The sequence below is a fragment of the Platalea leucorodia genome (assembly GCF_965183815.1).
Source record: "Platalea leucorodia genome assembly, chromosome: 2".
NCBI lineage: Eukaryota > Metazoa > Chordata > Aves > Pelecaniformes > Threskiornithidae > Platalea > Platalea leucorodia.
In genome coordinates, this window is record NC_138824.1 from 100,654,943 (window position 1) to 100,727,031 (window position 72,089).

General features: G+C 39.9%; 1 protein-coding gene across 3 annotated transcripts; it reads left to right on the forward strand.

The window, feature by feature from the left end:
• Nucleotides 1-13,616: 13,616 nt before the first annotated feature.
• On the forward strand, nt 13,617-54,845 carry RCAN1 (regulator of calcineurin 1). 3 transcript variants are annotated; one of them, XM_082338042.1, is made up of 4 exons: nt 13,617-13,886; nt 48,000-48,173; nt 49,179-49,338; nt 52,050-54,845. In XM_082338042.1, the coding sequence occupies exons 1-4, from the start codon at nt 13,632-13,634 to the stop codon at nt 52,211-52,213; spliced, it is 753 nt and encodes a 250-aa protein (XP_082194168.1). In that variant the 5' UTR covers nt 13,617-13,631; the 3' UTR covers nt 52,214-54,845. The 3 variants fall into 3 exon arrangements, with proteins under 3 accessions (XP_082194168.1, XP_082194166.1, XP_082194167.1); XM_082338040.1 differs by lacking the exon at nt 13,617-13,886 and adding an exon at nt 45,738-45,875; XM_082338041.1 differs by lacking the exon at nt 13,617-13,886 and adding an exon at nt 47,280-47,323.
• Nucleotides 54,846-72,089: the final 17,244 nt, after the last annotated feature.

Here is a 72,089-nt window from a genome sequence, read left to right on the forward strand (position 1 = left end):
ACAGATGAACCAATACCTCATCTGAGCAGCTACATAGTATCTGAAACATATTCCCAAGCCATCTTTGGGCTGCACCAAACATTGTTAAGAAAGGAAATGTATCCTTATCCACTGCAAAAGTTGGAAGAGGGAACAGCGAAACACTCTATGTTAAAAAAAAAAAAAAATTGTATGCTTTTAAGTAGCTTTCTTTCATATGTGACCATGTCAAGTGCTATGTGCCTCCGCGAGAGTTTGCATTTAACTGTGATAAGAAATACCAGGTTCTGTGCAGAGCAGGCAGCTGGTGTGAAAGAAGCGGTAACTTTTAGTTTGGGTAAAGCAGCTGCAGATTCATCGTGCAGACTTTCTTCTGTTTCAGATAAAAGACATCTTTTCACACTTCTGGTAATTTCTCTGGCTTATGGAGGCACTTCACACAAAAAAAGACAATCAGCAGGTTCTGGTGTGAGGATAAGCTTCAGTAGTTTTGCTGGTAGGCAAGAAGTCGTTTTCCAGGAGATGCAGCCTGCTCTGTCCCACTCTTCTCAGAAGTGATTTATGTAAGAGCATTACTTACACTGTTTGAACAGAAAATAGTCCTAGGTTTTCTAGGTGCAGAGAAAACAGTGGATGGAAAAGTTAGCTGACAGGAGTGAGGTATCATATTTTAAAAACATGCAGTTAAACAGTTTTATGTATGTGTATATAAAAACACTTTTTTATATTTGAGAGTGGAAAGAGCAGGGACAGACTGAACACAGGGCTTTGGAATGGGTGGGAAGGAGGAAGACGCAGTCAACAGGAGATGTGAAATACTACAGAATAAATCCTTCCATCAGGTCAAATACCTGCTCTGATAAAAATAAACAAACAGACAAATAAATAAACAATCTTGCAGCTATTTTTCAAGAATTTATTCTTGCCCAGAGGTGCATTGTCAGTGAGACAAAAGAACGGGGGCAGTCATGGTCAGAAGGAATGTTTCTTGAAGATTTAGGAATGGAGGCTCAGTATCTGGCAATGGAGGTCTTGAAGCTGGACAAGGCAATTATTTCACTTCTCTCTTACGGGTCCTGATATCAGTAGAATGACACATCTCAGTCATCTCTATTTCTACATGGATAATATTGGTTTACTCATCCTAACCCTTGCTGAAGGGTTCTTAACCCTTGGCCTGAAGGCTGGCCACATCCCCCAGGTGCAATGCAAATCCCATCTTACAAAGCTTTCAGATATGAGACAGAGCTGTATTCAACTGTGCAGACCATCCACAAGCACTGCCATGTTGTCTCCTGTCCGATGGTGGAAAGGACACTGGCTGGAAGGAAGAAGGCTCACCTCAGGTTTTCACGGTGGGAATGCATAGCAAAGTAACATCCATGGCATAAAAGGGCTGGGAATTCTGCAGGAGAAATGGTTGTAGGTTATAGACACAACCACTGCAGTCAGCTGGCTATGTTTCTATGCACACTGTGTTCAGCTGCACCCCTTGAGAAGCCCTCTCCTGCCCCCCGTCCCCATGAGCTCAGCTTTGCTGGGCTTTGCTGGCTGATGGGCCCCGACGGCTGGGTTCCCCCTGCAGCCCCGTGTGGCACAGCCTCCTCTGGCTCACTGGAGCTGCCTGTCCTTAAGTGCTTCTTCTTTTCAACTGTCCCTTGGATCCACAACACTTCTTTAAATACCTCCTTTGGGTATCAGTTTCAGGTTTTGCTCAGGTTGTGAGTTGGACGTGGGACTTGCATCCTGCTGATCTGATGGCACTACATAAGAGATGATTGTCTCTCACCTATACTTATTCATTGCAGTGCTTATTCATTAACACCAGTATCCTGTTTTTCTTTATTTGCCTATTCCCTGCTCTGTAGCTCTTTGGACAAAATAAGGTGAGGATTTCAAGGCCAGCAAAAAAAAACCTTTCGGTGATAAACACTGCCTGATTATTAACATTGGGCAATGTTTAAGCGCAGCAAAAGATTAGCTCTTTAAATACGCATGGAAGTCTGACAAAGGCAGAGCAGAAAAGGACTAACAGCTGACATAGCCAACTTGTTAATTATCTTTGTAGGACAGAGAAAAGTTGAAGGTATAGTGTTTGATACAGTTACCATTTTTACAGAGTAATGATTGAATAGTTTGTAACAGATCTTGCTGTGTTTTTCCTCAAGTATAGGAACAGATATTTTCTAATTCTGCTGGAGTTGAGACCTAGCAATAACATGTGCAGGCACTGGGTTAGTGTTGCTGCTCTAGCAGGTCACCCTGCTGGTGCTTATGCCATGAGGTCCCCGTGCAAGCAAGAGACAAAGTAGGAGATCAGAGAGCTGGGGGACAGGGTGAAGAGGGATGGGGTGGGCACAGTTCAGAGGAAAGCTGGCCAGTCGCCCCGACATTGCTCCTTGTCACTCTTTCACCGTCACGGTTTCACAAAGGCAGTTTTGGAAATACGTCATTAAAATTAGATCTGCCCCAGTGAAATCCCAAAGCTTTGGATATCTGTTGTTCTGTGCTCTCTGCATTCAACGCTCTTCCCCTCTATCTCAATTACTTAACAATTAATCTCTCCTGCTTCACACTCCTGTACGCTACCTTCAAGCTCTTTACACCCATCTGTCTCTAAAATAGGCCCTCAGCTAATAAATATTATTCTCTCCGTTCAGCTTCAGGAAGGATTACTGCGCACCTTCTTCATTTAAAAGATGAGTGCAGGTAATTAAATATCACAGATGTTAGACATTAGTGGACAACATGAAGATCCCTTTATAGTCTGTTAGTGAACAAGTTATATCCCTGGGGGTTGTCAATTAGGCTGTACTTACTTGGATTATTTTAACTTCTTTTCCTTCCCTGAGCGTGCAGGGAGTTGCAGATCAAGGTTGTAGTTTTTGCAGCCGGAGGTAAGGAAAAAATGCTTCTTGCATTACAAGGGTCTTGGAGAGAGCTCTCCCCATCAGCCTGCCTAACTCCTGGGAGAGCTCAGCCCCACTACAAAAGGAGCAGACTGGGGTATTTGTTCATGCCTCTGAGACTCCAGTTCACAGTCCTGTGCAGTGCCAAATACACAAATGCTATTTAATGGTTTGCGCTAAGTGAACTGGGGTAATGGAGTCAGCAAGGCTTTTTTGCGTCCCTGTGCCGACCACTGCCTCCCACAGAAGCCTGCTCTGCCTATTCCCTGGTGCCTGCTCTGGCTGAAGTTGTGCCGTTTCATCAAGTGTGTGCATCTGCTCTTCCCAGGGTTTGCCACATTTCAGAAGTGAAGCTACGTATCCCCAGGCCAAAAGCTGCCTGCACACGATTTGAATTCTGCTTGTTTCTGCCAGATGCTGAGTAACTGCTATTTTGCACTGAACTCAGTGGGAAATAGGGGTGAGCAGAGCCTCCAGAAATTGGGTGGCATTTAATTGTGTTCTCCACCACAGGATGGAGGGGGGGATTTATCAGAGTAAACTTAGATAGGTACAAACTGCATGTCTGCAGACCCTAGAGCCAACAGAGATCTAGTGAACTAGTCCAGTGAACTGACTCTTCTCATCCCAAGGTAGATGTCTAAAGCAGACCAGATGGTCCTTGACAGAAAAGTGCCTATTTCTCTACACTGACTCTACAAGGACCTGAGGGTGACTGGCTCAGGGGAATGATGTCTATGCTGGACATATCTAAACTTGTATGAGATGAATCCTGTCCCAGGTGATTCCCTTACAGACTGAAATTTGAAAATGGACGGTCAGCAAAATGTGTGCCAAAGCCCAATTACTTTTTCTGCATTATTTTTATTGCAGCTGGTGGTTTAACTGGAATTTCCACAAATTACTTGTAGTATAAAACATTATCCCATATAAGAATATGACTGCCTAGCCCTTTGTGATGGAAAAAAAGAAACCCCAAACTGTATTAACATTTGTACATAAGCCAGTTCTGTATTCTCCTATTTAAAATACGTTATTTCAACTACAGAAAAGACAAAGTTGCAAGTGAAAAAATGGTATTGGAGGACTATAATTTTTACTACTCTCAAAATACAGGTATGTTTGCTATGTTTGTCCCTGATTTCTTAAACTTCTGTCAAGAAGTCAGTGCGGCATTCTGCTGCTTTGTGGTTGAGAGGGTGTTTGGTCCACCCAAACAAAATTGAAAGGGAGAGATGCCTTGCTGAAAATCACAGTGGCATGCTGCGTGTCGGGGGGTGATGCCATCTGTATTTAGTGTTCTGAGCTTCCCAGCACTAAGCTGATTAGGGGCAATCGGCTCCCTTCCCAGCTGCTTAGTGGCAGTCTGCTTGGGAAGAAGGTAGGGATGTAGATATGCAAGGGGGGAAAAAGCCTGGTTGCTGGGCTAGGAAGCACAGAAAGCCAAGCTATCTCTAAGCTTCAAGGCTGAAGAAGCAGAGAGGAAGAGTAGCTACACCTTCTTGCCGGGTACCACCAGTCCCTCTCTTCCTTCTGTTTGTTACTCTGTTCCCCGAATTTCTGGTGCAAAGCAGCCTGTGCTTAAATTCTGAATGAATCATTCTGCAGTGTGTTAAAAAAAACAGAATTATATCAATAACAAATCTTTCAAAAAAATAAACTCTGAACTGCTTACTATTTTTTTAAATACTTAAGATGTGATCCTTCTCCAAAAGTCCTTGACTTTCCTATTCTTATCTTTTATTTTTGTTAAGCAGTACTGTTTTAATGAAGCAGTAATGTTCTCCGTGTGCTGCAGGCAAGATAACAAACAGACCTTATATATAGTTTTTTATTGTCAAGTATCCTATCTACTTCAATAAAATAGTAGTTTGAAATTAACTTTGAAAGTGCCCCAGAAGCATCAAGGTCCTAGAAAGTCTGATGGTTGTCCTGGAGCCTCGTATCTTCTCTTTTGCTAGCTACACAAGGCCAGCTCAGCACTCACTTTGTTGTTAACAGTATGTCTGGCTCGAACCCTGGACCTGCTCTCATTTTGGACAACTCTGAGCCTCTGCCCAGGCTTTTGATTCTGCTTGGGAAATCCCCATCAAACTTACTTCACTGAACTCCCTCCTCTCCATCACTTTCAAATGCCTTTCAACCATTCCCATCCCCTACCTCGTGCACCATTGCTTAGGGAAGGGTGTGCACACAACACTATTTAAAGGAACATCTTGATTTGCACGTGATTCAATAGGATTACTGATATGTTTAAAGCTAAGAGTCTTTGCAAGGATCTGGGTCTTATTAAGTAACTGTGATTTCATTATTGTCATCCTCATCGTTCCTCCCTCCCTCTATTTTCTGACACATACTGTGGCACTGAATTTGGGGCATGAGTTTTCAAAAGTGATGAACTGCTCCAACTTCAGCTGAAATTCATCTGCTTAAGGCATCTGAAAACTAGTCCTTAAAATAAAAGCTCTTTGGAGAACAAAACATGCCTTTACAGGTTTTGCAAAGTGCCCAGGACATATTTATACCCAAAACTAAATGGATAAACTACATACGGTGTTTCATGTTTTCTGTGTTAAAAACGCTGCTTTTCTCACATTGACCTGGTTTACAAAATTGTATATGAAGTCCTAATTAGATCCATCAGAGCATTTTACTGTGGAACCTGGAAGTAACTCAAAGCTTTCTCTAAGGTCCAAGAGATTTTCTTCACTTTTAATAAAGTGTCTAGATTTTCTTGAACTCCTCTATTTTAATTCCTGTTACATTAAACTGTCATTTATTTTAAATTAGTTTCCTATTTTACTGGGCTTGTTGCACCTTGAAATAATTTCTTAAAACATAATCCCTAATCACAGCTCATTTGTTTTTTTTTGTACTCTTGCTTCTGTTTTAAATTTCAGTTTACCTTTCATGGCTCTTAACAGCTTTTTTTTCCCAGGTAAAACAGAGTCACATTCTGTATCATTTCCACTTGAACTTGGCTTTTAATACAATTCTTCTTTGCAAAACTCAGAGGACTTTTTAAATTATTATAGCTTTTCAAATAATTATAGATTTTGGGAATAAAACTTAGAATATTTCAAAATAGTCATAAAATTATTTGAGTTAATACCTAGTTGATATAGAAGTAGGTTACATGGGCAATCAACAGGCACGGTGATCATTTGTCTTTTATTACCAGGGTTGCAGTATTTGCAGATAGACTGGTACACTTCCTCTTAAATTACTCGAGTCATTAGAAAAACAGAACACATCTATATGTAGTTCTCTATAAATTAATATATAGCTTTCACTTCAGCAGAATTTTCTGAAATATTTTTATAGACTATAATAATAGCCTTGAAAACAGCTTTTCATATCATTGGTAAAGAAATCCATGTCTTTGCAGCCTTCTAGTGAGAGGCTGCAATAGGTGATCTCCTGAGCCCTCTTCAGCCCTTCCTTCCTTTTGCTTAATTCGAACGTGGAATTCCCATGACATCTCTGCAGCTGACTCTGCTTTTCTTTCTTTTTTTTTTTTTTTTGAGGGGGTGTTTAATGAAGCTGGGTTTGGTGCATAATGCTCTGGAAGTGATGATAAAGGGTAGGAAACTGTAGAAAAAGGCAAGCGTCATCTGCCTTGGGATAGAATTACGCACAGTTTGTTCTGCATGGGCCCAGGTCCATTTTTCACTAATGTTCATTTTATTTTATTTGCATGCAGGTTATGCCACAATCTCTCTCTTTTTCCCTTTTTCCCCTCTTCCTCCTTTTTCTTTTTCTTTTTCTTTTTCTTTTTCTTTTTCTTTTTCTTTTTCTTTTTCTTTTTCTTTTTCTTTTTCTTTTTCTTTTTCTTTTTCTTTTTCTTTTTCTTTTTTTCTTTTCCTTTTCCTTTTCCTTTTTCTTTTCCTTTTTCTTTTTTTCTTTTTCTTTTTCTTTTTTCTTTTTCTTTTTCTTTTTCTCTTTTTCTTTTTTTCTTTTTCTTTTTCTTCTTCTTTTTCTTTTTCTTCTTCTTCTTCTTCTTCTTCTTTTTCTCTCTTTTTCTTTTTCTTTTTCTTTTCCTTTTCCTTTTCCTTTTCCTTTTCCTTTTTCATTCTTTTTCTTTTTTTCTTTTTCTTTTATTTTTCCTTTTTTCCTCTTTTTCTTTTATTTATTTTTCTTTTCTAATTTTTCTTTTTCTTTTCCCAGGATTAGGAATCCAACCTTACTCTTTCTATTAACAGCTTTGACACAGTTTTTGTTGAAATTGTATTATACTTCTTGTTCCTTTTCAGAAGTGCTTACTGACAAAACCCATTTGTTCTACAGCACTTGTAAATGAGCTCTATGGTAAATCAGTAATCATCAGGCTTATTACTGATTGCTCCTGAAATAAATGGCTCTTTTACTTCTACTATGTATTCTCTTCTGCCTAATTTAAGAGCTGACTTACCAGAGCGTAGTTTAAATATCAGAAGAGGTACGTGGTAACCTGCTGCATTACTACAATGAAAAGCGTATCGTTGTGAGATCTGGGGTGGCATCCAAAGGTGGCAGTGACCTTGGGAGTCCAACCCTGCCAGGCACAATGCAAACACTGGAAGACGCATTCCAGAGCAACTTAGCGTCTAACCGAGAACGGCGGCAGGGAAGGGGCATAGTGAACCATGGGAGAAGGGGGAGGTACGTATAAGAGAGAAGAGATTGTGCTGATAGACATTTAACAAAGCAACTGATCTGAATCAGTTACATGAGCTTTGTACATTACCTACCACTTTAAAGACTCCTTAACAGGCCTTAGCTTCTGCACCTCAAGACTTTTATTTAGCTTCCTACCAATACCAAGGTAAAGAAACCTTAGCTTCACTGTATTTATTTTATTTAACAGCATTTTCTTTGCATGTTTCTTCTCTGCCCTGGGATGACAACTACTCTTCCAAATACTAGCAGTTCTGAAAAACACTCCAGCTAATCCTACCTCTCCTGTGGGTGCCAGGTCCTTCTACAAAAGACCCACCTACACAATATGGGACAGAGAGGCTATCGCTCTGCTTTCTCATTCTCACTACTGTGGTTTTGAGACAAAGAAAGAGGATCGGTCTGCACAAGTTAAAGAAGCAAAAAAAAAAGAAAAAAAAAAAAAAGATGGCATATTGTACTGGCAAATGCAGTGCACCAAACCGCTATCAGAAATAACCCTTTAGGTTGGGCTGCTAAAGACGTTTTGCTATCAGAGCCAGAGCCATGAGATACATAGTTTCAGGCAATACAGCTGGAAATAGCTAATATAGATGGTTGAAATGATACAGGCTGCGGCAATTCCTTGAATGCTGTTGGCTACAAAGACCAAAAAACATATAAAAAAGCGATTTATACAAATTGTTCTAAGCCAACAAAAAAATCAAACCTGTGGTAATGGTGTCTTAAGATGCATATTTGCCTTGGTAAGGCTTGGGGAAGGCTATAAAACTGGAGTTACTGTGGTTACGGCAGCTATCGGTGGACAGAGGCTGAGCTAAGCAAGCAGTTGTGAAGACCACAGGCACCCAGGAGGAAAGGCAGGGTGGGAGCATGGTGCTGCAGAGGTACGGCAGGAGCTTGGCAAGCAGCACCGGATGGCATCCAGACCGTCGGAGGGCAAGGGTGATGATACTCTGAAAAGGGAATCCCTTGGGATGTCTGGATTAAGTCAAGGGAAGGAAAGGGAACGTGATGAGGAGAAGCCTGGACCAGGCGTGAAACCATTCAGCAGCTCTAAGTGGAAAAACGCTCTTGCAGGACTGGATCTGCTTAGCTGAACAAAAAGAATAGTGAGGAGGGACTCCAACATAAAACATCAAGTACTGGGAGACTTTTTATTACAGTGGAGAAAAACATAACTAGAACAAATGGCTCTCAGTGAGAACCAGGCAAATTTAAGCTAGAAAGAAAACATACCTTTAACAGCATTTAACATCACAACAAATGGTTAAATAAGACTGGGGAGTTTCTTTATATCGATTGGGGGGGGGGGGCATATGCTTTGCTCAAACTGAGTTTAAAGTAAAAGTAGTGAGATTTTGTGTACTTTATATACTCACCTTAAGATGACTGGCTTGCCTTAAAAAGGGTCAGACCTCTCTCTGTCTATGGGAGGCTGTTTCAAGGGAAACAAGTCTATCTGTGAGAAATTAACCCAGAGCAACTGCTTGGCTGATAATAAGCACTTGAAAGAGGTAAATTGAGGACTTTGCTGAGTAAGATTTTTAGTGAAACCTCCTAGAGAACAAGGCCTTCAGGATGGCTGTAAGAAACATAGGAGGTAAAGCTCTTTGGGCAGCCTGTGAAGGAGCCGCCACGGTCTGGAAAGGTCATCTGGGCTCTGGGAAGGAATCAGGGATGGGCATTTCCCCTCCAACAAAAGAACTAGATTTGGAGCAAACGTACTGAAAAGTGACTGGCATGCTTAAGGTATGCCCTTCCACATAGCAGTCTGAGAACCCCTTCCTTGGACCTTGGACCCCAAAGAAGATCCCCACAAGTCAGTGTTGTCGGACCAGTCAGGCTTTCATGAAGTTCATACGATCTAACGAGATAAATGAAGTTAATATCTAAAATGCCGTCTCATACACTGGTGTGCCATGCTTGACTGTGGCGAAAGTAGAGTACAGATCGAGTTCTTTTGACCGTCTTTTAGATTCAACTGGATGGCTGGGCTGCTTTGAGCTCTGAAGTCTGTGAATGTGTTGGACATTTGTCATTGCAAATCTAGGTGGTTATTTGGTTAAGGTTTAAGAAATAACAAATTTCTGCTACACATACATGCAAATAACTGATAGCACAAATATTACAATGTTAAGGAAGTAACTGAGGACGTGCTTTTGTACTTGCAGGATATGGGGGTAATTAAAGAAAAATTATTTTAATGAAAAGAAAACTGCGTTATTGATAGCCAAAATTAATCTTCAATGTTAATATATGCATATTTTAGATATGCATAGCCTTTTTTAAAGTCTACAGCCAATGAACGATTGAAGTACTGTCTTGTGAATAGGCTCCTATGCAGGAAAAAACCTCAGTCTTCTGAAGTATTGTCACTGATACCAATGCCATGTGTTTAAACTGCTAACTACATCTGCCTATGTGTAGCCATTAAATAGGTGCAATGAAAACCTATTCTGAGGAATATTAAATAAGTCAGTGATTTAAATGAGTGTTCAGGAAGTAAAGTCACCCATAGGACCACACGTTCAGTCTTTCTTCAAACATTTTCCATTTAGTTATAATCAAGTTCTGTATAGTCTGGTTTGTTTTTTTTTTTTTCGTGCTGGTTAGATAGCTATTTTTCATTTGAGAAATGAGGATTTTTGTTGCAGACACATGTAATAAAAGTTTGAGATTCCCTTGAATCTTTTCGTCCCTTGAATCTTTTGAGATCCTTCATGCTTTTCTTTCTACCACTAGATGGTAGTGTGTGTTGTTTAAAACATTTGAATGGCACTGTTCTAGTGTGCATTTACTGATTTACCCCAGGAATTTTTTTCCTGCGTGTAAGGAAATCATTATTGTTAATCACTGTCACTTACATTGAGAGATGTACTCTATCCCTAAAGCTGAGCATTGGAGTGAAGATCTATTTTTTTCTTGGGTTACCAGCTCTTCCAGTCAAAAGCATATGTTGCATTCCCTTCGTACGTAACAAAAAGAAAGGAGGTATCTGCCATTAAGCCCCAGGTTTAATTTTTCTTCTTAAGTCTATGACTGAATTAATGCTGGGGGCGTGTGTTCACTTCATATTTTATTTATTTGCCATATTTATAGAATGTCAGCAATGCTTGTTTTCTCTGCATTGTCTATTTGAACTTTTAAGCTCTGAGGGCAGATCGGTCCTTCGGCTGTGGAGTACTGCAGCACTTGGTACAAGTGATAATGATCTCGGTTGAGCTTTAGGTGCTATTATGATACGAATATCATTAATAACTTATTTTCACCCACGAATCTGACACCTGAGTTACAATAACCAGCTGGGGGATGGCTTATGCTGTTAGACCAGTAGTGGGCAGATGAATATTGCTCAATGGCTTTCATAATAGTAAGATGACAGGCTGCAATTACCAGAATTTGTTGTTAGTGAGTTTTGCTTCTTGTCTGCAAGTTTTTAAATATATGTAACAGCAGATTTCCATTCAGATCCCTCAGGTGAGATTTCTGTAGGGAGGCTAGAGGTCTTGATGCAGAGTATACAGACAGACAGCTTCTCCTCAAAGAGGCAAGTGTCACCACTCCTGTCAGGAAACAAATATGAGATCAAAGAATAAGGTTAAAAATGGCATTAGCTTGTCTGGAGGTTTTAACACTAATTTAGCATTAAAAAGTTTCAGCTTGTTCGTATCTGTGACTTTTCTTTTAAGATAACACTTGCCTGAATTTTTGTGAAAACTGGTGTAGGAACATACAGACTTACATCACTTAGCACAACTGATCATGAAAATATCCTGTATCTAAGATGAGAGCTTATCTCTATGAAAAAGGCTTAAATGGTTCAAAACATTACAAAGTCTGAAGAAACTTCTAACAGAAGAGGAGGGAGAAGGCAAATTATTATCTCTTCACATGGCATTTTTCTCCTTCTTGTTGTATCCTGCAAGATCTTATTAAAATTGCCTGAGACAAGTAATTCATCAGTTTAAAGTCTCTGATCTGTTGGAAAAAAAGGTCAGCGGTGCTAACTTAAGATAGGGTAACAGTGGTATCTCAAGGGGTGGGGCTGCTGCCTCAGCTTTAAACTTTGCACACTGCAGATGAGCAGGTGATACAGCATTCCCAATTGTCAATATTAGTTTTTCAGAAGTTCTTCACCAAAATGTTGCTGCATTTTGGAAGAAAAGATCTGTAACAGTATTCTACTTTGAACAACATTTGCCATAATATTTGCTGTACCGTATTTTAAATAATTTATTAATGTTGCTGAACAAGCGACCCATCACAGCCTGCATCAATATGTTTATAGTCTGTTTACAAAATCCAATCTTGTATTTGGCATAGTGATTTTTTCCAAGTGCACACTAACTCGTATTATCTACAAAAATATAGTTATAAATCTGTGATCTAGAATACCAGACATTATGGAATGAAATAATTTTTTCAGTCTCTGGATGGATGATGCCTGATGACAAGATGACTATACATGATGAAATGTTGCTTTCTAAGTAAGCCCTGGGACTCTGAGCTATAGTATAAATGCCAACTATCTCCTCACTCATGTCTTTGAGAAGTTTCTTGTAACTGGAAATGAGAATAGGATTAGCCCCTCAGAGGCTTTCTTATGATAAGAAGGAACGCCCATGTTTTGCCACCAGTTCTCATTCTTTCCAGGAACTCAAGTACGTTTCACTAGTAGCTGTGTTTTGTTCTTGAGCTGGTCTCAGGTGAGAAAACAGGTTTTTGACTGATGCTTCTTTCCACTTTTCAGACCTCCTTCTTTCTTACGCAGCCCTGCAGGGGTAGAATATTTGGTTAGTATTTTGCCAACTGCTACCCAGCATCCTCTCATTACTTACTGCCTTTTACTATTCTGTGTTATCCTTGTACTAATATAGGACATTTGAGGTAGATATGTGAAAGTCACAATAATTTTATAAAAAAAACTGTGACCTCTGAAGCTCGCTTTTGTGTCTTTCCCTAGAAGGTGATGCTACATATATATATATATGTAAGAAAAGTGTTTGTCTAGGTTAGTTAGGTTGGACTAACCAGCTAAGCACATCAGGCAAACTTTATTCTTCTACATAGGAATGTCCAACACAAGCAGCTCCTTGAGTGTAGCCAGGGAAGGTGCAATTGTCCTTTATAGCCTTTTGACACAGGGAAAAGAGAAAGGTTGTAAGAAAATGCATCTTTCAGGTCCAAAATAAGGACAGGTCATAGACATGGCTTTATGTGCCCTCTTTCACAAATTTTAAAGTCAAAACATGTTTGGTCTTGGCCCAGCAGTAGGATACCTTTGGGAAAAGTACAAAGAAAGGGTGAAGGTTAGTTGTATCATTCCCTGGCAAGAGCAGATGCAACTGGCCAAATACCGTTGTGGCTTCCCCCCCCCCCCCCCCCCCCCGGCTTCCTTTCTGTTGTCTGTTCAGTGAACCGTTTGCAGAACATCAAGGGTTGGCTGGCATGTCCTTGAGGCAGGTAAGAGAAATAATGTGTACACGACGGCAAGTTTTGGCTGATTTATAAGTGTTGGAGTAAGGGTTTCTTTATTCATCTGCTTGCTGCACAATATTCCTTGTCCCCTAAATCCAGACGCGTTGTTCCGTGCTCCAATCGTGCTGCAAAACACCGCCATGCGACTTCACCGGGCCTTGCCCAGTCACCTTGGCCCTGGGTTGCCGCCATCATCCCTGACTGAACTCACCAGGTGTCCGCCCAACCTCAGCTGCTGGGTCACCTCGCCACCCACCGACCCACCGCGCCCTGGCCGCCCGGCCGGTGCCCCGCCGCCTGCCGCCCGCCGGCTCCCTCACACCCCGCAGAGCCGCCGCCTGCCCTCACTCAAGATGGCGGCAGCAGCGCCGAGCTCGGGCAGGCCACCTGTTGCTGCGGCGGCGGCTTCCTATTGGCTCACACGGCGCTGCGGGGGGGGGGGGGGGGGGCAGGAAGGCGGCGGTTGAACGGGCGCGGGGGCCAAGGAAACAAAAAGGGAGGGGGGGCGGGGGGGGCTGGAAGTTTCGTGTGCGCGCGCCAAGGCGCTCGCCGCCGCCTCAGCGGCCGCCGGGCCCCGCCCCGCGGGGGCTCCGCTCGCCCCCGGCCATGGAGAGCGGCGGCGGCGGCGGCGGGAGGGGCCCGGCGGGGCAGGAGGAGCCGCCGCTCCAGCAGCCGCTGCCGCCCGGGCAGCAGCAGCAGCAGGAGGAGGAGGCGGCGGCGGCGCTGCTGCTGCCGGCCGAGGCCGAGACGGAGTGGAGCTTCGTTGACGGCGAGATGGAGGCGGTGGCGCTGCGGGACCTGCCCACCGCCACCATCGCCTGCAACCTAGACCCGCGCGTCTTCCAGGACGGCCCGTGCCGGGTGAGCGCGGCGGGCAGGCCCGCCCCACGCCGGGGGAACCGCGGGCAGGGCCGTGGGCCGGCTCCCTCTGCCGGCGAGGAGCTGCCGCCGCTCGGCTCGGCTCGGCCGGCTCCCGCCCGCCGGGGCCGGCGCCTCAGGCTGCTGGTGCGGGGAGCGGTGGCCTGCGGCGAGGGCGGGCGCTGCGGGCCGGCGCCGTGCGGCGGCAGCGGGGTGAGAGGCAGGGGGCGGCGGGCGCCTTGGTCGCCGTGGCCGCCCCCTCCCTGAGGAGGTGGCGGGGCCGAGGCCGTGGTTCTGCGTCCCCGCCCGCTCTCCTGAGATGAAGCCGGTGTCGGCCGGGAGGCGCGGTGGCTGCGCCCCGGCTGGCCGGCCCCCCGGCGGGCGCGGCGTGTGAAGTCTTCCCCTCCGCTCCCCGTCCTCGGGTCTGATCCAGAGGCTCAGCCCGGCGGATCCACTGACCTGAACCCCGGGTCAGGGGGAAGAGGTGCATAGACCAGAAGGGGAGGGAAAAAACAAATCCAAACCCAACCCCCTGCCCTCGACCACGCCGTTGCGAGCGCCGGGGTTAGGGTTGAGCGAGGAGCAGCGGTTTGCCGGTGCGGCCGCCGGCGTTTGGTGAGACACGAGGCGGAAGGCAGCGTGCGGGCAGCCGGGCAGGCAGGGGGCTGGCAGGCAGGGGTGCGAGTGGGCGCAGAAGCTGCCTGCCTGCAGGCGAAGGGAGGTGGTGGGTAGCGCACGCAGATCCGTAGCGCTTGCCCGAGTTGAGGACCGCTTTGTTTTAAAAAAAAAAAAAAAAATCAAAAATCAAAATTACCAACCCTTGTTCCACAGCAGAGAAAGGTAAGAGCAGCTGTCAGAGGAATACTAACAACTGTCCGAAGCAAACTGCAGCTCTCGGCGTAATAAGTGGATATAAATATTTAAGAATTGCTTCTCATGTTATCTGTGGCCTTCTTGATGAAGAAGGAATTCAAATCAATCTTAATTTTTCATCCTTCTTTTACTTGTCTCAGCCCTGGCCAGAATTAAAGAATGAGTGAAGCTAACTTCTCTTGGTTTTTATAGTTGGTTTTGCTGTCAAACTCTTTCTAGTGACTGATACTGAAGGAGATGTGTAGTTTTTAAACAGGTTGAAATTCAATGAAATGGACTTGAAAAATTAGACAATAATTGTACTTTAAAATCCTGTTAAAATAATTGGCTGTCTCTTTGTGAAAAAAAAACTGGAGTTGTTGTAGCCAACAGTTGTAGTCCAACAGCTCAACCCTGCTAACAGTTATAATGCATTAAAAACGAGCTGGAAATAGGAGATGCAGCTACGTTGTGTTCCAGTTACTTTCTGAGGTTATATAACTTTGAATGGCACTATACTTTTGTATTGCTTCAGGCACCTGCAGGTGTGATGGGATTTACCCTATTTACTTGAATTCAAGTTCATTCCAAGTATGCTTAGGAAAACTCCTATGATCAGTTCTATGTAGTGTCATCAGTTGCATGTAGTAGTAGTAGTATTTTCTGAGATGGACTCTTGTGACCGTGAAGTTCATGTTTTGGAACAGCAGTTGGATGGATGACAATGTAGACGCATAATCCCGTGCAAGACCAGGAGCTATCTGAACACTTAAACCATTTTTCTGTCTTTCTGTTTTGGTTCCAAAGAATCTGTGTCTCCAGACACTTAATTTAGATCAGGACAAAGTCTTATGTATTCTTAACACTACAATTAAAATTTGTTTTAATTACTTTTTTTTTTTTCCTTGCCAAGAGCTGCAGCAGGAAGGAATACAGATCACTTAAAATAATAACAAATTAATTTGAGGTTAATCATCTCAGCATAAACCGTGTTATCTTAACCATGGATGATAGCATGTGCAGTTACTGCAGCATAGCTGTTGCTTTTAAAATTTAAATTCCTAAGGCAAAGAATGGAAGAATTATCTTGAACTTGAATAAATATGTGTGTCCAAAAGGGAAGAAAAGTCTTTCTCAAGGTTTTATAAATAATGCAAAATAAAAAAGTTGAGGTGCTTGGGATGTGGTGTTTTATAAATGTGGTAGGTGTACACAGACTTTTAATAGATTGAAAAATCAGCTTAGGTTTTTGCTAACTGAATCTCAGCCATTGAAATACATAATTTAGCCTCAGCTAATACAGTTATAGGGATGGCAAGAGCTAACTCTTTAAAGCTGGAAATGTATGACTGCTGTGTAGGAAAACAGCGAATTCATGGACTGGATACATGTTTAATGTGTTCTGTTGGCCAGATGTCAGGCAGTTGCAAACAGAGAAAAGGTGGGATGGGGCACTAAGGCCGGATCTCAGACTGTTTGGATATGTGAAAGGTGGCTTCAGCATACTGCTGTTGGATGGTATGAAAAGAACAAGGTTATATTAAAAGTGGGGAAAAGATAACAGAGTCTTCCATGCATGCACCCAGTTTTACCTTAGGATGTACCCATCCTGGTATCCAAGAAAATGAAGGTGTTTTGGTCTAGAGTGACAATTTAGCATCTGAAAATGATTCCAAGATAGTATTTTTCAAAGGCTACATTTTGTTAGGGAATTAATTTTAAGAAAATTCACTTAGTTTACTATGGAGCGTATACAGAAAAATCGAACTTGCTCTTATTGTTGTAGCAAATGGTTGTGTGGAACTTTGTTTCTGTGATGATAAAGGAATGAGTAAAGGTATTGTAAAATACAACATCGTCAGAGATAGTGTTTTATAAACATTCTATGAATTTTGGTGTGTGCAGTGTGTTTTCTTCTGTTTTTTGAACTTCCTACTTTTTCCAATGTATGTGACACTCCTAAAATACCTTGTCTACATAGTTAGTGTTTTTTTTTCTCTTCAGTAGGCCCCTTAGTAATCCTGGATTACCCTATTTGAGAAGGGTTGATCCAATCGAAGGTGAGATAGGACAGCTAGGTGATGGCTGACAACTATTTCTGTTTTGCCCTCCCCTTCCCAAAGAGTGATTTGCACTTGAAATGCTGGTTGTGTGTTCTTGCTCTTCCTCTTTTTTTTAAATTTTTTTATTGAGGCGTTGATGTCACAGTGGAGAAATCTGAAGACATTTTATTGGGTTTGTGATAAATCTCTTAAAAATAGACCATCCTATCAAGTAAGGTAATCGTTCTAGTAAAATGACAGTTTATTCTCTGCTTTATCCTCCTAAAAAAGAAACTGACTTGCTTAAATACCTCATGGCTACTTTTTCGATGTCGTTTCCAAAATCTTCCAGAGAATGCTTAAATACTTACTCTCAAGTTTTTCTAATGCACACTTGGAAGAATACCTATAGATTCTACATCCTCTTTTGTTTTCACTGAAAGACAAGAAATTATCTTAAGTGGAAACCCTTAATCTGATCTTCACATTGGCTCATTACGTTGGAAAAATGCTGTTCTGATTTCCCCAAATGTCTTCTACCTCTAACCCCCAGCTTTTTGGTAGTTTTAATGTTGACTTTGTGCTTGAGGAATTGTAGTTCTTTCTTAGAGAAAAGCAGTATTTCTTCATACAACATGCAGATGAGTTTGATCTATTGTAACTGTGTTCCCATGTACTCATTTTAAAAAAAAAAAAGTGTCGGTAGCTAACTACCAGAGTCAGCAATTATGTTTTTGCATATTTCCATCCTTCTCAACTGGTATTCAATTTTTAAGAGCTTTTTTATGTCAGTAGAGGACACTTCTTTTTTTTTTTTAAATAGAACTTGTACTGTCAAATGGCACGTCCAGTAGGTAATACGCTTACTTGTATCTTGTAATCCTGAAGGGATGTGGCATACTTCACTGATGACACTAAAGTTCTGAGTACGGCCACAGGGGGGCTAAATAACTTCATTTATGCCCTGGTAGTCACTTGCTAAGTAGGTTACCTAGGTCTATTCTAACTGTCAGGTTTCAATTTCGGCTTAATTGTAGAGAAGTGTCACTCATTTAATTTGTGAAGAGTAAAAGAGGAGCATAAAGAGTATCTAGAAAGAATTCAACTTCGGGCTGCTGAGAAAAAATTTGGTTTTTAGGGCTAAGAGATGTAAGATTTTTGATGTAGCTAATTTTCCTTAGAACAGGCTGAGTTCTGTAAATTACTCTAAAGTATCTATAAGTGCCTTAATCTGCTAAATCTTGCAAGTTACTGCAAACTAATGAATGTAGCAGAAGGTTTCCTGTAATTAACGAAAACTTACTTTCATAGGTAACTCTTGAAAACAGGCTGTTACATCATGATAGTAGTTTTTCTCTGGAGCTTGCTAGGGAAAATTTCACTGAACGCTGGATGTTTTAAAGAAACTTAGCTTGATTGCTTTTAAGTGCACTAGAAGTAGGAGTGAGCCAGTCTCCTACAGTAGTCTGTGTCCTCACATAACCTCCAGTGGCAAACAAAAGTAGAACTGGCTGTGAAACAGTGTCTGTGACTATTTATTTTTAAAAAAAAAAATATAATTGTGTTTGAAGATAAGGCCTAATAAGGTCAGAAATCTCTGCAGTAGTATAACCAAGAAAAAAAGCAGTATTGAATCTTGTTAACGATTGTCATAGCTTTAAAATTCTGCTCTTCCTTTAGCCTTTTATAGTTTCAGTATGGAAAAACTTGTTTGGTAACTGATCTGAAAATAAAGCTGTTGTTAAATGAGCCATGCTTTTAGAAATTTTTAATTGACTTACAGCCTACTGGAATAATCATGAGATGTTGAATGTACTTCGTGGTTTTTTAAATACTTAGAGAATTACTTCTACTTTACAGGAAGCTTGACAAAAATTTCTCAGGAGTATTTACAAAACTTTCTTTACAAAATAGGACTTGGGTTTTCTGGTAATCTCTTCCTATCTCAGTCGCATGCCTCATTAATCCTTTTACTTAAAGTTTGTTAATCTTCTTAGATCACATTTTAAAAAAATATTTTAAAAGTAAATTTCAAAAAGGTGAGTGTTTTTACGTGTTTATATTTTTGGACCACAGCTCTGTTTTTGGCAAAATGTTACATAGTGGGAATGTAAAAATTACTTAATGGCATCTGTACTTTTCTGCTTTTATTTTGAAGGTTTTCATTCTTTCTCTGTCAGTGTTTTTCTCAAATAATTTTTTGTGATAATGTTTATAGTTCTTTCTATGCTATTGCTTTCTGGAAAAGCCCAGGGTTAAGACTATTGTTCAAAATTGTGTCCCAATAACCTGTTTTTACACTGAGCAGTAAAATGATTAAGGCTGATTTAAAAAAAAAAAAAAAAATCTTTTTATGGAAACTTTTGCAATAGAACTTCTGGAAGTATTTAGCTCCTGTACTTTCAGATGATGCAGCTATTAACAGGTTAAGGCAGACTTCTGAGTGACATGAAGTCTGGAAGCCATATAAATATAATGCTATGGCCGACGTAATAATCTTTGACATTACAGTAGAGCACAGTACCATGCAAATGCAGTTTTATGGCTCCTGGGATGCATCCAGTCTGCCAAGCAGAACTTGTTCATATCTCTGCATCTGAGGACAAATGTGAACTCCTGAGAGTTGCTGGAATGCCTAACCTCCTCCGCTTCTGAGGGTCTTTGGAAAAAATGCTTTTTGTCTGAGAAGTTGGCATACTTTATGAATAATATGAAGAGTTCTAACACTTTATACTGTATATGCATTCTGTATAGAAACTGTAGCAATAGTCATGAAGAGGTGAAATATCCAGAGAGTGAAGTTTGAGTATTCCTCACTTTGAAGACCAAAGCTATACACTTTATAGACTCAAAGTAAATAGAGATTTTAATGCTTGTAGTTTGCTTGGTGACGATGCTGTCCTATTTTTTTTTGTCCATTTTGTCCAAGCAAAATACTTACTTCTATGTCAGAGAGCCACTACTAGTTAAGTCCTTAAAGTGTGCTGATCATTCCATTCTTCAAGCAAACAATGCAAATACCTTTATAGATAGAAAGAAAATGGAAGTATACAATATTTATATAATATGCTAAGATAACTCATATATATGGGATGAAAATAAGAGTAAGCAACAGTAAAATTTATCATTGTTTAGAAACAATTTCAGTAATGCTGCACAGGATGGTTGTTGGGTGGCTTAAAAATACCTAAAAATCAAAACAAATATTGTAAAATTGTCATTAGTAGCATAGATGTTGGAGATTTTAACAAAAAATATTTCCATATGATCCAATGCTCTAATCATTAGCTGAAAGTCATGAACAAAGATCATAGGTAAGATCTGTGCTACAACAAGATTAAGAGCTTTAATCTTCCTGGAGAATCAAATGGAAACTTGGAAGAACTTTGTCTGGTTTAAATCACTGTGCTCTGGTCACACCAACAAGTCTAGTATACATTAGAACACTGTGGAGTGCATTTCCTTCTATTTTTTGCTATCTGCCTTTTTTTAGGAACAAATTTAGCTTTGTTCTCCAGGAATACTGGCACATACATACCCACGTAAAAAGAAAAACATGAAAGTAACTACAGAATGTTAGATGCGATACGAACTTGAAACTTATCCCAAACATCTCTCAATAACATAGACGTTAATAAAATGATTAAGATCAGCAGTGACTGAACTGTCCTGTGCAGAATAGATTTTAAATGATAAAAAGACAGTCTTTTTGGCAGCAATCATACAGAAAGCTTAATTCTACAGCAATTTGTTTCTGAAATTGCTTATTCAGTTGGGCAAGTTTTAATAAGCAATGTTTATAAACTTGTAAGTAATACTGGTCATTAATAAAGAATATGCTTTTTAGTGTCATAACTGAATGTCAGAAGAACTGAAAATGGAAAATGAGGAAAATAGTTTAAAATGGTTACACAAAGTTCATATGTGGTACATTAAATAGAAATGACATTGTAGTTTGGGTTTTGTTCTTATATGTGTGAAAACATACTGGAGATCTGGATGTGTGGTTTTGTTTTTGTTAGGTTTTTTGGTATTCTTACAAAGATGCACCACCTTCCTCAACTGGGATGTCAGGTAGTTTTAATTGGGGTTGGTTTGGGTTTTTTCCTCTTGCTCTAAGTATGACCAGGTCCAAAGCATGGTTATGTATTTCAGACTTTTCATGGAGATGCTTCTCAGGTTAGCAAGGAAAAACTAAGTTTTTGTTGCTACTGTTGCTGTATCTTCTCATAAATAATCCAAGAGCTGTTTTGACACCAATGTGGCAGGTAGAACGGAATGCGAAAGAAGAGTTGGTGAAGCTAGTTAATGTTTTCTATTTACTAATTTATAAAAAATGTAGGGTAACTCAAAAGCCCTGCTTTTCACTGAGACTTCAAGTTGGTGAAACAGTAGTCCCACAATCATGACATGGAGACTGGATGGGTTTTTTGAGTTTGGTTTTGTTGTGGTTTTTTTTTGGTTTTTTTTTTCCACTCAGGACTTGATACAGCTGATTATAGAAATATCTGAGGGATGGACCCAACTGAGCCTCTTGTAAGCAACATAAGGACTTCACTTTGTGATGAGAGGTTTCTAGACATCTCTGGCCTAAAAGCAACTAGGAATGATTTTATAATTAGTTACAGTTTTTTCCATTCAGATAGCCAGAACCTGCCCCTGCCCCCCAGCGGAAACTGTATTTTCTTAAGTCTGAAGAGATCATTCATGCAGTATGAATTATTATAACCTGTCATTTATGAAGGATTTTCAGGCTTGTTTTTTTTTCCTTTAAAAAAAAAAAAGACAAGACTCAGGCTCTGTGAAATTCTACCAAAAAAATTTTAAGCATAAAGGATTGTCATTTCCATGAGAGAGGGGAGGTGTGGGAGTGAGCCACTGTGTGGAATGTTTGTGCTCTTCTTTTTCTCCTAGAATATGAGAATATGCTGGAATTGCATTTGTGAAGCTGAGATATTCACTGTCTGCAATGAACCTGAAGTTGGGATTAAGGTCTAAAATATGGTTTTTTTTAAAAATTATTTTTTTGTGTGTGTAATGCATAATTAGCTGTGGAAGTCATTGTCCTAGAATGTTTGGGAGTCCAGGAGCCTAATATTAAAAAAGGAGAGGGACTGATTCATGAGTAGTATCTGTCAAGCACAGCGATTAGGGTATAACTTAATCCTTCAGAGTTTGTGAAGTGCTATTGCCAGGATTAGATGGGAGAAGAGTAGTCTGTATGTACCTGGGCTTATACCTTTTGTCTCTTGCTCCAAGCATTTATTACTGCCCGAGATAACTAGAATGGCTTTCTTTTCATTAACTATGTGAGTGAGTATTTATTACCGGTCCTACTCATAAAAGTAGAACTATCAATACTCATAGTGTATGCAGTGGATTTCATTTATTAAAATGTAACCTCACTTTCCAAGATAAACTTTCCTCTTCACTTTGCAGATCTTCAGGTAGTTCAGAAGTTAATAGTTGGATTTGAATTGTTTTTCCTTTTTGAGGTTTTCTTTTGTAGAGTTGATTTGCTGTTGGCTGACTTCCTGGAAGGAAAACACACTCTTAGCTGTTGAGCTGAGAGTACATTGCAAACCTCATGAGTTGGATTTTAGTTACTTGTTGTTCCTGAAGTACAAAAGATATTATGAAAATGCAACACACATGTGCACACACCACGAACACCATAAGCTGTGAGACATTATATCTCTTTGATGCAACAGTGGTTTTAAGAGTGGTAAATGTGACCAAACTGTCCTATTACAAGAGTGAAGTAGGAGTGAGTTGCAAGTGTTGCAGTTAGTTTTTCCTGCCTATATTCAGCCGGGCTGAAGAATGGTTCTGGTGGAATAAACTTGAGTCATTTGGCAGGCAATTGGCAAGGAGAAGAATAAAGTGCTTTTGGCACTTCTGTCCTCAAAGCTACGTTGTAGGTGCCCTATTGAGAAGCTGCAGAGAGCTTTCTTGAGGCATAGATAGAAACTGCTGTAAAAGCTTAATGCTGTAATAGGTGTATGTCCAGTCTTTTAGCTGTAAATATGCTGGATTGCATGTTGGCTTTGAGTGGAGATTATGGTGAGATGAGGATTGTTTGATAAATGGATTGATATATATGTGTGTCTGTATCACACTCTAAAAAAAAAAAAAAACCAAAAACAAAAGCAAAACAAAACAAAAAAAACACAAAATCAAAATAAACCAACTTCTTGGTATCCTTAAAAAAAGAATCAGACTTTGACTTTTAGGTGCTGTATAGATGAGTAAAACAAAATCACTTTATTTTCTTTCATTGACGGAATACCATTCTGGAAGCTTCCATGAAGGTTTGAGCCTGCTTTCAAAACAAGGGACTGTCTGGATGAAAAAGCCTCTTAAAAATCAGAATGTTTTCCAAATAAAAACTGGCTGAAAGGCATGGAGAATTGTTTCTCTTTTTCCTAGAAGTACTGTTTCCTTTCTCTGTAGAGATAGGAAGCCAGGGTAACTGAGCTGGTGAACTGCCAGAAGACACAAGCTGTGTTGCTATAATAAATTGGTTTTTTCTTCTTTCTGGTTTTTGTAGGTGAAGCAGCTGTTCATAATCCATATAGTTAAATAAAACACATCTGTAGGCTTCTAGTGAAAACATGAGAAAGGGAGGGTGTAACCCAACAAATATAGATAATGTATGTTACGAAATGTGTTAAGAACAACTCCCATCTCTGATATGTCTCTATAGAATTTTGATAATTATTCAGGGCTGGTGGCTTTGCTAGGAAGCTGCAGTACTAATACGTCCATTACTATAGAAAGCTGAGGCTGCTTTTAGTCCTGCTTTTTGTCTAAAAGTGGGAATATGTATGTTGCAGACTGATTTGCCCAGTTCAGGGAGGCAGGTGAAATTAAATATGGGCAAAAGAAGATGAGATAAGACCTAAGTTGTATATTTCTTGCAGGCTGTGATATTAAATAAGAGATGTTTTCTTGTGTCAAACAGAACATACATACTTGTGGTATTGTGGAGAAAGCTTATGCGTGTGGCTTGGGTAAGCGAGAGGGAATCAGTGGGAACTCATGAGTGGTGTTTGTCCAGCTTCTGAGGTATGTGGATGCTTCTTTGCAGGATGGATTTCTTTTTAATCAATTTCCTGTAGTTAGACTACTTGGCACTTTGGCCATATCACATCAAGCTGATAGCAAAGATCGGTTGGCTAATGGAAACAGTGATTAAGGGCTTGAATTTTCCTGAGGCTTCAGGGTGATAGTGAAACAGCTGCTGTTGCAGGCAATGGAAAGTATGAATAACTCTTGCCTGGGGTTGTATAACCAAAAGAATAATCGGATCAGAGACTAGGTTAAATCATTGTGACTTCTATTAAAAACGTTGTTAGCCCATGTGTTCACACCTCGTTACAGCATATAGGTGGGCTCTATTTAGTGTCCTTAAATATTAGGAATGAATAGATAAAGCCTTCACATCAGGAGTCATATATTTTTTTCTCTTGAGAAAGGAGTGGAGGAGAAGATCATTTGCCTGAGAGGTGTATAATAACTTTGAACACATTTTGAAAGCTTTTTTCTTTGGTATATGCCAAACAAACTTTAAAAGCAATTTTAGTAACCTATGCCGTAGCAGATTAAGTGCAGTAATTCTTCACAGGATATGATTTCAGGAGAGATTGTTCCTTAATTAACTACTTGAGATGCAGCTATGTCTCTTGCTTCTTCCTTAGTAAGTTGCCAGAATAAAACTCTGTTCTTATCAATATTAGACTGAAATGATGTTTTTATGTCCTCTGCTGAAAAAAGTGAAAACCAAAAATTTCTATGCAAAGGGCGGGGAAAGCAGAAGATAGAATGAGATGCAGAACTGTATTGGTTTTCAGCAATGTTAATTGAAGCGCCCAGTTCATAAACCATCACCTTGAATATTCAGGAAGTTATAATGGTCTCAGGAGTTATTTTCTAATACTGGTCTTTTTTCCCCTTCAGTCAAAACATGTGTTCTTGCTATATAAACAAAGACATTAAATGCATCCTGAAAGTGCTACTGTCAAGTACATCAAAAGCTTTAAATGCCAGTGTTTTTTGTTACCAGTAGTGTTTAAACAGCAAAATTACCCTGAGGCGTCTCTGATTAGATCAGATGGTCATATGTCTATTTTGCTGGGTTTTTTTAATGCCAAGATATTGCCACTAGCAGTTGAAGTAATTCAGCCCTTGTGTTGCTATTGTGTGGCTGCTGTGATGAAAGGGTTAGTTACATAGGAAGCTTCACCAACTTTGCAGACAGTTAGGCTGTTTGACTGTTAAAAAGCTGTAATTGATTATATTGTTATATGCTTGCAAACACAGGTTATATAATTTATCACAGTATCTAGTATGTCACTAACTTAACATGACTGAGAAAATGATGGTATATTAGACATTAACCTTACCAAAAATGCATGTGATTTAGGTTAAAATCCTGACTCTTCTGTGGCTCCTTTTATTATCTTTATTAGTACATTTTTTAAATGCTTTTGAAATTTCTAGGTGCACTTCGTATGTTCTCAGAAGTACAATAAGTAATTGAAATTATATTGTTGTTCTGCTACCCACCCAGAACATTCTTTAAAAATATTTTGAAACTTATCTTCCATTCTTCCTTCCCTGACTCCAGCGGAAAATTTCATTCTTTAAAGTTCACAGAAATACCAGCCTGCTTCTGAACTACTGTGGTTTTCTAAAGACTCCTGTGTTAGAGTATAATTTTTTTTTTCCTTGACTTTTGCTTTTCCCTTAGTCACAGAGAACGTATCAGAAGAGTGGTCAGAAGATGAACACTGTAACTTTTACTTGCCTATGATAATATCTTTCATACTTAAGTTAAACAAATACTGTTGTCTTGCTATAAAGAACTAGTCAGTAAAAAAGCACCCAAACACATGCTGTTTTCATACAGTGTAGTCCTTATCTTCCTTCTAACTTTGCACTCCCTCAAATAGTAGTTTTGGCATAATATAGTTGCATTTTTTAATGACAGTAAATAGTTAATTGCAGAAGTATTTTTCATTAAATTTCATCAGGATTATGGCCATATTTTACATGAACTGTCATACTGAATGACCTGTCATAGCTGAAAAAAAACACCATAACAATTTAGAAAAATGTTTTGAGGACAACTCCTGCTTTACTTTTCAGAAATGACAGCTGAAGATCAAAAGAAAAAAAAAAAATCACTAAAATACACATTCATGCTGCAAGTTAAAAAAAAAAAAAAGAAAAAAGCCAAGGTAACATCTATGTTTAGTTTCATCTGTTAACCATGTTTGTCATTTAAAGGATGAACTGCGTATCTTTAGGTAAAATTTGGCACATGTATGGAGACTGAATTTTAAATACAAGCTATATTAAGTGCACCAGAATGATAGCTGACAACATGCAGCAAAGCATATTTGTACGAGCAGAAATGCCCCAAGCTCCCACTTTGCTTTTAGAAAACAGAAGCCGCAGAGCTGAAGGCGAGAGGAGGAGGTTACTCGTGTCGTGTGATGAGGGAAGTGTTGATGAGTTAGGCTACTGTGGAAGCATCCTGGCGACACTGGCCTTGCAGTCTTGGAAGAGGCCATTCTTTCCGAGCAGCTGCTCTGCACTCTGGTGCCCTTGTCAGTAAGGCAGGGACTCGCAGAGCTTTTGAAGGCTCTGAAGTGGGCCAGGTAGATAACAAGGCTGCAGCTGGATAGCTGCTGTGGGTTGAGAGTTGCTTCTAATAGCACAGTTCACAGTTTCCAAGAAGTGCACCTTCGAATTGTCATCAGATTTTGCAGCATTCCTGGCATTAGGTTATGTGTATGCATGAGCTCGTCCAATGTTGTCAAACTATCATCGCAGTCTGGTGTGAGTGAACTGGGTTTGTGTGAGAGCGTTGCCCCTTTGTCTTTTATGTTTGTTCCTTCCCTTCTGAAAATGCCAAGCATACTCTTAAAGCTGATGACAATTCTGAGATCTGTGCATGTTCAGTGCACAACAAACAAAATTGAAATTGCCAGCTTCTTTCTTGGGAACCTCTGAAGACCTGCCTTCTGTATATTAGATACTGTAAATTACAGCAAATTTTAATTTACTAGCTGAAAATAATACCACCTACTGTATTACCTACTGTAATAAACCTCTGACCCCATAGATGGTGCAGTCCTGAAGGTGTGTTTGAAGCCTAAAAGATATACAAAATGTTTGCGAGTCAGTGAATTAACCATTATAAAATTATGTGCAGCTGCTTAATTCTTATGCACTGCTGAGAGTCCATTTTTCCCCCTCCATAATGCACAGAAGTTCAGGTGTTACAGAACATGACGCTGATTTTAAAGCTTTTATCTCTGAAAATGTTCTGAACTAGCTTTTTATTTACTAGCAGACTTCGTTAAATTAAGACTATTTTAGTGACTGTCTCGTGGTAGATTCCTGTAGAAGAAGTCAGTGCAGGAAGTAAACAGAAACACGGAACTGTCAAGCCCCATTGTAATTTGCAATACGGGGGCGATGAAGAAGTCTTGTATGACATTACTGGGACCTGAATTGATGCTATTTAAAGAGTCCTTTGGTCTGGGAAACAGATGATGACACTGCTGTCTATTTTTTGAGGGGTGTTTCTTTCCCACAGTTAATCAGATATTAAAGTTATTTGTAGTAGATCCATTCTTTTAAATGACATGGTGAGTAATGAAACAGAAGGCATGTGATGCTTTAAAAAGTAAAGTCTAATATCACTTCTAATAAATAAATTTTAAAAATCCTAGTTTATAGGAGAACCAGACAGAATGATAAGAATTAACTTCTGATCATAAATTGGAAAATAGAAGTTACTTAAATCTATGCATCTGTGCTGTCTTTGTTTCTGTGTCTCCATTTCCTAGACTAAACCTGGTTTAAACTCCTATAGCTCAATGTTTGGGACCTATAGCTTAACTATAATTATTAGTAGGGCAGTTGCCCCATTATCTTATCCTTAAAAATTGCCCAAGTATACGCTTTAAGTAGGAGGTAAAGGATCCTGTAAAAGCCAAATAACAGAAGAACAAAAGCCAGCTGCAACACTTCAGTGCTTCAAAACTGCAATGCAGTACAGCCACTTACAGATAAGGTATCAGCAGTTTGAGCTAACGTAGTCCGAAAGCGGAGGTAGTGTCAGCGGAGGAGCCGAGGTCCCTTTCGGGCCCCTGCGCACCAGGGCAGCTCTCCGGCAGGAGAACCTGCTGCCTGTGGCCCTGAGGAATCGGCGCAGTGCTGGGAACAGTTACACTGAGTGGTGGTGTTGGCTTGGAAGGTCAGCCATGTTCTTTCTGAACAGTTGGACATACCTAATAGGAGTAGAGGCTAGGAAGACCGAGAAGTTAGCTGTGTGACAGACCGTGAAGGTTTGGGGGAAAATACTAGTTGGATCTATAAATCTAAAACCAAAGAATGACCGTAAGCAAATAGTGCTGAAAAGTCTTAATGTGTCAGCCTAACCAGGTCACCTTAAATCTTGACGTGAATAATCTTATTTTTTTAATAGATTGGATGTGGGACACCAAAGTTCACTGCTGAACAGACAGATCTGATTGTATTTATTTTATAGTATATTGGAACCTCATCCATATCAGACAGAAAAGGAATTACTTTAATTGCTACATCCTGCAGTTGCATTTAATTACAGACGAAACAGTGTGCAGTAGAGCAATTTAAAAGTGAATTGTTCCTAGTTTAGTAGTGTGGGGTGGTTTGTTTTTTTTCCCTCTCCCCTATAAGGAAGAACATACCCTGGAAAGTTTTGTTATTGCAAGCTGATTTATCTTTAATGTAGCTGGTAGTTTCTAAGCCTCAAAACAGGCAGCAGACTCTTACTGGTAGTGGACAACGTAGCTTCTCTTGTAAATTCACAAGACCATGGTTTCTTAAGGGAACCGCTGGTAAGATTTTTTTTTTTTTTTTTTAATTTTTTCCTCCCCACTTCTTTTTTCCAACACACTTAATCTTTTCATGAATTTGCACGTTATTGTTTAATCTCTCTTCCCCTCCTTTTTGCACCCCCACCCCTGCCGCTGTTTTAAGTATCACTTTTTCACTGACTGTTCTGGTTAGTACTTTGCATTGCATATTGTCTTATTTGAAGGCTGTGTAATTCTTTTGCACTTAAATCTGCAAAAACCTTGTTCTCATGTTTAGGTTGCATAATGTAGAACTGGAAATGTTTGTTGTAAGCTCTTTTGTGCTCTGCCTGGCAGATTTGAAATGTCAGCTAAAATTTTCTGAGTTGGCTTTAGAAACAACCGAGGTAGTGCTTTCCTTAGAGGCTGTCAGAATCAAGTGCCTGAGAAGAAGTGACCAGTCTGTGGTGGTTAAAAATACAGTGTTTATGAAACTCTGACTCCTAAAAGAGTATCTGTTAATTGTGCACAAACTGTTTTTATGAAGAACGCCTGAGCACATTAGTGTATTTTCCTCATAGTCAAACTTGTGAAATAAAACACTTTATCTCCAAGCTTTTTACAGTAGTTGAATCAAAACCCCATTCATCTGGAAAAAATGATAAGCCTTAACTGTTCACATGGGAAAGATGTCTTTATTCCTGTATTTACTTAAAGCTAAGTGCACAATACTAGTCTTTCCTTTGACTAGGACGTTATTGTTGCAGTAACTTAATGAAGTTCCTCAGAAATACCTTGGAGAGTGGCATTAATAGCAAACAGACTAAGAATAGCTCAGGGCAGCGCCCTGAAGGGAGCTGTCTGCCTTTCTTCCTTGGCCAGAGAAAAGGCTTCATGGTTGTATTTTCCAAAACAGGGTTTGGGGGACTGCAAGAACAGGTAAAGAAGAAATTTGGAAGCACTAGGGAAATGAGAAGTTACATCCATGTTTAATATCACACTGAAATTTCTTTATTATTTAACCTTTACTGAGAAATAGGAACAATTTTATAACACTGAAAACCTATTTTGATAGCACTGCTTTACTTATATGTGTGGTAACCTATGTTTCTAAAATTGGTGAAAATGAATAGAGCATAGAGTGTAAAGACTTTAATTTCAAATGGGGGCTTAATGGAAGTCCAGCAGAACTTGCCTCAAGCAAGGACTGTAAAGCTCTCATCAAAATGAAATTTGTAAGTCATGCTCAAGCCATGAGAAATGTGAGCCGTGCTTTGCCAGGCTGTCTGGGAAGGGAGGACTTGGTAATCGATTGCCCTTTTAAGCAGGAAAGAATGTCTGGTGAGAGGAGTCAACCTGTTACCCTTTGAATTGCACAGAGGCAGCAAGCCAGATATAAATCATGTGAAACAATGTTACATGTAGTTTCACTACACCCAGAGCTTATCTGCATACTAAACAAAATTAAATTCCCTTAAATTTCTTAATGAAAATGGGAGGAGATGAGGGTCCTGGGAACTACTTTGAAGACTCATTTGTTTAAGTAGTACCCTCCTGACTCGGGCTTGATCAGGCAGAGGGTAACCAGAACTTTGATCAAGTACTGAAGTCAGCCTTACTGGTGTGTGCTGTGTTGAACTGGCACCACAAGGGATTTTAGAAACCAGTTGAGCAAGCAGTTTTAGGGAACTTGTTATTATTTCATAGTCCTTCTATGCAAACAAACTCTTTGTAGTGTTGTGACTTCCAAGAAAAGAACAGACTTATAATAGAAGATGCAAGTATTTAAAGAGGCTCTTTCTAAATTTACTTATAAAAAAAAAAAATCCTGTTTCCTCGGGCATCTAAGGCTGGAGTTCTAGTAAATGGGCATATATAGGAAATGGAGTAGAAAAACATGCATACATTTTGTTTCTTTCATAATATTTTTTTGGGAAAAATAATCATTGAAAATAAGCATTGGGATTTCTTTTCAAAATTTTTAAACTAATTCAAATTACACATCCCCTTACTCCCTGTCCCCAACCTGCCCTCTTTCCCAGTTTCTCAAGACTTCTGTCTTGGAGGATTTGGCAGAGAAGGTTTCTTCAGAGATGCTCCTCTTAAGAGGCCAAGTAAATTTCTCGCCATGTGGAACATCATTTTCACCTAAATCTTGACTCAGGCCAGTGTTTGTAATTACCAGTCTTCTATAAAGAAGCAAGAAGAACTGTTTGGTAAACTCCACTTCTCTTTGAGTGTGTCTATAGATTTGGGATTCATATGTATATACTTGACTGTTTGTTTTCTGTTCCCACATACACACTTGATAGTGTCCTGCTATTTAAACACGGTAGCCCTTTCTGGGTTAATGGAAAGGGTATAAGATGTGGTCACAGCTCTGCTCGTTGAGGCTTCTTTTTGCAGGAACTGTTCGTATTTTCGCTGGAGCCTGACAGCCTCTGGCTTTTGAGGTTGCCATAAAGTCAAATTGTTGTAACCTGTGCTTGTAGTCTTACCTTCAGTTGTATTAAACAGGTAACTTTGTATTTATTGATAGTTCAGGGGTTTTGTTGTATCATTCTGGCAGCAACATCTAAACAGTGATAAATCCCTTTTAAGAGGAGCTTACAGATAAGGACTTGATCCTCCTTTCATTTAGGAAAGTGGCAATGTTATGGCATTAACTTTAACTGGGAACAGAATCAAGTCATAAAATAGTGATGTCAGGATTAGGCCAGGCAGAAGAGGATAAAATGCGCTATTAAAGGATGTACTAAGTCTAGTTACATGTCGAAGTAGAACTGTGTGTAAGCCTGGTGTAACTTGTTTAGGAAAACAAGGATGTGCATATTTGCTGTGATGGCAGCTATTCTGGGTATAGGAGTGCTTGAATTAACAAAATCATATTTGATAGAATGAAGTAACTAAAATATGCTGTTTACTTTTAAAGAGAGTCTCAAATATTCACAATTAGAAACTAGACAATGAGAATATACTACTTTACATACTCTGCAGACTTTGTGAAATGTTTTCCAGGAAAGCTGAGTACAGCCATGAATCACTCATGGAAAACCCAGTGGAATGAATTAGTCAAAGAAATATTTGAGTGACCACCCTTTGCCTTCTGCTATCAGGAAATAGTGCAGCTTTCCATGATTTTATACAAATCATGGCATAAATAGGAAAAGCTATAGTTAGAATAGCAAACAATTGCAGTTGCTGCTCTTTGACTTTCTCATAGCTTTCTAAAAATGCTTATTTTGAAATAAATATGAAATTTAATATCAGACAAAAGGTGTGGCTATTTTGGGGGAAATCTTCAAGTTTTTAAGGTGCTCAGGGAATTTCTCTGCTTTCTTCCCTGAACTTGCCTCTTCTACCTGTGTTTCCTGCTGGCATAATTTAAAAGGGGGGGCCATTTTCCCTCTCTCTTCTGAAACTGTTTCTTGTCTTCTCTCCTTTGACTGTCAGGCTTTTACTTTCAGAGTAACAACTAAGCACAATTGAAACAACTTAACTATAGAAACGAAGGCTTCTGCATCAGTACTCCACAAGTTATGTATTTGATAATCTACGTACACTGCAGTATTGATTATTGTTGTTCAGAGAACTGACAGAAAATGGTATCCTCATATGCAGTAAATTGGCCAAATATTTCTTTACTGGATGATAATGATTTTTTTTCATGTTATCAGTGTAATTATCAGCCAAGTTCTAGTCCGTTGTGTGTTTCAGCCATGCAAATGCATTGCAGTGTGTGAACTTTCATGCTTTTTGCACTGGCAAGTGTGATCTGAACAGTGTTAATGATTAGGGCATTACAAGACTAAAAGGGTATATCAGAAATGCCAGAAAAAGGTGTGTGGGGTGAGGGAATACAGCTTTCAATCTTTCTTGGAGTGAATCCTGCAGTAGTTTTTGTGACACAAGCTGTTGATCCAAAAGCCTAGGGAAGCTCTTGGTGTTCGGTGTGGTGGGGTTTTTTTTGGTTGGTTGGTTGGTTTTTTTTGTGGGCAATGGCTTGTGCACGGATATAGTCTTGATTAGACCAGTTAAGTCTAGTGGAATAGGTTGAATATTTTGTTATTTAGTAAGTGAAAGCTGCTGCATTCACTTTTCCTGTTCAGCTGTACTGAACTGTGTCTTGCTGACTTTCTGGGCTATTTTTGAAAGAGGGCAATGTGAAGGAATGGCGCTTAGGCAACTTTAACTTTGAATTTCTTTGGAAAGTGGATGGGTGCCCCATTTTCAGTTAAATACATCTGAAGAAATTTAATGACAAGAAAAGCCTTTTAAAAGTTAATTCTTAGCCATACAAGATACCATTGAGCTGAACACTGTCTTCCCCTGCTTTGTATACAGAACCAAGCTTGACCCTATCACCGCACTTCTCCATCCATTTGGATTCTCCTCCCCCCCCCTCAATTCTTGCCTACTTTACCATGCCCCAGATAGCCACTCGTAATTCTGTCACTTCTGTCCTTTGCGCTCTCATTCTTAAAACCAAAAGCATGCATGCTGTGCCAAATACACTTCTCGGATTCACATTGCTTGCTCAGCCTTTATGTGCAAGTTAGGAGGTGGTCCTTCTAAATTATCCTTAGCCCTCACTCATTCTTAACTTTTGTTTTGAGCTCCAGAAACTCCTGGAAAACCAAGACAATTTTTTTTTTCCTAAGGTAACTTCAGTGATTTTTATTTTTAAGATTTTCTGATAGCATGTGGATTAAGTGAGCCCCTAAAGCTTGCAAATTCCTTTGTACACTCGGCATATTTCACAGATTGTGGAACAAACATCTGTCTGCTTTTGTGTCCTTGGCCATTACCATCTACGAAGTTCTGGATTCTCCCTTCTTTACATCCTGCAGTATGTGCTGATACTTGTTCTAGCTTGTCTGGAGGCCCACATGAGCTGCCTGGCTAGCTTCTGCTAAGCAAAATAGCTGACAGTTGAGTTCCGCATGCTCCTTCCTTGGTCTTCCTACTCTGCCCAGTCCCTGATATTTTCACGCAACTCTTTATCACAAATGCTGTCCTTGAACCCTTTATCCCGGTATCGTACTTGATTGAAACGTGCAAAGAGGCTCAAGACAGTCCATTTTTTGCCTGCTGTCTGACTTTGAGAAAACTCGCCCTATCACTTTAAGGGACATTTTTCTTCTGTGGATTTATACTTGCATGAAGGAGCTCTTTCAAAGTAAAACACAATAAACAGTGCCTCTTTTTCCAGATCATTCTTTAAAGGATTAAGTAATGTCCTGAGGAGATTATCCCTGAATGATGTCTGAATATAGGGTTATAGGCTCTTAGTAATCCTCCGAGTGAACCTAGAGTGCTCCTCAGAAATTCCTAACCTTTTAAGATGCTATTTGCTAATGACTGTTTTCTGCTTTTCAGGTGAGAACAAACTTTATGGGCTTTCTCACATACTTCCTAGGTATAGAGCAGCCATAAATATTCTTTGCTCTGTTCTTGTGTTTTCCAAAGAGACACCAGCTGCTCTGGCCTGAATGGTTTGTAGCTCCCAAGTGAAGGATGGCTTTGAGCTATAGATGAGTGGGAAGGAATTCTAGTGCTGATCAGGCTTTCAGGTGGCATTACGTGAATTGGTGATAACTGAGTGTCAGGGTTGCTCAGTTCAGGTTAAGACCTTTATTCCAAAATGTCACCTCTTGAACAAAGTAGAGAGGTTTCTTGGAGATCTTTCTGTAGAGGGCTCCATTCTTTCCTCAGCAGGTTTATTCACGATCAGTTTAAGATGCTGTTTTGCACAGGTGTTAGAGTATTTGAATAGCCTCTGTTTGTATAATCTGTCCATATGGACTGACAGAATGCTATGCAGTTCTTATTTACTTGTTCTGGTTTTGCCTCTTATTAAAAATATTTTTCTCAATGAAACAAATTTAATTAAACAGTTGTTTATCTCTTCTAAAATGCTCTCAGCATATAAGATCCTAAGATATTTACTTTTTCTCTTCATAAGTCCACTATTCCATATAGTCACTGCATTTTTGCAAACTTTTGGATGCTAGTTTTTAGCACTTAGAAGTCATTTTTCCAGGTGGAATGGTGTTTTTAATATGAATAGAAAAATATTTGCCAGTAAATATACTGTATGAAAATGTTTATTTCCTTCCAGAATACTTGAATGAGGGCAAAATTGTAATCCATTTACTATGGATCATTTGAGTAAATTCCTTGCAGGAGTGGAAACATGTTGAAAAAACAAGACTTTAAATTTTGGAATATACTTGCCATATTAAAAACTTTTCTAAATTAGTCTAGTTGGTTACTCAAATATTCTGTAGTGGAATTTCCAAATTACCACTTTTATGTTACCAGTCAGTGAACAGGAATTTACTGTTTAATGCTTGGAAATGGAAGTGTAAGTCATGGATTTTTCCAAGGAAGGAATAAGCACACTGTAGGTATTTATTTTTCAGATGGTTGGCTGGAAAACTGTCATACATTGAATCTGTAAATAGCCCTTCTGTGATAGAGCACAGCTCTTCATATTCTATTTGGACATATGTAGGCTACATAATGCTAGCATGACAACAGTTCATATATTTTAAGCTCCTATTCAAAAAAAATCTTGCAAGAGTCTATTCAGTAAAAACAGCTACTTTCCTTGGCAGTGCTTTTGGAATCTGTGTTTAAAAAAAAAAAAAAAATCATCAGTGGGTTATTTGAATCTTTTTTTAATCCCTCAGTGGAGCAATTGCGGAGTGGATAGCTTCTGTGTGCAGAGAAATGGCTGAATTCAGCACCTGGCTTCATAGAAACCTCACTGACATCCATAGGAGATGCACACTTCTGTGGTCAAAACTCTGGATCCCTTGGCATTATGGCTTTCTGCTGAAAGGACATACAGCTTCAGGGTACAGTCTGTAGTTTCAGACTTCAAATAAATGTAATTGCATTAAGAACTAATTTGAGTAGGATTTCTTCTTTATTCTCCTTTTGAAATAACGGCAATAGATGCAGGTAACCTTCTGGAAGTTTTTTTTTTCCTTCTGTCATGTGAAAAACTGTTGAATTAAGATCAAGAAAATTGGTAAGTTAACTGGCATTCATTGGAGCAAGCCTGGGTTGCAATTCACTTGTCTTTAATAGGTGAAATTTTTAAGTGAAGGGAGTAGAAATAAGGTTGGAACTTTCAAGAACTATTGATTAAATGGTAAACAAACTTGTCTCACAGGTTTTGGAGGTCCCATGAGGAAAGACTGATTGACTGTTCCAAACCATTATTCACAATTTTTTTATTCAAAAGAAAGCATTCCAAAGTTGCTGTAAAGTAATCGGGCTGTAGGCAAGCCAGTATGCTACTTCAGCAAATGTCATCGAAGTGTAATAATAGCTCTTGAAGATTTTGAATCAGCTGTACTCCATCTGTGAGGGGGAGTAGTCCACAGAATGACACCTGTGTATTATCTTTGGGTGTAAGACTATACCCAAATTCTCAAAAGTCTACCAGAGTAATGACGAGAAACAGCTTCTGGGAGGAAGAACCACAAAGACCACTGGTTTGAATAAAGGTAGCACCTTGCTGTTATGTTGGGGGAGTAAATGAAGTGTTTATTGCAGTGATGGCTAAGCTGCCTTTTTTACTTTCACCAACCTTGAGGAGTGTGCATCTGTTCTGGAGAAACTCCAGATGGAAGAATTACAAGACCTTCCAATAGGGAAATACAGGTGGAAATGAGGAATGAATACTGCTGTATCCTTCCCTACTTACTACTGTTTTGTTTAACTAGCCATGTTGAACTGATATGGTTTCCCAAATGTGATCATGGAACAGTCATTGCAGCTCAAAAGCTCTGATTCTGTTTGAGTGTAGTCACATACGAATGACTGGGTTTTGGTTTCCGCTATCAGATGTCACTTGTTTTGAAATTTTCACTTAATGTGTTATAGACATGTCATATTGCAATGCACTCTGTCGAAATGAGGAGTAGAGGTAATGGTTCAAGTCATACCAAAACACAGGTTGGTGGCGTGCTCCTAGCAGCCTCCAAAATCATCAGTAGAAATGACAGGTGGCTTCAGAGTTTTCTTGCATTAAAAAACTTTGGAACTCCTTGTCTAACCAGTTGATCCGATATACCCATCAGAGATCCTTGGTCAGAGATCTGGAAACCATTGAAATACTGTTCTGTTTCAGAACAGATTTGAAAACAAAACCTTGGTTGCTCCAAGGAAAAATAGGCTTCTTAAATTGGTTTATCTGAAGCTTTAATATGCAATGATTCGTGCTTTATAATGGTAGATCTTGATTTAGATGTTGAGTAGGGAATAAAGACAAGCTGACACAGATTCATTCCTTCTGCTTTTTCTCCTTTGTACTGACCTTTTATCATTATCTCCTTCATTATCTAGAGTGTACAAAGTGAGATAAAAATATCTTGACTTCTTTTGGTCTTTTCAGAAAAGTTTCAGTGGAGATGGAAGCATATTGTACCAAAAATGCCACCTGCCTTTTAATCCTGCTGTGATGATCAGTGTGTGTTTCATAAAGCCAGAGAGCTGGACAAATATTTTTTTCCTCAAGCAGTGTTTAAAAGACTAGGATGCTGACATCAAGCTTTTACTCTAACTAACATTTTATTAAATATACATGTGTATATCTATATTTAGAAGACATAGTCTTTAATATTTGAATCAGGATCATAACCCTGCCCAATCATCTCAAAACTTAGTTTTTAAAAAGTCCTGTTTTGTAAAATACATTGTGTCTTCATCACTGTACTTATACATGTGTGTCTATATCAAAACAGATCACAGCTTCTTGGCTTGGGTTTTTTAAATCATAAACCAAATTTAGGTTCGATGTTCTGTTAGCGTTTTTCATTTATGTTGTGGATGCTGCTTCTAGCTCCAGGGTGGAAGGCAGGAATTTTGAAAGTGTGTGGTTGCTGCTGGAACATCTGGATATTGGGGAACTTTGACCACACTGGCTTCAATTTGATAGGGTTTGAATAAAATACTCTCAGTTGCAGGACTGGATTGTGACACACTGCTGGATCACTTACTGGGGTCTTTTTCCCCTCTTACCATAAGAGTTTTTTGGGTCTTTCACTCTACATCCTTTCTTGTAAGCTGTCGCGATGTGATTATCTTCATGCAAGAACTTCTACTCCTCATCACTTCTTGTTTTGACTGCTGAATATAGTTCTACTTACATCACTGTCAAAATGTAAATATATCTAGGTTAACACTAAAGGCCCATTTCTCTGAAATTTCGTCCCTGTCCAGTCTTCAAACATGGTATCTTTTAGGTACCAGTGTACAAGCCCAGCACCAATGTTTCCTTCATGCCCCTTAGCTCACCCTAATGCATGGGCAATGTGCAGAGGCAGCATTGGAGTGCAGTGCTCCAGCTGTGCTAAGTGTCAGAATATGTATGACGTGCTTAAAGAATGCATGAATCCAACTCTAAGCATGTGCCCTATCCCCTGGACCTCTCCCTATGCTGAATCTAACTTATAAATAACTTTACAGCTGTTCCCTCTTCACAAAACAAAGTGTTCTTCATCTTCAGAAGGTGCCCCCTCACTCAAGAAATAATTATCTGAAGAGCTGTTTTTGTTTGAGTTGCTGATGTGTATAGCATATCCCTTCTTTCTTTCTTAAATTGTTTCATCTTGCAAATCCACTGATATGCTAATTACTGTCTAGGGTTTTTTTTTCCCATGCTGGTATTCAAATAAATAACCTTGAAAAGGTCAGACTGCTGATGATTTTTTCCTAGTTGTAGTGGTAGGAAGAATACCTCATGCTTCCTTTATTTCATAGTTACACAGTGCTTATGAGATATTACTTTATATCTTGGGGGGGTGCAGGAACATTTTTTTAACAAATAACTTCCTTCAGTTCTGCTGTAAATAGTTTACAGTTGGTTTTTCTATAGTAGGTAAAAATGGCCTATTAACACATTTTGTTTTAAAAGCCCTTGTTCTTTTTTAGTTCGTAATAAATATAGATGATCTTTGGAGAATTTTCTTCTCTTTCCCATTTTTTAATCTCCACTCTGAGGAAAGGATTTTTATAGATATCTATATTTATCGAAGCCTTCAACAAGTTTAAGTTAGAAGAGTTGTTTAAGGATTTCCTGCCCTTCCCTTTCCATAGTTAGCCTTTTCTAGTGTGGCATGTGCACCGCTTCCGTGATGAGTTATAGACTGTGCTATTGTCCCCATTGCCTTTTCTTTCCCCTTTCCGCCTTAAATAGAAATAAATAATTAACACTGCAACTGCATCCGGCCATGGCAATGATCTTGTTTACATTTGTCTTGGTTAAAGATTATCATCTTGGTCTTTGGCTTTTTATCTTGTGGATTTTTGTTTTCCTTGCAGCCCTCCCTACCCCCCCGCCCCCAACATGTGTAATGGATTCAACTATAATATTGCTGGACAGTCTTTTTCAGGTATTTTCATACACTTTTAAGAAGCATCTTCTCAAAGGTTGTTTTGATTATTTGAAACCAAATTCTCTCTCTGTGGTGGGGATGGGGGGGAACGTTATGATTGACCTTGCGAGAACTTTCTCCTTCCCTTTTTCAGTTGCCCTACCCAATTACTGCAAAAAGTACTGCAAAAAGACTTGGTGTTTCATGATATGCTCTTTCTACTGCAAATATATTACCTGTAGATAATTTTGTAATTAAAGTGAATCAGTTAATGAATTTAAACAGAAATAAATACAGGAGAAATAGGTAGAGTTTTTTGAAAAACTTGTTCTGATTGGAATTTATCCTTCTATAATTTTAGGTATATAAAGGTATTTGAGTCTTGGGTCTTAAGCATGTGTACCATCTTAGTAAAGGTGCAGAATCTTAATAGCTTTTCTACTTTCTTTTACATGTTTTGCCTGACATCTTAGAAGATGGTCACTCGTTCCTCTGCTCTGTTTTCTGTTTGGAAAAGGTTTTCCTGGAACAGCTAAAAGTCTAAAATGGAGGTGGTACCACACCCCAGATTTGTGGCCTTTGATTTTTGTCAACTGAGTCTAGCTGTGTCTATCTGCAACAAGTGTCTACACTAACATATGAAGTATGCTAGTGATATCGTGCTGAACTAGTGCTCTGATAAATATTGCTGACAAGTATTCAAGCTTTATTTCTGAAAAGCAACTTTTCAGAAATAAAAATATTGTCCAGAGTTTTATAGCCATTGAATACTTCTTTCAAATGGCACTCCTATATAGTACTTGACATAACTTGGTGTCGTACAGACAGATAGGTTTTTCTTTTGTGTACCCTATTACATGGAATCACATGCTTAAATTTTGTTAAAACTGCACAAGTTTTTGTCTCTATTTTTATGACTGGAAATTCAGTGACTAAAATGCTTGTAAGCATATGAAATAGTGAATGGTCATGTGTTTGCTGTTCCACATTATAAACAAAGTTAATAGGAATGATGATGACAGTCTTAACTCCATGCTTCGGCCCCTTTTTCCATTTTGTCATTGTGTGGGTGTTACTTTGACTTAATACACTGCACGTAGCTCTGTGTAATTTGGAAAACCAGTTTGTGTACTTGTATTGCTGTGCTCTGTGTGATTTCTTTACTGTAAATAAATTTGCAGATACTCTTTGTGCAGTTTATTCCATAATACTAAAGACTTTTTTTCTTGCTAAAAGGTGTTTTCTTGCAGATTATTTCTCTGCTGATGTACTAAGTGTATGTACTTATTCTGCTTGTAATATCTTTCTGATGATCTGATGAATGCATAAATGTAAAATCGAGTACGCAACTTTGAAAAACTTAAGGTTTTTTCATAACCACAAAGCAGAAGAAACTGTCTGTTAACATTTTCAGTTTTATGGTGATTCTAACTCTGTTCTTCTCCCTGTATTTCTGGTCTGGGTTTGCCTAGCGTGGGAGAAATTTGTACAGCTAAGTTAAGGGCTGTGCTACTGCCTGACTGTGTGAGTAGGTGTACAGCTATTCCAGTGTTCTGGATTAGATATCGAGGTTGCCAGTCTCCCAGTGCTCAGGCTATTGTAAGGATTTTGAGGCAAAAAGTATACTCACATAGGATTGGTCTGCCAGTTACTTTTACTTCATAACAAATCCTGTCAGACTTGCAAAAAGAAATCATGTCCAGGTTTCCTTTCAGTCATCTTTGTTTTGGGGGGAATTTTTTTTTTGGGGGGGGGGGGGGGTGATTCATTTTTGGCTAGTAAAATGAGACTAAGAACTGTGCAGACAGTTTAAGGCAAGTGACTTTAACTCACTGCCGTCACTCCTGACTCTTTGGTTGAGCCAGCCGTCATTGATGTGACTTCTCTTGCTCATCAAGTAAGTTTCAAAACAAAACAAACCCAACAACACAAATGCCCACGTAAAAACAACCCACTTCTTGAATCCCAAGGGCAGGGAAATGAAGGTTTTCCAGTGATGGAGAATGTTACTGTTTCCCGATGGCAGTGTTAGTTTGCAGAGCACCCTTAAAGGCAATACAGAAAAATACACCATCAAGGATGTGCTCATTAGCCCTTCGCATGTTAAACTTTCTTACTTTTTCAGTGGGTCTGAGTTCTGGGAATTTTTTGTTTTTACCTGAATGCACGCTGAAGCCATGCTCTAGATGAGTGTTAAGTTCTAGAAAGGGACATTTATTAGCTTTTCCTATTCTGTCCTTCAGTGTGCCTGTCCTATGCGGACACATAGCACCCCTGCTTCTGCGCTGCCAAAACTGCAGGTTAGAAGGTTCCCTGAATTCAGGTGTGTGCTGTTGCACACAGAGCGGAGCTTACTGACCCTAGGCATGCATGGGTAGCTCTGGAAGCCGTTTGTACTTTACTGTCTGCCCTTCCCTCTCCTTTCCCAACCACTAAGAAAATGAAACCAGTAAATATGCTTATTCATTCTAGATGATAACTTCAAGATGTTTATCCCTGTCGTAAGTAAGGGCTAAGGCAAGATAATTAACATGAAGACAGGAATAGAAACTATATGTTGATAGCAAAAGATCAGCAAGTATATATAGTGGGAGTACAGGGATTACATAAAGAGCACCCTCCAAGGGCAATTGTAAAAGTCTGCCAGGGATGAGAGAAAAGAATGGATTATATTGTTCTGATTTATAGCTCGTAGGTGGTCATTTTATTAGCTTACAGAATTACCAACGCATTTATTTTCATGTTAATTTTCTTCCTCAGATTGTTAGCTTTGCTAATGTAGTTATCAGCAATGAACAGTCATTTTTGTGACTTGCCTTTTTTCCTACTTCTGTGGTCTCATTTCCTTCTCTTCTGTGCCTTACCTATTTTACTGCATGTGGAGATTAAATTATAGAACTATTTATGGCATTCAGTCATCTTGTGTTCCCACTATTCCACATGCTCATTTGACTCCTTGTTTTTCGTTTCACCCCCAAAAGTAATCAAAAAAAATGGTCTCTGTTAAATTTCTCTGCCTGGGAAGTGCTACTAGTGCAGGATCTGTCAGGTGTTATTGATGTTAGGGAGTGCTTTAGGTCTTCATTGAGCATCTTGTCTGCAATTTTTAGAACTCAGCTTTTAAAACTTGAGCCCCAGAATCTGTACCTTTCAAGGGAAAGGTGAAACCTGAGAAAGCAGGGCTGACCATGTTGTCATGTCATACTGTTCTTACCTGTTTGGTTTCCCTGATTCTTGTTACACAAAGTACAGCAGCATCCTGTTGCACTGATGAAGTTTGTGTTCTTTAGTATCAGGCATTATTTGGTATCTGGATGAGAGCATATATCTTTAAGCAGGTGATCTCCTTGACTTTGTTCTCTTTCTGTAGGTCACTAGGGAATCTCAACGAAGACAGAAAGCAGCAAATGCTCTGAAGACAAGGGAGAAGAGAAACTGCACTCTGATAACATCAGAACATCAAATCCAGAAGTTCAGATAGTCTTGCCTTGTTCTTGTTCCAGACAGTTCGTTAGCATGTGGTTAACAAATGTTACAGGACCTGAACACCACAGAAAAAACATTGCAACACTGTCGGGATTTTGTAATGGTGGTTTTGTAACTTTGACTCTTGGTTTCTACAACAGATCTCAGGACTCTCAGTATAATGCTACAGCCTTAAATAACACTTCATTAAACGAAGCAGGGGTAATGAGAATTTTTTTTTTCTTTTGAGAAAACAAGTACTTCTGTTTGTTTCTTAATAATTCAAGGTAGTTCATTTCATCCACTAATTGAGACATTGTAGACTGCATTTTTGTTCTAATCAAGCATAGCAGTAAGACCACTTCAAAGTGATTTTTTTTAAAATTTTTTTTCCCCACAGAATACTAGTTCTCTGTTTATTCTGTGTTGTGAATGGAGTGTTAGTATGCAACCATCTTTTTTTGCCTGAATTGTTTCTTTAAGAGTGGCTGGTGACACAACATTACCAAAAAATAATGATGATAATGATAAAATGGAACAGACTAGGACTGGTTTCTTTTCTTTGTCTTTTTAAATGGGCAAAGTGAAAACCTAGTGTGTATCAGCAGAAGACTCAATGTTTATTTTAAATCTGGAGAACACTGAAAAAAATGTTTTGCGAGGTGTTAAATGTTCTCAAAAATAGTTGGTTTGTTTACAGCTGACACAGTAATACAGCAGGCTATAGTCCTGTTTTAGATGACAAAAGTTATATTTGAAAGATGGCTTAGTAAGACTTGTAAAGTAATTTTCCTTGGGTCTCAGTAATGTGTAGGTGGCCTTGAGGATAGCAATCAGAGATATTTTTAATGTCTTACTCTTCATGGGATCTGGGCATAAAAATGTAAGTCTAGAGTTACAAAGGGATGCAAGTGCCTAGGATCTACCTGTCCTACTTTAAGCTGTGAAGTCCAAAATAGGGCTTTTGAAGACTCCTACAGTTAGTGGACTGCTAGGAAGCTTTGACACGCTTAGCTATATAAAGTTCTGCCACTAGGTTGCCAAAGGCTTCATTCTGTTGAGCAGCTCAAACTGCCTCCTGTGTAGGCCCTATGAGGCTCTACAAAAGAAACATTCTTTCCATCTGTCGCTCACAGAGATGCTGCAGCACCTCGGTAGCCTCAGAGTACGCCAAATGACTCTGACTCAGTAGGAGGGTAAAGGGGAGACCTTCTTTACTTTCTTATCAGTAGCTGTAGCATTCACCTAGGATGTGGAAAGCCTATTTTCCTTTTATGCACAGGTGATTCATGGCCATATTTTCCAGATGAGCATCCTGGCTGCTGGTCCATGGAGTCACGCTTGGTGCTTCCACTTCCGAAGTCTTGAAGACACTTGACGACCTAATTCCAGGGCAAGGGCAGGATTCAAGACATACTCAGCATGATTTTCTGTGTGAGCTCAGGTGGTTCGCTGCTTGGCATGATGGCTGTTTATGAGTCCTCTTCTTAAGTATCTGTGTTTCTGGGTACAGGTCATGAGTTTGGGAACTCAGACCTGTTCTCACTGTATGTGTGCCCAGTCCAGATCTCAGCAGTGTTGAGTGGCTGAATAGCCACTGCATCCCTTCTTCCTGGGAGCTCAGCGAAATAAAAAGAGCTGCTGTTTCTTCCTATCTTTCTGTCCTTCAGGCACCCAGTATGTTAGGTGCTCCTGGAGCACTGGAGGCTTGTTACCTCTTATTTTCTTTCAGAGCTGGGTTTAATCTCACTGACAGCATCTATACCAGTTGTTGAATTGTCCTTCAGAGTACCTTCTCTTTTCCTGAGCTGAGCTTATTTTTAAGCGGGGGCTTCTAAGGAAAAGTGCTAGGAAGATGGTCTGAGTAGTCTTTCATGCTAAGGCAACTTTTATGCTAAGGTAACTTTACAATAGGAGAGAATTTGACTGCTGAATTTTAGCCTGTGGCACAATAAGCATCCTTAACTTTAAGCAAGTAAGTAGAACCCCTGGAAACAGAGAAGGCTATTCATGTGAATAGTTATACATGACTAAATATTTGTGAAATAAGGTTTTAAACTTATGACTGTCTATTGTTTGCAAGTGTTTCATGAAACTTGATGTTTCTGTCATAGTCCCATGTTACAGTAAAATGAACTAAATGCACTTATGATTTTGACTTCGTTATAAATTTTGATCTGAAGCTGCCTAGGAGAGTTCCAAATAGCTTGTAAAAGCTTCAGCTTAAACTTAATGAATTACTTTAAATGTTAACGATTTTTTAAATGGTTCTTGATTAAAAAAAAAAAAAAACAAACCAAACAAACAAAAAAACCAACACAAATGCAAAACAAAAAATCCCCACCCAAAAACCTGTTTCCTGTGCTACTTTTTGGGAAATGTTCTGAAACTGGGATACAAATAAACCAGAAAACGTTAGAAATGTAGGTTTCTTGCCTCATCACTGTTGTCAGTAGTTCAGGTTGTCTCTTAAAACCCTGCCAGCAGATTTCTGATGAAGCTCCTGTTAAAAAATGAAAACAAAAACAAACAAAAAAAAAACCCCAAACACCAATCCCCAACCATCCCAAAACAAAAAACCTCAACAGTTTATGAGGCTCAGAATGAGTTTTTAATAAAGAATGAATGGTAATTAGTCCATATAGTTGTTTTGAAGAAATCTTCAAAATGAATACTCACTGTAATGGGGGGGAAAAGTATTTTCCCAAATCAATTCCTCCTAATCTCTACATTTCAGTCTGTGTATTTTTTCCACAAAATTACCAAAAGCTATTGACCTGAGGGATTTGTTTTCCGTTCCAAAGTCTTGAAATTTTCCTCCTGGCTAATTACAGCCTATTACTCTAGACTTTGGTCCTTTAGCAGTAACATTTTCCATCTTAAGATGGGTTGTCCCATTCCAGTGAAGAGCATGTTGTCTGAGTGCTGAATGGAATTACTACCAGTGGAAACTATGCTGCAAGAGGCTCGATAAAGCAGCTGCTGTGCAAACCTCAGCTGTTTTTTCCATCCTCCCGAGCACTGGTAATTAGCATAGGGAAGCTGACTAATGTGCTGACGTCACCTCTTTCCAGTCGCAGCTTACATTTTGTTCCTGACTGTCTCAAAGCATGCAGGACTTTGTTCAGGAATTCGCTGTCACATACAGGATGCTCTGAAACCTTTTTTTTTTTTTTTTTTTTTTTTTTTTTTGAGGGGCTGGACTTGTTTCCCTTATAAACGCTGCCTGCAGGACCAACGGCTTCCTTAAAAGTCGTTGGTTTCTGTGGCACAGCAAGTATTGCTTTGGCGAAGCACAAAATGCATTTTAGAAATTTTAACTACAGTTTTAGTTCTCTGGTTGCCTGTGTGGCAGATAGCGATGTCTTCAATCAAGCAGAAACAAGGGTATGCTTTATCTTTTGTGTATTATTTGTGTGAACTAGTGGAATACTAAAGTATGTAGGTGCTGTTTCAGATAGTTTAAAATATGGATGCCTTAATACCTTTTTGACTTGTAAGAAAATTTCAGTTTGATGTAAGGGTCTTGGGTCTTATAAGTCTGCAACAGTATGCTCCGATATGAATGACTCTAACTGTGGAAATTATTAGATCTTAAGCTATGTGTTTTTGAAAATGATGAGAGTTTACCTCCAGACTTCCTTGACTGTCTGTATAGTGTATTCTTCACTTGCATATGTGTTTTCAGCAAATGTTTACATTATCATTTTGGTAGTAAGATTTACATAATTTATAATACACTTTATACTTTTCATGGGATTTTTTGGCTGGCGCTGTAGTTAAGAGCATAATGTTAAAACTATAAGAAGTCCTTTCAGATTTATATTTAACTGATTAGAATTAATATAATGTAAGTAACCCAGTCCTGGTATAGTGAATTGTTGACTGCTAACATACCTTAAGGACAAAAATGACATTTTATTTAGTGTTCTATTGCTAGCATGACATTTGTGACCTCTATAATCACACACATTTTAAATATATTTTTATATATATATATATAAATATATATATTATAAATAAGCATATACGTTGCGCAAATCTTGAAGGTACTCTCTGAGTTTAAATGTTGAATGTGAACTTTGAACTGCAATTTAGCGTGGGTTTGGCTTACTTTTCATGGTTGCATCCAGCTCTCTCTGGAGTACAGGAGGCTAACAAATACAGGCTTTGTGTGTGGAGGGTCATGGTCTTGTTTCAGAGCTCATTTTGAAGAAGCTTAAGTGTGGCTCAGCAAGAAGTAGGACAGCTCTGATTTTAAAATATCTTTGAAATACAGTGGTTCTGTACACAGCTGTGGCGAGTTTGTGAAGCAGAGCTTTTCAGGAAGGAGAATAAAATTTTGAAGTAATCGCTGCCTCCTTATGTAATCTTTCTTGCCTTTTTTTCCTACTAATTCAAAATATAACAGTAAAAAAAAAATGAGGCAATGTGATTTTACTTACTTGTTTATTTTGGCTTTGTATTGAACTTCTAGTATGCTTTTATGAAGAGAAAATATCTGAAAATCTCTGAAATCTGAATACTTGATCTATTGCCATGACTGAAATAAGGCTTGTGACTGGTTACTTTGTTCTCAATGTGGGCCTGAAACACTTTGCCAAGAGCATGGCAGCTTCAGAACCTCCTGCTTCTTTCTCCTCCTCTGGCATCCTGAAGTAAGAGTGGAAGCGCTCTTCATATAAATGATATGAAAAATAGCCAAGTCTGCTTTGCATAGATGCCCTAGGAGCACAAACCCAAAGTGCAAAATGGATACCCAGCTGTTGGTAAAGGTGCTTCAGTCTTTTCATGCAGATAGGACAGCAAAGTAACTCAATTGCAGATCTATGAAGGTATGAGGTTTTGGTCCAGTTCCTACTTTTACCACACAGTCAAAACAGAAAGTGTGTCAAAGGCTGTATGGTCAGTACTTACGATTTTTTAGGAAAGATAGTGGGAGCCTTTTTAGAGTTCTGTTCCAGAAATAGAGGAGGTTATTAAACTAGAGTTCAGTAATATGTTCATTTTCCTAAATGAAAGTAGCAGCTATTAAAACAGGAGATGTTCATGAACTTTATTATGCATGCTGAGTCACTGAAGAAAATTACATTTAGCTTGCAAATATGCTTTTTTCATTTTTCTCTATTAAAACTGTTGTGTTGGTTTCCTTGAAAATTGCACACTTAGACAAAGGCATGCTTGGCAGACTTTTTTCAAGGCCTTTGGATATTAAGTTTAGAAGACAAGCATTTCTTTTCAATAAATCAGAGTATCATGTCCAACACTTATTAATGATAATCTATTTTTAATAAGGAAGAAAAAAGCTGCTATAGAGAAAACAAGTGATGGGTTAGAAAAATTCATTCTAAAAAGATAAAAGAATAAAACTAAATCTAAGCTGTTATAAATACATCAATATTCAAGAGTGGTAATACGCCCCTGCTAGTAACTGCAATTTATTTCTGTATTTCTTTAGAGGAAATGTAGAGTGTTGCATATTCACTTTCTTCTCTGGTCCTTTCTTTTCAGGCCAAATTTGAATCGCTGTTTAGAACATATGACAGAGATATCACCTTTCAGTATTTTAAGAGCTTCAAAAGAGTACGAATAAATTTCAGTAACCCTTTATCTGCAGCAGATGCTAGAATCCAGTTGCACAAGACAGAGTTCCTTGGAAAGGAAATAAAACTGTATTTTGCTCAGGTAAGTCTCTTTGTGATTATCCTTACAAGGTACTAAAGCATAACTTAACCTGTGATAAGCTTCCACAGGTCTTCAGTCATGCTAATGAACACTGTTAATTTTTTCAGTTTGATTAGAGAATCACAGGTTGTTCCAAAGCTACAAGTATTTGGAGGCTGTTGCATATTTTGCATTTATGTCTCCCTCTGCATTGTTTTGATAACCTTGGGGAAAGGGAGTAGGTGATAGTAATCAGCACAGTCAAAGATAGAGTTTAATGGGGTGGGGGAAGCCAAGTGTGCTCTGCCAACAGTACACACGCACACACATGTGTGCTCAAGTAGTATCCGAGGGAATCCAAAGAGTAGAGCTGCATGTTCAGGACTCTACCTGTTGTTCCTGCTCTCGCTCCTGCAAATCGTTTGTTTAGCACGCGTTTGTACTTGGAGATCGCCATCAGCACAGCTTTATAGCTGGCTAGCATCTACTGCTAAAGATGTGAAACTCTCAGGTTCTGGTAATCTGGGTGCTTTTTGGTAGCTGCTGTGTATTTTCCTCCATAAATTTAATGGGAAAATTAATCTATGTGTGTCTGTTTCAGATGTCCCTAGGGACAGTCCTGAAGGAGCCAGTTTATTTATATACCTTCTAGAATTCTCACCACTCTCACTTGTGGTAATGAGTTTCAACACCATTTGTCATTAGGCCTTAAAGCCCATATCCAGCTTCCTCCTACTTCAGTATTTTAAGGACAGATATTTTCTGGTGAAATTTTTGTAAAACTCCATAATGAGAAGATGCGGATGTGCATACTTCATTGCATGTTTCATCAGAGTTAATGAATGTGGTGGCTTGTCTGTACTTTGTATACTGGGTCTTTCATATAGCTCCCTTCAATAATATAGTTACATGCTGCCACCTTGAGTGCCTGTTACAGCATAACATCTATCCAAACCTTAAAATTCCTCATGAATGATGGATTCACTGATAATAGTGAAACAGCTTTGGCTTTTATGCTTTTTTCAGACTTTGCACATTGGAAGCTCACATTTGGCGCCACCAAATCCAGACAAACAGTTTTTGATTTCACCTCCTGCCTCTCCACCTGTTGATTGGAAGCAAGTAGAAGATGCTACTCCAGTCATTAACTATGACCTTTTATATGCTATCTCCAAGTTAGGACCAGGTAAGAAGGAGTAGAAACACTAGAATTTTGGTTGAGTAAAACACCTTTTAAACTTTCTGAATTTCTAGAACTTTTCAAATTAATTACTATCTACCAATTAAGTTGTAATATCAGAAAAAGTATTAGTAAACGGTAGTTTCTTACACACATAGTAATTCTACAGGATCACTTGAAAGAAGCCCAGACCTCCACAATCTGATCTGTTTTGTGATTTGTAGAGAGCATGAATGTTGCTTCAATAATATATTAGCTTGTTCATCAGAATTTTCAGGAAGCAGCTTCCTAAAAATGGAGAGGCAATTGTGTAGTTAACATACCTTTTGAAGGGATGGGAAAGTCTTGTTTCAGACTAAGGCAATGAACTGGTCAACAGCTGTGTAGCTCTGTGCTAGAGTTACCTCTGCATCTGAGATAGTAGTTTGTGTAGGAGGGAAACTATCAGTATCAACCTTATTTTCTTTTGGAGTTAAGAGGGAGAAGTTTCTGCCACACCTTGCTGCTCCTAATTTTCATCTGCTGCAATTTATTCATTTTTTGAAACTTTGAGATAGCTTCACCCTGGAAAGGAAGAAAATTTATATCAGGTTCCTCTTTTTTTCCCCACTGTCCAAACTAAAGGAGATATTAAGAATGTACACTCACCCCTTATTCCTAGTGTTATCCCATAAGTCGCTTGTGATTTCAGCTAACCATGCTGTGTAGACTGTTTATAGGTCTATTTATTAAAAATAGATAGCACCACAAATAGGAGAAACAATTCTACCTGCTATTTCTGTTTTAAACCAAATACTACTTTCAGCAATAGATGTAAAGTTCCACTAAACTGAACTCTTATTTTAAACATGGTTCTGCTTTTCAGTGATTAATGATCACATCCTTGATGTCATTTTATACCTCATTTAAGACAACCTTCTTAATGAGAATGGTGCAAATTATATTTCCCAAAATCTACAACTCTGATTTAACTTGTTTGCAACTGTACTATTAAGTTTAGGGGAGAGAAAAAATGGCCACATTTAGTAGCAGTATCAAAGAGAATAAAAACTGTAGTCTGAATCATTTTACTGTAGTATTTTTATATACCTGTTACCTACCAGCTTAGGGAACGTCTTATTATGTCAGTAGTACAGGGTGGAGAAGAGGGTGGGGCAAAACTTCTAGCTCCTCATGCATCAGCTTTCTATGCAGTAGTTTATAGTTGACTGTGTGCTGGTGATATCCAAAGATTCTAGTGAAAATAACTTGAATCTCACAAACCACTAGGGAATTCTTTTTACCTGTGAAAATTCAGCCCTTTGCCGCTTGTGGAGGGACAAAAATCTGTCCTTATGCTGGCATAAAAATTGGGGTAGATTATTGCCAGTTTTTAATGAATACCATCTTTTAAATGGTGTGTGAATTGTAATGGCAAGAACAATTTATAGGAAAGATATTACAGTTAGAAGTGGAGGTATAAAACGCTGCCGTAAATCACTTATTTATCCAGAAATACATAAACTAAGCAGATGAGCCTGCATGTAGGTCTTTAATACCATCTATCAAGAATACTGCTGGCATACTAAATGTTTTTATCAAAGATTGTATTTTCTTGAAATCAGTTTTTGAAACAGAAGTCCCATAAGACTATGCTTGTCAGAATAAAAGTTGGTTTTGGTGAAACACGTGGAATGAAGAAATACATAATGTTACAGCTTACTGATTTTATGGAAGTTCAGAGCTTGCTCCATGTGTGCTGCTTTCTATACTACAAGCTTTCCTTTTAAGTTTTAGCAATACCAAAAAGAAACCTGTAGGTCTTAAAATAAATACTTAAGGGCTTACTAAGCAGTAAAAGTTGGTCCTTTTTCCCCTGAAAGATCTGTTACTGAGATGCCCTGCAGTAAGCTCATTGGCAGATCTGTGATCCCTTTTCCCATGAGATTTTTTTCATATATATTGTGAATGTTGAGCCCTATAAACCTCTGCCTCTTGACTGTGATGTTCATTGCAACATGGAATTAATGACTTGGTACCAAGGAGCAAGCGGAGGTTACTCTAGCACAATGGCTTGTGTGTTTCTGAAGAACTGGAGGCAAGAGCCCTTTCCTCTATGGAACTGCTCATGAGTGCTCAATAAAATTTATATCGTAGCACTTCTACACACTGTCTGTATTATATAAGTGTTTCACATTATATATGTGTGAAGCCTGCTGTCTAGCTCTGCTGCTCCACAGAATGCCAGAACAGTGTTAGAGCACCTCTGTGTGAGGTGGGAAGAGCTGCATCCAGCTTTCTTAACACCAGAAGCTTTTGGGGGGAAGGAAGATGCTGTGGTTTTGCTGTCATTCAGGAAAACAGAGTCTTCCTGAATGTGGCACAGTGGATAGATAATCTTGTACACTTTAAAATGACAAAAACCCACCAGGAAGGCTTATGACTGCTCATGTAGAATGCTTTCTTGAATGCCTAGGGTAATTTACATAAAACTTGCTTTTAAGAGAGCAGCTGAGCTATGTTGCTTTGAAAACAGAGCCTAAATGCTTCTGGATGGTAAATGTGACTGTTGGCAATGCACCTGCCTGCACCATCTAACGTGTTGTGGCATTGGGCTTTTGCCATCAGTATATTACTCTACACAATTTTATGTATTCCTTTCTTTTTAGTGATTTCTTTCATACTTTTCTACAGAATGGATCCTTTTTAACCAGTTTTGCTAATATTTTAACTTTCAGGAGAAAAGTATGAGCTACACGCTGCAACTGACACTACTCCTAGTGTTGTCGTCCACGTATGTGAGAGTGACCAGGAAAACGACGTGGAAGAAGAAACGAAGAAACCCAAACCAAAAATTATTCAGACGAGAAGGCCAGATTATACTCCTACCCATTTAAGTTGAACTGCTGTTGTTTTTTCCAAGGGTTACAAGTAGACGTATGCAAGGGAAACATTTACTGTCGAAACAGCAGGTCACAGGTTTGGTGGCAACAGCAGCAGTTATAGTAGGAGAAATTCCAATATAAGTTTGCTCAGAAAAAATATAGGAAGTTTCATCCTTATTTTCGATGCTGCAGGTTGATAGATGTCTTAGAGCGTATTCCCAGATAACTGGGAACGAAAGATAAGCAGAAGACGACATTTTGAGACGCAACAGGACAAACTAGGTTTATTTTTTTGGGGGTACTGTAGGCTGTTCCATTATAAAGCAACTGGGGGAAGCTTTCTTTGTTCTGACTCACATAAATCCTCAAACTAATAGGCTAGTCATTGTGTGGAGTACATAGCGATAACAGAGGTGGTTTTAAAGATTAAAGTATGGGAATTTTAAACCTTTTTCTTATAATAGATTTTGTGCATGTGTATTCTTGGTCTTCTAAAATAACTTTGCATTATTTTCTATAGTTTCTCACGTTTCTGGAAATCTGGGAAATTGTTTAAAGTATTTATTATCTCAGCATCCCAGACTTACTACTAGATGTGTATATACATATATATTTATATTTGTTTTTATTGGCACTCATTTTCCAGCAGGCATACAGTTTCTTCGGCACCTTATTTTGGTGCTATGTAACCTGTGCTTTTAAAATTTTAACCTTTTAAATGCCTCTATAGGGTTTTATCTGGCAAAGTAATGGAAAAATGTGCAATAGGAAAGTTGTTTAAATAAGTTGACTTTAAATTATTTAAGTTTAAATAATTTATATCTTCAAAACATTTGTTCGGTAGCTTTGACTTTCTCATTTGGAAAAAAAAGTACTCTTAAATGTATAAATAAAGCTAATGTTGCATATTCACAGCCATGTAATTTTTCAGTGGAAAAAAAATGCTAATGGAGACACGTGAACTCTTCTCAGTATGTGAATCTGCATCGTTGTGAGCAAAGGTTTAATAGTGATTGAAAAATCGCACACAGTGTAGAACAGCGAAGAGAGATGGAGTGCCTTTTCCTCGTTCATTCCTGATGTGAACTGTTCTACAAGCTGCACGCTTGTATCTTTTTCTACTGGCTTTGTATGTCCATAAACAGAAACTTTCTTAGCTTTGCTTCCAAAATAAGCTGGTATTTAGAAATGCTTAATGCCAAGTAATGATGCATACTTAAGTAATGGGTATATGTGGGAGAAACTTTAGGGTTTTTTATATGTTAGTGTTTAAAGACAGTAGCTCATGACATACAAGTTTAGAGGAAGAAAGATGGCAGAAGTGTATTTTATTGTTTTTTTTTAAATGGAGATCCTCACTTTGAAATAGGTTTCAGTATTTTTGTTAAGAGATAGTAACTGATATGTGTGGGAAAATATCACTTACAGTTTTAGAAAGGGGGTGTTTGAAGCTTCTCGACATCTTTTTAGAAATCAAAGCATGGTTCTCTGTTGGTTTGCTTTTGCCACAATTGGTCTGAGAATGAGTTTTGTAGCTGGAGGTAATATAAAGGAATCCATTCTGTGCCATTTGAAGCAAACATTTACTTAAATGCCCAGGTTCACGCCTTGTTTTTTAAATAAATAATATATATTTTAAAAGTAAGATGTATAATGAAGCCATTTCAAACTGTGGGGCAGTGTAAACACGGTGTTATTGAAGGCCTGTCATTATACTAAGCAAAACAGAAACTGGTATCCTGTGACTACAGAGAGCAGGAATATATTGAACTTTAGTAATACTTACAGTTTTGATCTTGTTTTGATTGGTATGCCCTGTAAACTGAAACAAACACTGGTACTTGGTGTCCGTCTTGGACCTAACTCAAGTGGCACTCTCTCCATGTTAACAGTGTTAAGAAGAGCAAATGCCATGCATTGTTGGAGCCATGTTTTATGTACATGGGGCTGCATAAGGTTGTTTTGTGTTACTAAGGTGTAACAATCAGCTGGATACATGTACCACTTATTAACACACAAAATAAATAAATAAAATGGAGAGACACTTTGTAGGTTTGCCACAACTGCCTTTAAGTCTTTCCAAGATTTTTTTTTTTCCATGTTTCTTAAATTATTGCTGGACTTAGTGTTTCGCTTCATTCAATTTAAAATTGTTGGAATAATTCCTATTCTGTCCTTTTTCCATCTTTCCATGATTACCAATCAAAGCATTAGTTTTCCATTAGAAACACAGGTAGTTGCTGTTCTGTTCCCTAGCAATCCTAAGAAAACAATGCTACCTTTCAATTAAAAAGAACAGAATGTTAAATACCAATATGGTTTTCATCATTTTAGTACACTGACATCTGCCTAATAAGGTGGGCACTAGAAACCATGGAAGTCTTGGGATGGTTACAGTGCATTTCCCATTCTGATGGTAATTGTAAACAAAGAGTGTGAGACAGTTAACTTGCCTGTGTTTCTGGTTGTATATCCTGGCTTGTGCCACCTTCTGTTATCATTACTACAGTGTGCTGCTTGCTTTTTCTGTTTGTTTTTCATTTTTTTGTTGGGTTTTTTTTTTTAAATGTTCAAATGAATGCTTAGTTGGTATTTTATACAGTTGTATAGTATGGGGCATATTTAAATTAAAATATTTTGTTGTCTTCTTGTAAATGTTGTGGTATTTATGCATGAAACTAGTTGAAGATTTTGCGCCAAAATCTGAACTTTAAGCTTCCAAATGCTTCTGATTTGAAAAGGGTAAGAATATTGTCCCAGGTCACATCCTTAACAACCAAACAAATTTATTCAGAGAAAAGCTTTCCAGCCTTTTGCATAAGAGACTTGCATGATCTCAATCAAAGTATGAGAATCTACTAATGAATGAAATGCAGTCCAGAATATTCCAGTTAAACGGATTCTTCTGTGCCTGAAGTTGATGTGCTTCCTAATAAATGTATCAACATCTTACTATTCTATAATAATCCCTGTGCATTCATAATATCCTTACCAGTTTTCTTCTACAACATGAATAATTCTATTTTTAAAGCTCTTAGAATATGAAAATAGATCAGCATTTACATGGCTTTACCTAGTAACTGTAAGTCTTTATGTTGCAAAACATGTTATGCAAAAATGCATTGAAGTTTTCACTCGATATGGATAGAAATCCTTTCACAGCAGAAAGAAGTTATTGATATTAATGCTCATCATTCTTCTCTACTTACGACTGAGAAGCACTGATGTTTGTAAGAAATTGTTCTGTGCACAGAAGTGGTTTGAAATAGCAAAGTGCTGCTGCTCATCAATAGCAGGCCCATCCGGGGGAGTTCCTGCATAGAGTAACAGAAATAACTTGGTCCTTAAGTGATCTAACAAAAGATAGAAGGTGAAATAGCAATTCCAACAGAGCTGTCCTGCTTTACATAGAAGACCTCATTTCTTTTCTTTTTGGAAGTATAGCTCATGTTTTATTATTTGCCCTCCGCATAAAGATAGCACGCACAATCTCCACAAATCTGTAAATGATCAGTAGCATTTGTCATTTTGCAAGACTTGTTGCCAGCTTAGTGATACACATTCCTATCATTGGACTATGCATTTGTGCATGCATTACTACATTAAGGACCTTACTTGTTACCAAGGTGAATTCAACAACATGTAAGGCTAAAATTTGTTTCTAATCAGGGTTTTGTTTTTCAGAGCAGCAACAAGTGTAGTAACCTTGATATTTTAAATATTGGACAAGTGTATTAGTACTTGTTCTTGTGTAGTCCAGACTTGTCAAGGGTGGGGAAGGAATGAACTCCAGCAACTCTCTCTCACACCATTTTAACAGTTCCAGCACGGATTTTCCCCTAGGCATAATCACCTGTCTAGTCAAGTTTTGCTTTGTCACACTAGAAAGAATGTCTTGGGGAAGATAAGTTCTTTAACTTGAAATTGTGATTTGTATCTGTAAAGCTTCCTTACTTGTTCTGGTATGTCCTGAACCCTCTCCCAGTTCCAAACGAAATGATAGCACAGGGTAGACCTTTACTCTAGGCATAGACTAAGCTCAGAAATTCACTTGCTAGGTCTTGGGTTCAGTTGTTGCACCACTTCTGTCATCTTTGCTTTAATCCTGGCTTGCCCAACACACTTTAGAAACATTTTGCAGAAAATTATACCTGCTTAATGCCTTTAAAGATTCACATTTGCATGTCTAAAAAGAAAACAAAACAACCAATAATAACAAAGATAAGACATCCCCCAAGATATACTGTACATTACAAAGGTGACTCGATGAGTAGGTGACAGGATAGATCTGCAAGGACTGGATTTATCTTCTCTGACAAAATTTCTATTGATAAAGTGGTGACTATCACACTTGAAACTTTTTGTCACTTACCTGGTCACCTGGTCTGTATTTACTGTATTTACATATCAAAAATTATAGCATATCTGTCATCTTGCCTTTTTTTTTTTTTTTTTGAGTAACTGGCAATTGGTTTTTACTGTGGTACACTCTTATCTGAGGTGTGAAAAGAAGGAAAATGATGGGAGTTTAAATATGAAAGGTTGAACAGGTGGAGGAAGAGAGAGAGGCTCCAAGTGGCATTTTGTCACTTCTAGCAATCGTGTCACCTATTCTGTTTTGGACTTTCTGCCTCTCAAAGACCAGCTCAAGAAGCTCCAGCTCTTCCTAGCATTGCTTCCTGCTCTCACCCCCGCCCTTCTTCCACAAGATGTTATTCCATATTTCCAAAAGACTGAGAGTCTCTGAGGTTTACAAGCATTTCTTAGGTCTTCTCTCTGAAATCACTTTTTCTCTTATCCAAGGATAGGCACAGCTCAGTGTCTGTGGCTTCAGGACTTTGTTACAGGCTTTAAAAAGGTTTTGCAAAGGTCTTGTATGCTGGTAGCGCAGCACAGGGGGAGCACGGATGGGAAGTTCTTCAGTAGTCTTCAGTCGGGTGCTGCTCTCGCTGCTAGATTTGGAGTCTGTCAATAACGACTTTCATATTTGGAGTGATAATGTGTTCATAGCTTGCACTTTGTAGTCTCAATCCTTTTCATAGAGTGTGAATTTGTTGGGGTGGAGTTTTTGGGGGATTGTATCTTTGTCCCATCTTGAAATCTTTCTTCCACTTTACCTTTTTTTTTTTTTTTTTGGCCTCCTTCCTACATATTGGAGTTCATTGTGTACTATCTACTAAGCAGGTCCTTTATCTGTCTCCTTAACTTTTAACTTTATTTGTGTGGACCTGCCTACACTTTGAGTGTGTGCATGTTTTCTTGCTGTTGAAGTTGTGCGAGGAATTAATTTTATTTGCAGTTTCATTACTGCCGCATCCTGCTTGAACAAAGCCTCTAAGTGCCACTAAGAACTTTTCCTATATTCACCTAATGCCCAAGGTGTCATGTCCTTTATTAATCCTAATGAAATTATATCTGATTTTCTGTTTGCTCTGTGTTGCATGTCTCCTACTGTCATTTATACATGCTTATCCTTTATTTTGCTGATGTGGATTGTTCTGCTGTGTTCCGATGCCATGCATCTGTAACTCTGGCGAAACCATAATCAATTCCCTGTCTCACAGGGTGTGTTGCGATACCTTCGATACTTCTGTAGGCCAGGGAACAAGTCAGGCTCATGAGTGCAATGCTGGCTGCTATTTACCATTGTCCAAATCTCTGGAAATTTTGATGGTGTCTATCCTACCCTACCACTTCCCAAGTCCAGTGAGGAGAAGCTCGTTCAAGGATAAACAAATGTACAAAGACCCCTGGAGTATTGGCAGGTGTTTGACTTGTATCTCTTTTTTTAACATCTATCACTTACTAATGACTTTTCAACTTCTTATGCTTGTCAGTCAGGATCGACTCCTTATATCTCAGAGTACTTGCATTTGATACTGAGGATTTCAGTGGGTAGCCAGTGCTTTGATACAGCTCTGTTGTTTCCAAATCTGGTTTGTTCAGTTTCATATCTGGAGCCTCACTATTCGAGTTCAAGGTTTTACAAAATAGGGCTTACTGAGGTACTGCAGAAATCTGGAGGAAGAGGTAGAAAATATATCTGTCTTGGAGTCTTTTTGTGCCACTGAGCATTGTGTCTCTTGACTGATTGAATATTTGGAGTTACTCCAAGCTTATAGGAGCACTAAAGAGGAAAAGCTAAAGAGGTCCTTTAAGTGTCATTCAGGTAGATACTACCATTATTTGATTCGAGTTTCCTTTGTGGGAATGTGGTGTGCTTTTTAGGGTGCCTAGGGATGCTGCTAGATTTAGGCATGTTCTGGAGCTTCCCTTTGAGCTCTCTGCCTCTGTGCATTTCAGTGGTTGGAAGTTTACGCTGCCAGGTCTCTGCCAAAATCCTATCGTTGCTTTCCCCTCTTCCTTACGTCATAAACTTATGTCCCCTGATTCTTAATATCTTTTCAACTTTTTCTGTAATAGTTCTTCTAAAGCTTTAAAATGCATCTTTCAAAACCTGCCAGGCTTTTAAATAGATTTTCCTGAGGTCATCTTAGTATTGTTTCCTTACAGTGCCTCTCTCTTGTCAGGAAAATTAAAGTAGTCTGACTTTCTCATGACTTTAAAAGAGTCAATAGGAATACCTTGGAAAATGAGGACGTAATCTTATATATTCTCTAAAAAGAGATCCTGAATCTTTTTTGTTTGTTTGTTTCATTTCTAAGATGCAGTTGTCTGGGTTGTTTTTTTTTTCCCCTTTTCCCTCATTCCTCTCCTTTCCATTAACCAATTTGTGTGCTGTATGATTTGTATAATAACTTCCATCCTAACTTCAATACAGTTCTCAACAGAATTGTGCATCTGCTTTTTTTCTTTGGGGGTGTAGGGGAGACTTGCGTGATTAGAGCCTTAAAGCGTAACTAAATTGTTGTTTAATTTCAGTTAATTCGAAGAGGTACGTGGAGGTGCCCATAGGTGGAGCTAAATATCAAGCAATGTCATTGCATGCTACTGGATAAAACTAAAACTCAAAACTCAACCTCCAGCTAAGGCTCCCATTGCGATAGTAGATGTGGAAAAGAAACAATTTCACTAGTAGATTATGAAAGTACAGTATTGCTTGTCTCTGATCCCTTTTAATATAGTTGACTTGGAACATATCTCTGGTCTATAGGAAATCTTGTAGTGAAATACTTTTTAAAGGTAATGATAAGCCATTTTAGCAGTAAGTTGCAATGTGGCACGCTGTGCTGTACTTAATTTTATTGATATCAGTAACGAGAAAAAGTTCATATATGCAAAGTGTTTGAATCAACCTGCTAAGAAATCTTCATTTTCAGAGCAGGCTGAGTACTGGAAGATAGCTAGCAGTTAGTTTCACATCTCAACTTGCTAGAAGGCCACAAGGATGCAGTACAGGTTTTGAAGACTTTTGTTTCTGTTTGTGCTTTATAATCTGTAAAAAGCACATCGGATGTGTATCCAATATTTCACAGCAAGGTTGCTTCTAATACTTGAGTAACTTTGTGCATCTCTGTCTGGGTGTCCCTGTATGCACGTAAGCACGCATGCTGTAACACGGGGTTAATCCGAATGATAAAGCATTTTGTATGTGGGCTGTTTATGCTGGGGTGTAGCAGCTCAGTGGAGAGAAGTTTTTTGTTACTGAAAAGAAGTCATCACTGCAATGCTCACGTAACAGGAGAAGCAAGTTATAAAAGGCTGGCACGCATTGCAGGTTTGCAGTGATGGTTAATGCTTGTAATTTTGCAGATGTCTTTATATCATATGTTTAACTTTAATATTTAAGTGCACCAGCTCAAAGGAAGTGTAACCAGCAGTGAAGCTACCTGTTAAAAGTGGGTTATGATTTTATGCCAGAGGATAGAGACTGTCTGGGATGTAGTTCTGTTTGTATCACGTTATCGTTCACTCTACCAGCTGCCCTGGCCTAGCTTTGTGCCACGTACATGAGAGTAAAAATTGCTAGTGTTACATAGCCATTAGACATGTTTAAAGTATTATGAGAAAAATTTCAAACTATTTTTGTCAACTTTTCTTCTTAAAACCATTTGCATGTAAGATGCACAGCGAAAACTGCCTGGTTACAAATGTGAAAGGTGAAGTTTGGATGCCCAGCTCTTTGTGGCCACTATATAAAGTGATGCTAATTCACAGGGTGTATTTGACTTAAACAGGTGAGTTCATCCAAAAGCATTTCTTAATATGAGTTACTGTCAGGCTAATACAAAGAGGAACAGCTACGTAAAGAGCCTTTAACAGCAGCAGGGAATTTTTTTGGCCTTTCGAAGGATTGGAGCTGAACCATGTCGGATTGAGCCTTTGTTACAGTAAGTAAAGTAATGATCGATTTATTGATGTTGTTTGAGCTGGGGAAATACATGACTTGGCATAAAAAGCAGTTGCACAGCCCTTCGTACCTCTTGTCTTCTGCTCTTAAGATTTTTCCCATCCTGTGAAGGGGAATTTAATCACACTGGGCTGGCGTGGCTTGAAGCAGCAAGGTGCCGAGCACACTCAGCCGTGACTGAGATGGTTCAGGTGCTGCGGCACTTCTGTGTAGTAGGCTGGGGGACTCACCCCTGTCTTGGTTCGTCCCCTGCTCAGTAAGGACAAACAAATCAGCAGGCACCTGGCACTTTACCAGAGCAAACATGTGGAGATTTTGTGTGCATTTACTTCTCTAGAAAGTGACAGATTTTTTCAATGTCTGTTAGTGTCTTTTCAGTGTCCATCTGGTATCTTATGACCCGTTCAAATGTTTCTAAAAATGCTGTTTCTGGTCCCTTGAGAATTGCAGAAGCAGACAGCCAGTGAACTCCGAAAGGTGCAAGGAAATTTTTGTTTAGCCAAATAATGATTACTCAAACGTGTCTTTTAGATGCTTTGTGTGTACTCTGTACCTCGTTCAAAGGAGGGAGAGTATGCACAGAGAATACACGCGCTGATATAGCTCTTGTGAGAGGGAATTACATATCTTGTTTCTTCTGATACTGAAGGTCAAAACTACTGCATGTCATAACATGCAGTATTCTGGCTGAAGGCAAATGAGCTTGTCTGTGATGAAGGATGCCTGGAAGGAGTTTTACTTCTTGGGGGGACAGGGGGGTGAAATCCACAGGCAAGACTTTACCCTGCAGGTAATTGCTTTTCCAGTCTGTGTAAGGTGGCTCTGTGTGAAACAAGGGAAACAAGGTAGCTGCCCAAGCTGTCTTAAGATGCACTCCTTAGATATACTGGAGTTATTCTAAAGACTGAAAGGGTTAGGCTTTTATTTCCTCAGCCATGCACAGGATTTCATTCAAAGAGATTGAAGAGGCTTTCAAGAGGTTTTTTTGCATGCTGAAGTCCATTGCTGCAGACATTTTTGGGTTTTTTAATGAAATGTCCTGTGTTGAGATTTTTAAGGAAGAGCAAGCGGCAGTCAGACTGAGACAGGGGGAAGAGAGGGAGCATGCTGTGATGGAAAAGGTGGTAAGAGGCAGAGGGAGGACAGAAGGAAATGCTAGGAGCAGGTGAAGTGATTTGGAATTAGGAAACTGGGAGGAAGCGTGAACAACCAGCAGTCATTAGTGTCTTTTTGCTGTTTATTTTTTTGCTGTACTTAAGATGGTTGTATGATCTGTGACCTGATCCACGACTAGAACCAAGCCACTTCAAGAACTGCAAGGCAGGTGTGTGGGGAAAGGGGTGAGCACAGCTGGCACGCTGTCCCTCTGTCTCATCTGTGGTTCCTGGATGAGAAGATGGCCTCACCAGCCCGCACCTGGGACTCTGCCACCATCGTTTCCCCTGTCTGGGCTAGGCTGCAGGGTGGCCGAGTGTCAGGCATCTCAGGTCACTCACTAGCATCTGTCGTTCTCACTTCTGCCTGTGTCCTGACCAGGACAGCCAGCAGCAACGGCAGTTCTTGGTCATGAGAGGGTCACCTTGCAGCTTGGAGCGTGAGGCAGCTGGATGCCTGCCCTGACTCCTTGGCTTGTGCCAGGCCTGCATGAAATCATTAGGAAAAGGAGAGGTAAAAGAGATTGCTGAGGCTGAGATGAGGAGTCTGCGTATACGAAGGAACCAAAACAGGGAGAGTTTGATATGGACATTGGAGCAAGCTCGGCTCAGATTTCCTCTCCCACCGCTCCTCAGTGCCTGCTCGTATGCCTCCTTACAGTGGATGCAGCAGTCCTCCAGGTTCTTCATACTCTCTGACAATACTACTGCTGTAGGGACCATCACACTGATCCTCTCTGTAACAGTAGCTCTGATCCAGCAGCTGGGCCTGTGCCCCTGGCACTTCACCTTCCTCTCCCAAAACACATGCTCTGCATCACCAGGTTCCTCATGCAGCACCGGGTACCTCTCAACTCCCTACCCTCCTCCTAATTTTTGAGGTTCATAGAGAGTAAGCCTCTACCTCTTAGGCTCCAGTTGCACATCTGTGTTTCACGGACCTTCCTTCACCGCTTGAGCCAAGTGGGCAGGTCTAATGGCCTTACCAGCCATACTTGCTGATCAGGATCTCTATTTCAAGGTTCAGCCAAGCACAACTATGGCATTATTTTTAAAAGCAGGAGCGAATAGAATTTCTTAGATTATTTTTAAAGCTAAGGCCTTAGGTATTTTCTGGGAGGTTTTTTTATGCTTTAAGGAGAATACACAATTCGGTCTGAGAGCAGGTACATGTATACTCATGTTCTGTGCTACATAGCTGAGCTCACCTGAAGGACCAGTGCTGCTGCACCATAAGGAAGTCTGCTTAGATGCAGTGTGCTCACAATCAGCAGGGAAAAGCTAACCTAATTATGCTGGAGGACTAGTAGTGTGAGTGAAGACTTCTGCTGCCTTAGATCTCTTGAGGAAAGACGAGATGAAAAACTTCAGACTTGTGAAAATAATGCAGTTTATGCTGTGGGAAATCTTCAAGGAACATGGGGCTGTTGTATCTGACAGTAAGGTCTTGAATTCATTTGGGTGAGTATTCAGTTTGAACTCTCAGACATACTAAACAATTTGTCTTATTTTTAAAAAATATTTTTAAAAATTGCTAAATAAAAGCCCCAAGCAATTTGATGAGTAACCATGAGTTTTCTAGGTACTTTCAGCTCTGGATACTCTCTCCTTCCAGGGCAGCATTATAAAATGGAAACTTTGACACAACCTTAACTATAGGCTAGTGCTGCTATAATATAGCTCTCATAGATAGATCAAAAAGCTTCCTGATCACGGTCCGGTGTTCCAGCATGTACTCATTGAGGAGCATTTCTAACGGCTCACCACTGATTAAGGAGAGTGGTTTAGCAGTCAAAATTTTTACATGAGATCAAAAAGAAGGTGCAGTACATTATGCTGTTAATCTCTCTGCCAAATTGTGTTGTGTGGGAGAGACACTTAGCAAGAACTTTCCATGCTTTGTCAGCCTGTGGAACCATCCGGGGAAGGAACTAGCAGGAGGAGTGTTGCACTGGTTTAGTAGTAAATACCCAATTTTTCCTCTCCATAGAACATGGCAATGAATTAACTCATCCACATGTCCTGTAACTTCCTTCTATTCCCAAAGGTTTCCAAAGGTGACTGCTCAGTACTTAATCTTTCTGCCCTTACCTCCTGTATACATCTGATGCATTGCCAGAGCCGTTTTGGGACTCATTTTATGCATAGCCCAGTTTCCATGTCAGAGAATGTCAATACAGAAGCAAGGTGTTGCTGTGCTGTTTTAGGAGTACGTTGCTCATCAGATACCAGGGTTGCTGAGGCCTGTGGCAGATGTGTGGGCTGTGAGGAGGAGGAAAGAACAACTGCTCAGGTTAAAAGCTATGATTAGTTGTTGTTCACCGAAGTTCATGATGATGCGTGTGCTTTGCAAACACCAGGCTCCAGAAGGTCTCTGTCTCAAGGAACTTTGAGCTACAGTGTGAGGAGAGAGGACCAGACACCCAGGCATGTGAGAGAAGACACTGAGAAGGCCAGAAATAAGTCATCATTGAGTATAAGTGAGGTGTCAATAGAAACAGCCCCAGCCTATGGCTTGGCTCTAAGCTCCCCGGCGTGGAGGAAGCTGTTGGAGCTATTTAAGAGAACACTTAAAAAATGAAGTTCTACTGGAAATCAATTTCTTATACCCTAGGGCAGATGAGAATTGATCCAAATTCTGAGAAGTTGTGCCACCTCTGCGGGCTGGATGGCACAAGGCGGTGGTGAGCAGTACGAGGGACGGCGTAGGCAGCGGATGCCAGCACTGTTTATTTCCTTGGCAGTAGATGGCTTCACTTGGCCAGCGAATCCCACAGAATTGCTTGTGCATCTAAATAGATGCTGACTGCTGGCAGAGACGGTGACACACAGGAGAGATACATTTGCTCTGTTACCCACAGGATAACATTATAGCCCGAGGACACGCTAGCAGAGCTGTCAGCTATTGCTTAGGGTGAGTGGGAAGTGAGAAGGTTGCCATTTTGCTACCGTTAGTCAATTGGAACAGCAGCATGGTCCCCAGTCATCGTAAAAACAAGTGCTTCCTCAGCTGCCATTGCAAAATCGCCGAGCCTAGATCTGGAAATGGCAGACTACGGCCAATGACACCACAGCTTGTAGGCTATGAGGCTGCTTGCTATGTGCAGATGCTAGCTATTTTGCTTCCAAACATCTCAATTTCCTTGTGTTCCACTTGATTACATGCTGCCAGATGGCGCAGCAAATTCCGCACCAACGCCACAAATAAACTCCACAAAGAGGGCTTCAGACAGAAACCACGTGGAGCGCTTATACTGCAGGTAATCTTGCCATCTGGCCAGGTACATGGGACTTCCATGAGAAGATGATAAATAGCCAGATGCAGGTGAGATACCTGCTAGTGCCTCTAATGAGGGCAAAGGAATAAAAAGAGGCCTTTTCTTTATCAGAGACCAGAAAATCAATGTGGAGCTGGGAAGCAAAATGAGGGAGGGAAATGCACATAAGAAGTGTCCTGCTTTCCTCGAACACTTTTGCTGTTTTATGGGTTTTTTTGGAGCACCAAAAAAATCCAACTGTAGAGTGGGTAATCCATAAGAAAGCAAGTTTCCTTCATCCTGCTGCTTATGGAACAGTTGGTTTAAAAATATCTGTTATAGGTAAAAATGATATTTTGCAATGATGAAGCTTTTAAAGTGCTTTTAAAGCATTTGGCAGAAAATGTAGGATGACTTTTTGATGCATGTACAAAGTCTGTTCACCGAGGTCCAAACTCTTTTTAAGCTCTGTGTCCCAGTCTGTCCAACCTGGCAGTGTTTCAGGGTATTACCAGAGGCCCATAAATACATCAGAAAACTGACTGCATTAAACACCTGAGCTCATCTGTTGTTGAATCATGTCCACACTGTCTGTCTTGGTGCCACAATGAGCTGGCTCCAGCTTAGGCCAGCCTCTTCATTTGAGTGAAGTCCAAACCTGCAAGCGGGTGAGCATCCAGCCGCGTGTGATCATTTCCTTTATCAGCAAATTAGACACCCGTGTTGTGCGTCTTAAAACAGGCGCCAAAGCTCTGCGTGGTGCAGCAGATGGATCCTCAAGAACAAACAGCTGCTCGCAAATTTTCTTTTCCCATTATCTCCTAAGCAAGCGCATAACTTTCCCCTTGGGGAGGTGGTGAAGGGAGGGGGAGAGTCTAACTTTGCCAGGCCCCTGGCAGGTTCAGATTCCCCAGCTAGCACTTTTAACACAGCAGGCATCAAGTTCTTACAACTAGAAGCCATGCTTACAGCTGCTGACAAAAGCTTTTCTGGTAGTGAAAGCCAAACTTGACTGCTTGAAAGCCTTTTAATTGTAACTTGCAGCTTCGGAGCTGCACAGTGCTACTGCCTGCCCCTCCCACCAGCGCAATCTAATTCTATGACTATTAAAAATGGAATTAAAAAGATATTTGGATAATTTCACCCAAAGACTTTTCCAACCAGGGAAAATCCATTTCCCTTGTTTCTTAGCGCTTCAAAGGGTCAGGGCTAGAGCCACAGTCCTTATCCCCTCCTTTTCATCTTTGGCCGCAATGTCTGACTGCCAGGTGAAGGAGTGTACTGGGAGCGTCTTAATGGGAATTACCCCATATCTTTTCTTTTTTCTCTTCTGTATATTTATTTGTTGGTACAGAAAATGGAACAGAAGAGAGGTCTCTGTGTGTGTGCGACCACAGAAATGGTGATAGACGCATGCTTGGAGTCCTTGTGTTCCAAATCAACATATTTCCATCATTCTAACCTCAGTTAACACCATACTATCAAACAAACTGAAATGCCAGGGGATTTTTTTTGCTTCGAAGACTGAACAGAAGGCTTCTGTGTTTGGTTAGCTCTGGGTGGAGCTGGGAAGGGTGGAGAGGGAAGCACTCTTTCCCCTTTTTAGCTGAAAAAACCCCCAATTATTTGCTCTTGCCTTGCTCTGAATGCAGCTTGCTTTGTTGGCTGATGGCTGTTTGGGCAGGTAGGTAAATTCCGACCCACCTTGAAAGAAAAAAAAGCTTTGGTTTGACACATCTGTCTGCCATTAGGTGCTCTACAAAGAACGGTGTTGGGGTGTCAGCCTGCGAGCTGCCTGGTGCCCAGAGGCTGGTCAGTGGGTGCTTGCCGAGGGATGCATCTCTTGTGGCAGGTGGCACAGTCACCCAGCTCAGGGTTTTGGAAAAAAAACATCAATTTTTGTATTTTGCAGACTACCGGATCGGTTTGTGCAAGTGTAGTGTAAAGGGCCCTTGCTGTCGTGTGGAGATACTTAAGTGCCTGGTGTCCTGCCTGAGGTTCCTCTTGTACAAAGAGAACAAAAGGATCGTCTCTGTCCAGAAAGTTTCGTCATGCCATGTTTCCTTGCTTGACGGTTGCTTTTGCCTTGCCGTGACCTTTATTTCGGTGGGAGTCGTGCCTACTGGCACCAAGGTAGCTCTCACTGAGCTTGTGCTGAATGCAGCAACTCATAAATGAAATCCACGTAAACACCTGCTCTTGAAATGTATTTTTATAATCTGTAAAATCTGATGATGGTCACACAGCAGAAAGGAAATCTCTAAACAGGAGGACTAAGTCACGTGAAAGCACCGGGGCAGAATTGCAGCAGCTCTTAGGACTGTATTGCCTCAGCACTGGGATGAACATACGCCAGCTTGACCCAGCCTGCGGTGGGAGATGTTAAAGGATGAGGTTCTCTCACCATCACCAGCCATCTCAGATGTAGAGTTCTTATTGCAAAAAAGAGCATCTGCAGCCTTATCTGTGTGCGTATTTTGTCTTGGCATTAATATCATTACCCTAAGCAGATGACCTAAGACCTATATATTCCTTCCAGGTATCCAGTGGTTCAGTTTTAGAAACAAAGCGTCTAGGAAGGTGAACTTAGAAGCAGGCTAAAATATGAATTTTGTACTACTGCAATGTCTAAATAATGACTTGTGTTGCTCCCTGACCTGGTATGTAGTTTCTTCTCTTTGTTTAGTTGTGAGGGTTTTTTCAACTGTTTTTTTGGGTAGTGTTTTTTGGGTAATGTTTTTTCCTACATATGTAAATGTTTGCAAGGTGATTTGACACGGATCTTAGTTTAGAGAAAAAAACAAACAAACAAAAAAAACCCAAACCAAAACAAAACCAAAACCAACACAAAAAACAACTTTATGGAAGTGCAAAAATAACAAAAACTGCCTTTGACCAAATGTATGAAAAGTCATAGTCATCCGTTTTTCCCCTCTGAGTATGGATGCTCGTCTCGTTAGTGAGGATGCTGCCGTGAGTTACTGCGGTGCTGCCTGGGAGCACGATGGCAGAAGCGGTGGCACAGGGATCTCTGGAACCAGAACCAGCAGAAGTAGGCAGGCGTGGGGCTCCCCTGAGCATCAGGGACTGAAAGACCTGGCAGCGCCTCTCTGCCCCTTCCCATCCGAAGCCCTGCATATGCTGGAGAGGACATGGAGGCAGGACGAGTTTTCCAGGTCGTGAATTGCCCTTCAACAACTGTCGGGGTACCCTGTCTCACAGAGACGAAGCCACCTCTGCTGAGCCCCGCCTGTGCTGCTGCTGCTGCAGGAAGGGGGGAGGTCTGGGCAGCCCTTGTTCCCCGGGGGCCTATTTTGGGGAGGGGAGGGACTCATGTGCATGAGCAGGGTGTCTCGTGGGGCATCAAGCGATGGGGTGCAAAGGATGGGGAGCATCGCTGACTTTGTTGGCTGGCTGTTGGGGAAGGAGCTGTGGGGCTGCATTCGCAGGGCACCTGGCTGAAGGGGACCCCAGTCCCACTTGAGAGTTTGGATGTTGCAGTTTTAATTAAAAAGGAAAGGGTTGATATCTTGGTTATTTTTCCATATCCCAGATAGGTACTTGCTCTGTCATTTTTATCAGAGGAACTGGGTCAATTTGAGTTTTGTTTCTTGTTACTTATAAGCAATTTTGATGTCCTGGTTTACTCACTAGTGTGATGCAGCTGCGTTCAGATCACGAACACTTATTGATATAATTGTGTGCATGACTTTTTGGATAAGATTCAAAAGAAAACAAACCATGGGAACATTTTTCTCTTCCGTGGAAATGTAAGTGGTTAATTTTGAACTTGAGATGTAGTGACGAGATGAAATCAGGTGTGATAGAGTAAGCAAAAATATTGTTTCCATGTTACTGCTTTGTCCTAGAAAGCTTTACTTTAAGGTACACTTTTCTCTTGACTTTTTTCAAGAGGTTCTCTCATGTCTAAAAATTAAATCATGGCTGTCAACGTGTTTAATTAATTTGCCATCAGAAGCATTATTACATTTTGTGAAGGATGAGAAAAGCTAAAGATATTAAAGATCTGCTCTGCTCTAGCAAAGCTGAGTGGAGGAGAGTTACAAACAAACAGCAGCATCTATGCAAAGAATTCAAGTATTCATCCACCTCCCAGCTGTTGTCATGGCAAGCCCCTCGTTGTTCCTGATGCTGCAGCATGGGTATACGGTTAAGGACAGAAAGGTGAGGGGCAATGCACAGCAAATACTTGATTTCTCCTCAGCATTGCTGGGTGAGACCTGCTGCTCCTGGTGCTGGGCCAGGAGGGGTAAGGGCAATCACACGGCCACCTGCCTCTGGCTGTACGATGGTGCTGGTACTAAGCCTTTGAGAGGGACCATGGTGGCTGAGCTGGTGAGAGACGCCTGCAGCCAGAACTGGAAGCAGGGTGGCCACAGCCACCCCATGATGCATGGCCTCAGGGGCAGCCTGGTCTGCCCCATGCATCAAGGTGAGCGTGGTGCTTCCCAAACACTCACTGGGGGGGATCTCAAATCACTTCGTTTTTTCCCATCAATGTACCATAGAGGAAAACCTCCCAGAGAAGTCGAGCTGCTGTTGGTGTGGTGTAGGATGGGGACAGGCAGCTGGGGACTCAGCCTGCAATGCTCTGCAATACTCAAACCAAATGCTTTTGGTTCAGATAAAATACCCTAGACTAAGGTGCTAAAACATTTGAGTAGTTTCCAGTGGTCCTCGCTGTCTGGAGCGTTCCTGTGATGCTTGCAGGTAGTGAATCGCTGGCGGTTAAAACTCCTGAACAGACAAGAATCCCACTTATTTCTTTTAAAAGTATTTGGGTTAAAAGGTGACGTCAAGTGGAGCTTTTTGATATGAGTGTTGCTGGTCATAACATCAGAAAAAACATCCTTTTGGTGAGATCCACTGGAAACTGTTTGGATGGTAAATCTGCTGCATTAATACAGTTTGAGTAATGGATGGTGTTTGGGAATGAAACTTTCCAAACAAAAGGAATAATGTACTATATCTGGTGCAAGAGTTGAACAGCAGGAATTCACATTTTCCATTTCCTAGTGTGGAACAAACAAAGTAGGCTTAAAATTAGTAAATCTGTTAGTCATTGCATTATGAATGGCATGGTCAAGTAATGCCACTGCTTGGGGAAAATGTTTGTTATAGCTATATACAATTTTCTAAATAAAACAGACCTGCTGCTTGGCATGTGGATGTCAGCAAGATGGAACGTTTGGCATCTTGCACTTGAGCATCTTCATTTGTGTGTGACAGAGGATTTGGGCTTGGATGACTGACAGGAGTCAGTGACAAGGAGTCCCTGGACTTTGGGCTATATCTGCAAAAGGCATTGCAGGCTGAGCCCGGGGCGGCACGCTGCGGCCTGGGATGGCTTGCTGGGAAGCTAACAGAGCTCGAATGTATTGACGGCGCTGGTGCTTCTGCTGTGACAGCTTTTTCAAAACCCATGGGTTTTGCAGCAATTTGGGATTTCAAAGAAAGAACTGCTCTCCCATAGCAAGTTTGGGTCTTCCAAAGCATTTTTGTCTGGATCTGAAACTTTATTTTTAGCTATCAGCTTTTAATTTATTGGCAATACATTTTCTGAGGACATTTGCTTTTCAGCAATGAGAAGGCATAGGTTCATCCAGGAATTTTTAAAAGCAGGAAAATAGAGTAGTTTGTTAAAACATCTCAGTAATGATAGTCCAACCCTTCTACAAACATTGTGATTAAGGTCACCTCGCCATTTGCTTGTGGTGGTGTTATCCCTGGACTGTGACTGAGTATGGCTTACCACAGGCAATGAGCAAAGTACGGGCAACAGACGTTGCTTTTTCAGCCTGACTGACAACCAGCATGGGCTTCAGCCTTGCTTGTTGACCAAGAAAGAATGGAAATTATGAGTTTGGCAATAGTCCCTTACTTAAAGCAAGAGGAATGCGTAGCAGCCCGCTTTAAGGAGGGACAGTTTCGCTCCATGTCTAGCCTATTGTTTTGAGTGGGAGGGAATTCCAAAAACTGGGAGGGCTTATTTGCCTAGGAGGAAAAGAAATGCCTAAAGTAACGAAAATAAGTGGTGTGTGGAGAAAATGTCCATGTGTGCATACTTAAAGCACGTGTGTATAAATATACATATAAAAAACCCAGGCGAAGAGGAGGTGCGCAGGGTGAGGGAGCTGAGCGAGCCTGGAGAGCCCGGAGGGAAGCACGCCGGGCGCAGCGCCTTGCCTGCTGACCCACAGCATCCGCGCACAGCTGGCGGCTGCTGCGGAGGTGCGACGTTTCTGTTCCCCGCACGCGCCTTTTTTGACTTGGGTTTACCAGAATTTCTTACAGGTGGAAATTTTATAGATGGTGAAAGCAGGACAGAGTTTTTATCGTCCAACAGTTCCCCTCTTCAGAGATGGTAGCACAAGAAGATTCTTGCTTTCGTGCCAGTCTGGGAGCTGATGGTGTAGAGTTAAGATGTTTCACGGCTCCCAGAAAACCATCAGATTACGTGGGTGTGCCTTTCACGATCACAACTGTCAGCTGGTCTTCTGAACTTCAGAGAACTGGTTGTTTCTCCTGAGCTTTCTGCTGAACTTGCACGACTGATAAATCTCTGCCTCCCTTTCTTTCTTTTATGTCTGCACAAAAAAAAAAAACAAGACAATATGCCAAGGGGCGGGGTTTTAAGGCTGGCAGCATAGATACTGTGAATCATCAAGGCATTTATTTCAGTGGACTGGTATGAAACTCTTGGGCGACGCTTCAATATTACTCTCCCCATCACTGCCTTTGACTACTACCTGTGTGAGCCATTAGCTGATATATTCCCCAGCACTGCCTTTTTCAGTAGCCTTGGGCTTGTGTCTCCAGATGACTGACAATAAAAGTTTGACTGGAGCACTGACAGCCTATCTACCACAATTAATCTCTTCCAGCATGTGTTTGAGGTTCACTTTTAGCCTCTGGCACTTCTGGGAGGCTCTGTCTCTGTCATTCATTAAATGCACTGAAGACAGATGATAACTTCAAAATTAATTATCATCATCATTGCCTCTAATTACATCACACCTAAACGCTGCAAGAGGTTTTCTCAGTAAGGGAGAGATGAGGTCTCTGCCACGAGGAAATTACAGTTGACACAGGATGCTGATATAGATAAGGAAGAGAAAGGCTTGCCTTGAAGAACGGAGCAGCCCAGCAA

What these genes read in the sequence shown, in the direction of transcription:
- RCAN1 (XM_082338042.1), top strand. Translation starts at nt 13,632, where the DNA reads ATGGAGAGCGGCGGCGGCGGCGGCGGGAGGGGCCCGGCGGGGCAGGAG. An exon ending in TCCAGGACGGCCCGTGCCGG is followed by an intron (nt 13,887 to 47,999) that starts GTGAGCGCGGCG and finishes CTTTCTTTTCAG; the next exon opens with GCCAAATTTGAATCGCTGTT. An exon ending in TAAAACTGTATTTTGCTCAG is followed by an intron (nt 48,174 to 49,178) that starts GTAAGTCTCTTT and finishes TGCTTTTTTCAG; the next exon opens with ACTTTGCACATTGGAAGCTC.